The sequence below is a fragment of the Convolutriloba macropyga genome, chromosome 1 (assembly GCF_964194025.1).
Source record: "Convolutriloba macropyga chromosome 1, txConMacr16.3, whole genome shotgun sequence".
Lineage (NCBI taxonomy): Eukaryota > Metazoa > Xenacoelomorpha > Acoela > Convolutidae > Convolutriloba > Convolutriloba macropyga.
Genome location: NC_134468.1, coordinates 51,535,804 through 51,607,892, shown reverse-complemented (window position 1 = coordinate 51,607,892; position 72,089 = coordinate 51,535,804). Strand labels below are relative to the sequence as shown.

The window sequence follows — 72,089 nt, the reverse complement described above, 5'->3', positions numbered from 1 at the left end:
TGGTATTTGCAACACAATAATGATCCAAAGAGAATGCAATCGCAGAAAATTATCGTTTACAGATAAAAAAAAGTTGATTAAACCATTATATATCATAAGCTGAAACGTACTGGATGATTGTGTATGACTATTTTTAGTGCTTACGACATCATTCACGCTTGATACGAACAGAAAAAACCATTGAAAAGACTATTGAATTATTTTTGTGGAAAGGAATATTTCAAATACGTTATCGACAACAAAGTTGATATGTAACTCTCCGTTGAGGCCCGAGAGAAAATTAATTAAAGGCAAAAAAAATTGGACCCCATTTTTTGTCTTTAAAGTGTGTGAAAACTTAATAGGAAGAGTTTAGAAAGGATTAGAAGGATGAGAAATGTGACCATTTACAATTTTCGCCAGGTACACCTTGAACCAGTGAAAAATGCTATGTTATCCCCAGTCAAAGCGTTTGATTGAAATGTTAACAAGAAATATGTCTTTTATCACTCTCAAATTTACACTGACAAATGTTTTTGGTGGTAGTTGCAACATAATAATGATCCAAAGCGAATGCACTCACAGAAAATTATCGTTTACAGATAAAAAAAAAGTTATTCAAACCATTATATATCATAAGCTGAAACGTACTGGATGCCTTTGTATGACCATTTTTAGTGCTTACGTCATCATTCACACTTGTTTTGGGCAGAATGAACCATTGAAAAGATCATTGAATTATTTTTGTGGAAACGATTATTTCAAATACGTTATCGACAGCAAAGTTGATATGAAACTTTCCGTTGAGGCCCGAGAGAAAAATTAATTTCAAGCAAAAAAATTTTGGAAACCATTTTTTGTCTTTAAACTGTGTGCAAATCTCAGTGGGAGTGCCGTTTGACTATAGGAAGAGTTTAGAAAGGATTAAAAGGATGATAAATGTGACCATTTACTATTTTCGCCAGGTATCCCTTGAACCAATGAAAAAAGCTATGTTATCCCAAGTCAAATCGTTTGATTGATTTTTTTAACAGAAAATATGTCTTTTATCAGTCTCAACTTAACATTGACAATTGTTTTTTGTTGTATTTGCAGCATAATAATGATTCAAAGCGAATGCACTCACAGAAAATTATCATTTAAAGATTAAAAAAAAGTCGATTAAACCATTATATATCATAAGCTGAAACGTACTGGATGCTTTTGTATGACCTTTTTTAGTGCTTACGACATCAATCACGCTTGGTGTGAACAAATTAAACCATTGAAATGATCATTGAACTATTTTTGTGGAAACGAGTATTTCAAATACGTTATCGACAGCAAAGTTGATATGAAACTTTCCGTTGAGGCCCGAGAGAAAATTAATTTAAGGCAAAAAAATTTTGGACCCCATTTTTTGTCTTTAAAGTGTGTGCAAAACTCAGCGGGAGTGCCGTTTGGCTATAGGAAGAGTTTAGAAAAGATTAAAAGGATGGGAAATGTGACCTTTTACAGTTTTCGCCAGGTACACCTTGAACCAGTGAAGAATGCTATGTTATCATCAATCAAAACGTTTGATTGAACTTTTAACAGAAAATATGTCTTTTACCAGTCTCAAATTAACACTCACGTTTGTTTTTGGTGGTGTTTGCAACAGAATAATGATCCAAAGCGAATGCACTCACAGAAAATTATCGTTTACAGATAAAAAAAAAGTTGATTAAACCATTATATATCATAAGCTGAAATGTACTGGATGTTTTTGTATGACTATTTTCAGTGCTTACGCGCTTACGACATCATTCACGCTTGGTATTAACAGAATAAACAATTGAAAAGATCATTGAATTATTTTTGTGGAAACGATTTTTTCAAATACGTTATCGACAGCAAAGTTGATATGAATCTTTCCGTTGAGGCCCGAGAGAAAAATTAATTTCAAGCAAAGAAATTTTGGACACCATTTTCTGTCTTTAAACTGTGTGCAAATCTCAGTGGGAGTGCCGTTTGACTATATGAAGAGTTTAGAAAGGATTAGAAGGATGAGAAATGTGACCATTTACTATTTTCGCCAGGTACACCTTGAACCAGTGAAAACAGCTATGTTATCCCAAGTCAAATCGTTTGATTGATTTTTTAACAGAAAATATGTCTTTTATCAGTCTCAACTTAACATTGACAATTGTTTTTTGTTGTATTTGCAGCATAATAATGATTCAAAGCGAATGCACTCACAGAAAATTATCATTTAAAGATTTAAAAAAAGTCGATTAAACCATTATATATCATAAGCTGAAACGTACTGGATGCTTTTGTATGACCTTTTTTAGTGCTTACGACATCAATCACGCTTGGTGTGAACAAATTAAACCATTGAAATGATCATTGAACTATTTTTGTGGAAACGAGTATTTCAAATGCGTTATCGACAGCAAAGTTGATATGAAACTTTCCGTTGAGGCCCGAGAGAAAATTAATTTAAGGCAAAAAAATTTTGGACCCCATTTTTTGTCTTTAAAGTGTGTGCAAAACTCAGCGGGAGTGCCGTTTGGCTATAGGAAGAGTTTAGAAAAGATTAAAAGGATGGGAAATGTGACCTTTTACAGTTTTCGCCAGGTACACCTTGAACCAGTGAAGAATGCTATGTTATCACCAATCAAAACGTTTGATTGAATTTTTAACAGAAAATATGTCTTTTACCAGTCTCAAATTAACACTCACGTTTGTTTTTGGTGGTGTTTGCAACCGAATAATGATCCAAAGCGAATGCACTCACAGAAAATTATCGTTTACAGATAAAAAAAAGTTGATTAAACCATTATATATCATAAGCTGAACTGTACTGGATGATTTTGTATGACTATTTTTAGTGCTTACCACGCCATTCACGCTTGATACGAACAAAATAAACCATTGAAAAGATCATTGAAATATTTTTGTGGAAACGATTATTTCAAATACGTTATCGACAGCAAAGTTGATATGAAACTTTCCGTTGAGGCCCGAGAGAAAAATTAATTTCAAGCAAAAAAATTTTGGAAACCATTTTTTGTCTTTCAATTGTGTGCAAATATCAGTGGGAGTGCCGTTTGACTATAGGAAGAGTTTGGAAAGGATTAGAAGGATGATAAATGTGACCGTTTACTATTTTCGCCAGGTACAATTTGAACCAGTGAAAAAAGCTATGTTATCCCAAGTCAAATCGTTTGATTAATTTTTTTAACAGAAAATATGTCTTTTATCAGTCTTAACTTAACATTGACAATTGTTTTTTGTTGTATTTGCAGCATAATAATGATTCAAAGCGAATGCACTCACAGAAAATTATCATTTAAAGATAAAAAAAAGTCGATTAAACCATTATATATCATAAGCTGAAACGTACTGGATGCTTTTGTATGACCTTTTTTAGTGCTTACGACATCAATCACGCTTGGTGTGAACAAATTAAACCATTGAAATGATCTTTGAACTATTTTTGTGGAAACGAGTATTTCAAATACGTTATCGACAGCAAAGTTGATATGAAACTTTCCGTTGAGGCCCGAGAGAAAATTAATTTTAGGCAAAAAAATTTTGGACCCCATTTTTCGTCTTTAAAGTGTGTGCAAAACTCAGCGGGAGTGCCGTTTGGCTATAGGAAGAGTTTAGAAAAGATTAAAAGGATGGGAAATGGGACCTTTTACAGTTTTCGCCAGGTACACCTTGAACCAGTGAAGAATGCTATGTTATCACCAATCAAAACGTTTGATTGAATTTTTAACAGAAAATATGTCTTTTACCAGTCTCAAATTAACACTCACGTTTGTTTTTGGTGGTGTTTGCAACAGAATAATGATCCAAAGCGAATGCACTCACAGGAAATTATCGTTTACAGATAAAAAAAAGTTGATTAAACCATTATACATCATAAGCTGAAACGTACTGGATGCTTTTGTATGACCTTTTTTAGTGCTTACGACATCAATCACGCTTGGTGTGAACAAATTAAACCATTGAAATGATCATTGAACTATTTTTGTGGAAACGATTATTTCAAATACGTTATCGACAGCAAAGTTGATATGAAACTTTCCGTTGAGGCCCGAGAGAAAAATTAATTTCAAGCAAAAAAATTTTGGAAACCATTTTTTGTCTTTCAATTGTGTGCAAATATCAGTGGGAGTGCCGTTTGACTATAGGAAGAGTTTAGAAAGGATTAGAAGGATGATAAATGTGACCGTTTACTATTTTCGCCAGGTACAATTTGAACCAGTGAAAAAAGCTATGTTATCCCAAGTCAAATCGTTTGATTAATTTTTTTAACAGAAAATATGTCTTTTATCAGTCTTAACTTAACATTGACAATTGTTTTTTGTTGTATTTGCAGCATAATAATGATTCAAAGCGAATGCACTCACAGAAAATTATCATTTAAAGATTAAAAAAAAGTCGATTAAACCATTATATATCATAAGCTGAAACGTACTGGATGCTTTTGTATGACCTTTTTTAGTGCTTACGACATCAATCACGCTTGGTGTGAACAAATTAAACCATTGAAATGATCATTGAACTATTTTTGTGGAAACGAGTATTTCAAATGCGTTATCGACAGCAAAGTTGATATGAAACTTTCCGTTGAGGCCCGAGAGAAAATTAATTTAAGGCAAAAAAATTTTGGACCCCATTTTTTGTCTTTAAACTGTGTGCAAAACTCAGCGGGAGTGCCGTTTGGCTATAGGAAGAGTTTAGAAAAGATTAAAAGGATGGGAAATGTGACCTTTTACAGTTTTCGCCAGGTACACCTTGAACCAGTGAAGAATGCTATGTTATCACCAATCAAAACGTTTGATTGAATTTTTAACAGAAAAAATGTCTTTTACCAGTCTCAAATTAACACTCACGTTTGTTTTTGGTGGTGTTTGCAACAGAATAATGATCCAAAGCGAATGCACTCACAGAAAATTATCGTTTACAGATAAAAAAAAGTTGATTAAACCATTATATATCATAAGCTGAACTGTACTGGATGATTTTGTATGACTATTTTTAGTGCCTACCACGCCATTCACGCTTGATACGAACAAAATAAACCATTGAAAAGATCATTGAAATATTTTTGTGGAAACGATTATTTCAAATACGTTATCGACAGCAAAGTTGATATGAAACTTTCCGTTGAGGCCCGAGAGAAAAATTAATTTCAAGCAAAAAAATTTTGGAAACCATTTTTTGTCTTTCAACTGTGTGCAAATCTCAGTGGGAGTGCCGTTTGACTATAGGAAGAGTTTAGAAAGGATTAGAAGGATGATAAATGTGTCCATTTACTATTTTCGCCAGGTACACCTTGAACCAGTGAAAAAAGCTATGTTATCCCAAGTCAAATCGTTTGATTAATTTTTTTAACAGAAAATATGTCTTTTATCAGTCTTAACTTAACATTGAAAATTGTTTTTTGTTGTATTTGCAGCATAATAATGATTCAAAGCGAATGCACTCACAGAAAATTATCATTTAAAGATAAAAAAAGTCGATTAAACCATTATATATCATAAGCTGAAACGTACTGGATGCTTTTGTATGACCTTTTTTAGTGCTTACGACATCAATCACGCTTGGTGTGAACAAATTAAACCATTGAAATGATCATTGAACTATTTTTGTGGAAACGAGTATTTCAAATACGTTATCGACAGCAAAGTTGATATGAAACTTTCCGTTGAGGCCCGAGAGAAAATTAATTTTAGGCAAAAAAATTTTGGACCCCATTTTTTGTCTTTAAAGTGTGTGCAAAACTCAGCGGGAGTGCCGTTTGGCTATAGGAAGAGTTTAGAAAAGATTAAAAGGATGGGAAATGTGACCTTTTACAGTTTTCGCCAGGTACACCTTGAACCAGTGAAGAATGCTATGTTATCACCAATCAAAACGTTTGATTGAATTTTTAACAGAAAATATGTCTTTTACCAGTCTCAAATTAACACTCACGTTTGTTTTTGGTGGTGTTTGCAACAGAATAATGATCCAAAGCGAATGCACTCACAGGAAATTATCGTTTACAGATTAAAAAAAAGTTGATTAAACCATTATATATCATAAGCTGAAATGTACTGGATGTTTTTGTATGACTATTTTCAGTGCTTACGCGCTTACGACATCATTCACGCTTGGTGTTAACAGAATAAACAATTGAAAAGATCATTGAATTATTTTTGTGGAAACGATTATTTCAAATACGTTATCGACAGCAAAGTTGATATGAAACTTTCCGTTGAGGCCCGAGAGAAAAATTAATTTCAAGCAAAGAAATTTTGGACACCATTTTCTGTCTTTAAACTGTGTGCAAATCTCAGTGGGAGTGCCGTTTGACTATATGAAGAGTTTAGAAAGGATTAGAAGGATGAAAAATGTGACCATTTACTATTTTCGCCAGGTACACCTTGAACCAGTGAAAAAAGCTATGTTATCCCAAGTCAAATCGTTTGATTGATTTTTTTAACAGAAAATATGTCTTTTATCAGTCTCAACTTAACATTGACAATTGTTTTTTGTTGTATTTGCAGCATAATAATGATTCAAAGCGAATGCACTCACAGAAAATTATCATTTAAAGATAAAAAAAAGTCGATTAAACCATTATATATCATAAGCCGAAACGTACTGGATGCTTTTGTATGACCTTTTTTAGTGCTTACGACATCAATCACGCTTGGTGTGAACAAATTAAAACATTGAAATGATCATTGAACTATTTTTGTGGAAACGAGTATTTCAAATACGTTATCGACAGCAAAGTTGATATGAAACTTTCCGTTGAGGCCCGAGAGAAAATTAATTTAAGGCAAAAAAATTTTGGACCCCATTTTTTGTCTTTAAAGTGTGTGCAAAACTCAGCGGGAGTGCCATTTGGCTATAGGAAGAGTTTAGAAAAGATTAAAAGGATAAGAAATGTGACCTTTTACAGTTTTCGCCAGGTACACCTTGAACCAGTGAAGAATGCTATGTTATCACCAATCAAAACGTTTGATTGAATTTTTAACAGAAAATATGTCTTTTACCAGTCTCAAATTAACACTCACGTTTGTTTTTGGTGGTTTTTGCAACAGAATAATGATCCAAAGCGAATGCACTCACAGAAAATTATCGTTTACAGATAAAAAAAAAGTTGATTAAACCATTATATATCATAAGCTGAAATGTACTGGATGTTTTTGTATGACTATTTTCAGTGCTTACGCGCTTACGACATCATTCACGCTTGGTGTTAACAGAATAAACAATTGAAAAGATCATTGAATTATTTTTGTGGAAACGATTATTTCAAATACGTTATCGACAGCAAAGTTGATATGAAACTTTCCGTTGAGGCCCGAGAGAAAAATTAATTTCAAGCAAAGAAATTTTGGACACCATTTTCTGTCTTTAAACTGTGTGCAAATCTCAGTGGGAGTGCCGTTTGACTATATGAAGAGTTTAGAAAGGATTAGAAGGATGAGAAATGTGACCATTTACTATTTTCGCCAGGTACACCTTGAACCAGTGAAAAAAGCTATGTTATCCCAAGTCAAATCGTTTGATTGATTTTTTAACAGAAAATATGTCTTTTATCAGTCTCAACTTAATATTGACAATTGTTTTTTGTTGTATTTGCAGCATAATAATGATTCAAAGCGAATGCACTCACAGAAAATTATCATTTAAAGATAAAAAAAAGTCGATTAAACCATTATATATCATAAGCCGAAACGTACTGGATGCTTTTGTATGACATTTTTTAGTGCTTACGACATCAATCACGCTTGGTGTGAACAAATTAAAACATTGAAATGATCATTGAACTATTTTTGTGGAAACGAGTATTTCAAATACGTTATCGACAGCAAAGTTGATATGAAACTTTCCGTTGAGGCCCGAGAGAAAATTAATTTAAGGCAAAAAAATTTTGGACCCCATTTTTTGTCTTTAAAGTGTGTGCAAAACTCAGCGGGAGTGCCATTTGGCTATAGGAAGAGATTAGAAAAGATTAAAAGGATAAGAAATGTGACCTTTTACAGTTTTCGCCAGGTACACCTTGAACCAGTGAAGAATGCTATGTTATCACCAATCAAAACGTTTGATTGAATTTTTAACAGAAAATATGTCTTTTACCAGTCTCAAATTAACACTCACGTTTGTTTTTGGTGGTGTTTGCAACAGAATAATGATCCAAAGCGAATGCACTCACAGAAAATTATCGTTTACAGATAAAAAAAAAGTTGATTAAACCATTATATATCATAAGCTGAAATGTACTGGATGTTTTTGTATGACTATTTTCAGTGCTTACGCGCTTACGACATCATTCACGCTTGGTGTTAACAGAATAAACAATTGAAAAGATCATTGAATTATTTTTGTGGAAACGATTATTTCAAATACGTTATCGACAGCAAAGTTGATATGAAACTTTCCGTTGAGGCCCGAGGGAAGAATTATTTTATGGTAAAAAAATTGGACCCCATTTTTGTCTCTAAACTGTGTGCAAACCTCAGTGGGAGTGCCGTCTGACTATAGGAAGAGTTAGAAAGGATCAGAAGGATGATAAATGTGACCATTTACTATTTTCGCCAGGTACACCTTGAACCAGTGAAAAAAGCTATGTTATCCCAAGTAAAAACGTTTCATTGATTTTTTTAACAGAAAATATGTCTTTTATCAGTCTCAACTTAACATTGACAATTGTTTTTTGTTGTATTTGCAGCATAATAATGATTCAAAGCGAATGCACTCACAGAAAATTATCATTTACAGATAAAAAAAAAGTCGATTAAACCATTATATATCATAAGCTGAAACGTACTGGATGCTTTTGTATGACCTTTTTTAGTGCTTACGACATCAATCAGGCTTGGTATGAACAAATTAAACCATTGAAATGATCATTGAACTAATTTTGTGGAAACGAGTATTTCAAATACGTTATCGACAGCAAAGTTGATATGAAACTCTCCGTTGAGGCCCGAGAGAAAATTAATTTAAGGCAAAAAAATTTTGGACCCCATTTTTTGTCTTTAAAGTGTGTGCAAAACTCAGCGTGAGTGCCGTTTGGCTATAGGAAGAGTTTAGAAAAGATTAGAAGGATGAGAAATGTGACCTTTTACAGTTTTCGCCAGGTACACCGTGAACCAGTGAAGAATGCTATGTTATCACCAATCAAAACGTTTGATTGAATTTTTAACAGGAAATATGTCTTTTAACAGTCTCAAATTAACACTCACGTTTGTTTTTGGTGGTATTTGCAACACAATAATGATCGAAAGCGAATGCAATCGCAGAAAATTGTCATTTACAGATAAAAAAAAGTTGATTAAACCATTATATATCATAAGCTGAAATGTACTGGATGAGTTTTTATGACTATTTTTAGTGCTTACCACGCCCTTTACGCTTGATACAAATAGAATAAACCATTAAAAAGATCATTGAATTATTTTTGTGGAAACGATTATTTCAAATACGTTATCGACAGCAAAGTTGATATGAAACTTTCCGTTGAGGCCCGAGAGAAAAATTAATTTCAAGCAAAAAAATTTTGGACACCATTTTCTGTCTTTAAACTGTGTGAAAACCTCAGTGGGGGTGCCGTTTGACTATAGGAAGAGTTTAGAAAGGATTAGAAGGATGAGAAATGTGATCATTTACTATTTTCGCCAGGTACACCTTGAACCAGTGAAAATTGCTATGTTATCCCCAGTCAAAACGTTTGATTGAAAAGTTAACAGGAAATATGTCTTTTACCAGTCTCAAATAAACACTCACGTTTGTTTTTGGCGGTATTTGCAACAGAATAATGATCCAAAGCGATTGCACTCACAGAAAATTATCGTTTACAGATAAAAAAAAAGTTGATTAAACCATTATATATCATAAGCTGAAATGTACTGGATGATTTTTTATGACTATTTTTAGTGCTTATCACGGCCTTTACGCTTGATACAAACAGAATAAACAATTGAAAAGATCATTGAATTATTTTTGTGGAAACGCGAGAGAAAATTAATTTAAGGCAAAAAAAAATTTCGACCCCACTTTTGTCTTTAAATTGCGTGCAAAGCTCAGCGGTAGTGCCGTTTGGCTATAGGAAGAATTTAGAAAAGATTAGAAGGATGAGAAATGTGACCTTTTACAGTTTTCGCCAGGTACAACTTGAACCAGTGAAGAATGCTATGTTATCACCAATCAAAACGTTTGATTGAATTTTTAACAGAAAATATGTCTTTTACCAGTCTCAAATTAACACTCACGTTTGTTTTTGGTTGTGTTTGCAACAGAATATTGATCCAAAGCGAATGCACTCACAGAAAATTATCGTTTACAGATAAAAAAAAAGTTGATTAAACCATTATATATCATAAGCTGAAATGTACTGGATGTTTTTGTATGACTATTTTCAGTGCTTACGCGCTTACGACATCATTCACGCTTGGTGTTAACAGAATAAACCACTGAAATGATCATTGAATTATTTTTGTGGAAACGATTATTTCAAATACGTTATCGACAGCAAAGTTGATATGAAACTTTCCGTTGAGGACGAGAGAAAATTAATTTAAGGCAAAAAAATTTTGAACCCCATTTTTTGTCTTTAAAGTGTGTGCAAAACTCAGCGGGAGTGCCGTTTGGCTATAGAAAGAGTTTAGAAAAGATTAAAGGATGGGAAATGTGACCTTTTACAGTTTTCGCCAGGTACATCTTGAACCAGTGAAGAATGCTATTTTATCACCAATCAAAACGTTTGATTGAATTTTTAACAGAAAATATGTCTTTTACCAGTCTCAAATTAACACTCACGTTTGTTTTTGGTGGTGTTTGCAACAGAATAATGATCCAAAGCGAATGCACTCACAGAAAATTATCGTTTACAGATAAAAAAAAGTTGATTAAACCATTATATATCATAAGCTGAAATGTACTGGATGTTTTTGTATGACTATTTTCAGTGCTTACGCGCTTACGACATCATTCACGCTTGGTGTTAACAGAATAAACAATTGAAAAGATCATTGAATTATTTTTGTGGAAACGATTATTTCAAATACGTTATCGACAGCAAAGTTGATATGAAACTTTCCGTTGAGGCCCGAGGGAAGAATTATTTTATGGTAAAAAAATTGGACCCCATTTTTGTCTCTAAACTGTGTGCAAACCTCAGTGTGAGTGCCGGTTCATTATAGGAAGAGTTTAGAAAGGATTAGAAGGATGAGAAATATGACCATCTACAGTTTTCGCCAGGTACGCCTTGAACCAGTGAAAAATGCTATGTTATCCCCAGTCAAAATGTTGATTGAATTTTTAACAAGAAATATGTCTTTTATCAGTCTCAAATTAACACTGACAATTTTTTCGGCGGTATTTGCAACATAATAATGATCCAAACCGAATGCACTCACAGAAAATTATAAAATTATCGTTTACAGATAAAAAAAAGTTGATTAAACCATTATATATCATAAGCTGAAATGTACTGGATGTTTTTGTATGACTATTTTCAGTGCTTACGCGCTTACGACATCATTCACGCTTGGTGTTAACAGAATAAACCACTGAAATGATCAATGAATTATTTTTGTGGAAACGGTTATTTCAAATACGTTATCGACAGCAAAGTTGATATGAAACTTTCCGTTGAGGCCCGAGAGAAAATTAATTTAAGGCAAAAAAATTTTGAACCCCATTTTTTGTCTTTAAAGTGTGTGCAAAACTCAGCGGGAGTGCCGTTTGGCTATAGAAAGAGTTTAGAAAAGATTAAAGGATGGGAAATGTGACCTTTTACAGTTTTCGCCAGGTACATCTTGAACCAGTGAAGAATGCTATTTTATCACCAATCAAAACGTTTGATTGAATTTTTAACAGAAAATATGTCTTTTACCAGTCTCAAATTAACACTCACGTTTGTTTTTGGTGGTGTTTGCAACAGAATAATGATCCAAAGCGAATGCACTCACAGAAAATTATCGTTTACAGATAAAAAAAAAAGTTGATTAAACCATTATATATCATAAGCTGAAATGTACTGGATGTTTTTGTATGACTATTTTCAGTGCTTACGCGCTTACGACATCATTCACGCTTGGTGTTAACAGAATAAACAATTGAAAAGATCATTGAATTATTTTTGTGGAAACGATTATTTCAAATACGTTATCGACAGCAAAGTTCATATGAAACTTTCCGTTGAGGCCCGAGGGAAGAATTATTTTATGGTTAAATTGGACCCCATTTTTGTCTCTAAACTGTGTGCAAACCTCAGTGTGAGTGCCGGTTCATTATAGGAAGAGTTTAGAAAGGATTAGAAGGATGAGAAATATGACCATCTACAGTTTTCGCCAGGTACGCCTTGAACCAGTGAAAAATGCTATGTTATCCCCAGTCAAAATGTTGATTGAATTTTTAACAAGAAATATGACTTTTATCAGTCTCAAATTAACACTGACAATTTTTTTGGCGGTATTTGCAACATAATAATGATCCAAACCGAATGCACTCACAGAAAATTATAAAATTATCGTTTACAGATAAAAAAAAAGTCGACTAAGCCATTATATATCATAAGTTGAAACGTACTGGATGCTTTTATATGACTATTTTTAGTGATTACGACATCTTCCACGTTTGATGTGAACAGAATAAAACATTGAAATGATCATTGATTTATTTTTGTGGAAACGAGTATTTCAAATACGTTATCGACAGCAAAGTTCATATGAAACTTTCCGTTGAGGCCCGAGAGAAAAGTTATTTTCAGGCAAATAATCCTGCACCCCATTTTTTGTCTTTAAACTGCTCGTCTCGGGTTTGGGAAATTTTTAAGAACTTTTTGCTAAAATATTGCTTAGCTGTTTCCTTCCAAGAAAGTCACCACTAGCCTTCAAATTATTCAAAATGAATAATTTCTGACGCTTTTTTTGAACTTTCAGTAATTCAGCTATACTATTCTGATTGTAATTGCGCAGCAAATTAATACGTTCATCAGCTTGGCAAATCAATAATGTATGAACAGAACAGAATCAGGGAAAGTGTGACATTTTTTGCAACTACTTATCAGTTTTTTCGGAGCTCATGTGATGTCAACTTACAACAATCAAGCTGAGCAATACTGCAAAACTTTGCGCAACAAAACAAGTAAGCTCGTTTTGGACAGTGAATATCAACGCAAAGAAAAATTGCAAAAAAAATTGAAAAATATTCTTTTTCGAAGCTTTCATGTTCCAATGTCTAAGATTCTTCAGCAGTAATGTCACTAAAAACATAAGCTAATTCGTAGATAGCCTAAATATGCTCAGGAGACTATTTGAAGGTAAATGTTGCTGAGAATCGACACCAGGTTGTATTAAACACATATTTCATTCGCAAAATTTTTTTCCTACCAGTGTCTTATTTTCTTTGTTCATTACTTGACAAATAGCTGTTTTTAGCTAATAATTTTACTTGGATTTGTAACTCCTTTTCGTTGACAAGTTCAGAGTTTTAGGTTTTAAGCATTTAAGTAAATGTTTTACAGTTTGCTCAACTGGGATTTTCTGAAACAACATGAAAACTCCTATTGAAATTTTCTTTTTTGTCAGGGATGTTTTTTTGTTATCTGAGGTTATGATTACTGTTTTACTTCAACATGCGGACTAATCGTTTACACGAAAAATCTTGATAAGACTTAATATTGGTTCAAAGAATCTTGATTCCAATTATTTAAGAAATGTCTTTGAACCGTGATATACGTTTGTGTTAATATGCTAATTGTATCTTCAAATGCTAATGAAGGCAGACTTTGCAAAATTTTGAAACCCTTGAAGCTGTCTTCAATTTACGTAGTTTACTACCTTATCTAAATTAAGTTTTTTTGATTTTTTTCCCCAGCCCTCAACATTACGTCGCCAAACGTATAATTTGGTCGATTAATTATACTAGATTTTATAAGCATTATCGTTTAGCCCATGTTTTAAGATTATGCTAATAAGCGTGTGTGGACAACACTGACAGTAGGAAAAACTAGTTCAAAATGGATCAAAAATGGATATCCACAATATCGTCACAGTTGTCCACAATGCTTAAATTTTGCCAATCGTGGATAATTGTGACGGAATTTTGTCGCTACAGTCCGCGTATTGCCGTCAAATTTATTCACACGTTTATATACACGTTTAACTCGCCTATATGCACGTGTAATTTGTTTATCCTAATACGATTTTTTAATTGTTTTGACTAATAAAAGTTACTGATGAACACTTAAGTGACAAGTTGATATTATCAAAATAATATTTAATCAGCAGTAACGTTCGTGAACATTGTTTACGTTAAATGCCTATAATTGCTTCGAATTTTATAACTTGAGTCCGCGTCTCACCGTCAAAATTATTCACAACTCAAGTTTTAGACAAAACGTGGATAATTGTGACGAAATAATGTCACATATGTCTGCTCAAGGCAAAAATTTCTAACAATGTACGATTGGCGACGTAATGAAATCAACTTTGAGTATTTTCACAAATTCGTACAGTGCCTTTCTTTCTACTATTGACAGGCTGTACTGTTATTGCCAAAATTGTCCATAGTTTTTAGTTGGTTTTTATTTGCCTATTTTACGTAACCTAATTTTGCTACCGTTCCCCTTTTTTTAAAAAAATGTCATTTTTAAAACTTCAAAACTTCTCATTTCTTTTGTACAAACAATCATTTATGATAAAACCCAAATTTAAGGAATAAGGTAATCCAAAAAAATAGTTTCAGAAAGTCTTTCGTCACAACTAGCTTAATTCTTCTAATGTTTTATATCTGTATTTGCCATTAAAACTGAGAAATTGAGTCTCTAACATTGGTGAAATCTGCTGCTTTGGCCAATTTTATTAGATTTTTCCTCACAATTCCTGATTCGTTCGCAAATTATACCGATCTAATGGTCTGTTCTGTTGGTAATCATTCAACTAAGCATCCAGCGGATAAAAAACTTAATATGTCTTCATAGCCAATGCGTCACTGAGGGTGTTTCTGCGGAGAGATGTATGTATCGACTTCAGACTGGAAAAATTGCTATGTATATCTAATTTCTCCACTGAGGCACAAAGCCTAACCCAAATATTCTGATGCCCATGGAGCTCAAACTGATGCAATTTGTTTATACTATATTTGTTCCCATTATTGGTTAATCTGAGAAAGCTAATGCTTCCATGAGCAATGATTAAATCTTCAAGCGATTTATTTACTAGGCTGAAATATGATCGCAGATTTCAAAACTTAACGATTTGAAAAATTCTCCAATAACTGTACAAAGTAACAGTTTATCAAACGAATACGATTTTTTTAAGTATACAAAAAAACTTGCTGGTGTTTTCCATCCTTTTTAATTGCTCTCAAACGAAGTTTGTAGCAATTATATTAGTCCTGTCGGTCTTTTTACGACTCGAAGAGGAGTATTGAGATTCTACAGGTTTTTTTTAGCAGAAAGCCAGTTTGTTCCATGACTTGAATTTTGACTTCTTCCCGTTCGAGCATTTAACTACGTTTTTGATTGTTGACTTATGTTTTCGAACATTGGATTTTAACAGTAGCTCCGTTTGTAATGTATTGTAATGTATTGTAATTACTGCTGGTATTGTTCAAGGTGAAAAGGTCATTTTGAGATTCTTTGTTCCTATATAAGTCGCCCCTAATTATCTAAACTACACCGCACAAACCCCAAACAACCTATCTACCCCCCCCCCCCAACAATTACCTACCCCCACCCCCCCCCCCCACCGCGACCGCACCCCCCCCCCCAACTTACCCACCACCTACCCCTACCTCTCCCATCACCTAGCTATCCCCACCTACCCCCACCCCTAACTACCCCAGCACTACCCACCTCCCCAACCTATCTACCCACCCACCCACCTAACTACCCCCCAACCACCTACCTACCCCAACCCCCGACCCAACTTGCCCACCCATCTACCCCTGACCCCACAAACTACCCCCCAAACAACCCCCTCCCGTCACCTAACTACCTCCCCCCTAGCCCCCTACAACTACCCCAGCAATATACCCACCTCCCCAACCTATCTACCCACTCACCACAACTAGCTCCCCCCACCTAAAAAATTGTCGGCATTTTTAAAACACTTTAACGTGGTTTGTTGGGCTACTTTTGTTGTTTTCTGTTGTCTATTTTGATGTTCTGCTTTTGATAAGTTTAGGTTAGGGATATAATGCACAACGATTGGAGTCGTCTCCGGTATTCTACCGGCTATATTTTTTTGCGATTTTTCGCTTGACCGATTTTTCGTCTGACGCTTTGACTTTTCGTCTTCAAAAATGGGATAAACAGGTAGCGCCCAGAGGGCATTATGTCCTCGTAGAGCCTTTCAGCTGTGTTTTGTCCCTTCTGCTCAATCTGTTTTGGATACTTATACTTATGGTGTGAAGGGCAGTTCTTAGAGGTCGAAGACCCCACCACTGTTGACCCCCCACCACTATTGCCCCACCCCCCCCCCCCGCGCTGTTACTGATCTCCACCCCAACTGTTGCCCCACCCCCAACCCCCCCAGTAGGCCCTTGGCGCACTCCCCCCGTTTCTAGCTACTGACGAACAACCGCTCGCTTTATACTATTTTGCAATTTTTTTTCAGCTTTTTGAAAATTTTTGACATGTTTTGATTTTTTTAGCCCTAGATGGCAAGGAACCTCCTCTAGGTTTTAATAATAGGCTACTGCACAGTTGCTAGTGGTAATGGAATGGTTTCAACATTTTAACATTGCAAATTTTAGCATTTTTTTGACAAAACTTGCAATTTTTTTCAAAATTTTTGACATTCATTTTTCCTTATTCAGGTCTTTCCAGACCCAGGAGCCAGAAAAACTACCAAGGATTTCGAGATTAAATTACTGACAAATTTTCTTTGGCAATGGAATTGCTTTTAACTATTTAATGTCACAAGTTTTAGCATTTTTTTTTAAACTTTCAATATTTTTGAGTTCTTTTGAAATTGGTTGTCATATTTAAGTTTTTCTAGCCTCAATGGCCAAGCAACGTCCTCTAGGGTTTGATAATATGTTACTGCATAGTGTATAGATGTAATGGAATGGTTTTCAAGATTTTAATAGCACGAATTAAAGCAATTTTTTAGATATTTGCAATTTTTTCATGTTTTTGAATTTTTTGCGGCATCAGGGGCCCTGGGACCTCCTCCAAGGTTTGATAATAAGCTGCTGCGTAGGTTACAAAGTTAATGGAATTGGAATCATTATTTTTATGACTCCAGTTTTAGAACTTTTTAGACTCCAGTTTTTGTACTCCAGTTTTACTGGGCCAGTGAAAATATTTCAGACTCGAAACAGGTATACTGGACAGTCTCTTGGGACAATGAAATTGTTCTTAAGATAATAGTATCTTGAATTTTAGCAAGATTATGTTAATGTTTGCAATTTTTTTCCAAAATATTTCTACTTTTTTGTCCTTTTCTGAGTTTAACGACCATTGCTGGCCAACAAAACTTTTTAGACAAAAAATGATTTTGAACGTTTTATACTGCGAAGTTGAAAACTTTTGTTTTTAGTTTTGTGCTTTTCCATTTTTTCTTTATGATCTACTTACTAACAAGGCTAGAAAACTAGAAGTTTCAGTGCCGAATGCCATCATAGAAATTTTTTCTATCTTTTTTTCTCTGTGGGCTAGGGTTTCTTTCTTTCTCTTTCTCTTTCGCGTTTTATCTCTCACTATCACTATCTCTCTCTCTCTCTCCCTCTTTGTTGATGCCGCACTTCAGCTGCTGTTATGTGGCGTAATGTCATCATCTCTGATCCTCATTGACAATGAGTTATAGTAATGTTTATTTATCATGAACGACATAACAGGCACTTTTTTTGGGGAATCATTGTTAATTGCTCTCAAAAGCAATTTGTAGCAAATTTAATAATCCTGCTGGTCTTTTTTACGCAATTTTTCGCCCCTTCAATTAATCTATAGCTAATCTCACTAAACCGTGGCTAGATACTAACGAAGCCAACCGCTCGCCGGTCGTTTGAGCGCAATTTGCCCGACGTTAATCGGTTATGTTTTACTAAAGGGAAGCATTTGCATTCTTTTTAGCTGCAGTTTTGCACTTTTTAGCGCAATTGAGAGCGAAACCAATAATTAAATTGAACAATTTATGATCTTATTGAAAATGGGATTAAACAAGTTTAAAAAAATGAATTGAAAAAAAATATATTATCCTAAATATTGAAATCAAATGATGAATCATTTTTTTCAAAAGCTCACCGAATAATTTATATTTAAATACATAAAAAGTTCAGATAAGCAAATTTAATTTTATGTCATTTTGTGTTAGTTCTCAGTCTTCGTCAGTGTTGCGCAATGGAACAAAAATTTATTCTTGGATGACTGAAACTTTTTTAAAATTTAAATTCAGATACCCCATGTCTTTTTGCTTACACCCCCGGTGCAAACACCCCCGCTGCGCTCACCTCACGCCCCTTCAACTAAGCTAAAGCTAGCCTCGCTATAATGTGGCTAGCTACTAACAAGGCCAACCGCCCGCCTGTCGTTTGAGAGCAATTCGCCCGACGTTAGTCGGTTATGTTTTACTCTGGTGTCGAATTCTTGGTTTTCTAAAATGCGTATCAAGGTTTTTAATTTTAACTGGAAAAATCCCAAACTTGGAAACTTTTTTCTGTAATGAGGGAATTTTTTTTCACTTTCAAGTGTGTACGTTAATTCAAGTTCAATTCAACATGCTATCTTGCAAGATCTTCAGGGTTCTCTAAGACAGCACGATATAATTTGTCTTATAAGTATAAGATTTACAAGAAAAAGTTTGAGTTGCTCAGTATGCAGAAATCATCTTGGTATTTTTCATCCTTTCTGATTTATCGGAAGCAATCTTTTCTGCGCAAATCAGAACAAATAGATTATTTAAAATGAGCGTTTTTTCTCAAAAATGGGAGTTTACAAAGAGTAAAAAATTGAAATGAAGAGTAAAGAAACGTAATAAACTTGTATATAAAAATTTAATTGAGAAGCGATTTTCAAAAAGTTAATCGAAACATTTATTTATGTGATTTCACTAAAAAGTGAAGCAATATTAAGTTTTTTGGAGTTCTCAGGCTGTGTTAGTGATACCAAACGGAACCAAGTTTTTTCTTAGTCTACTGTAACATATTTAGAATTTTTAAAGTTCAGATATTCCATGCTTTTTAGCTGCAATTTATCAACTAAGTCTTGGGAGTTTACTGCGGTGAAAGCGAGATGACGCTTCAATAAAAGCAACTCGACAAAATAAATGAGCTTGCAAGAACATTGAAAGACAGAAAGTGGACTTGCATATCGTTGCAAAATAACCACCCTGTTTTTAATGATGTAATTCAGTCAAGTTATGACGTAGGGTAAAAAAACAGTCAATCTAAATGTTCCAACAGTTTCTCAAAACTGGGGGAATATATGCGAGAACAATTGAGAAGGAAAAAGAACGATCGCTCGGGAGCGGGGCGGGTGGGAGTGGGGGGATGACAGATCGCAATGAAATTTAAGACAGAAACAAACAAAAAATATTGTAGTAAATTTAGTACAGCTTAAATCATGATTTTTTGATAACGCTTTACAGTTTCAAGCCTAAAAAACTAACAAATTAAACTATACGACCGAAAAGTTAAAAAAGATGAAAAATTTCGTTTTTTTGCTCAACTTTTTGTTTTAAAACCATTTTCATCCGTCTTTCTGTTTTCTGCTTGTTAAACAATCTAGCAGGAAGCATTTTTTTTCTCTGCATCATAAGTTTTTTCACGCAATTTAGAGCTCTCAAAATAGAACTAATCAATTTTGAATAAGTAAAATTAAAAGCAGAAATATGTATTCTTTCTTAAACTCTACAGTTGTTTCTGCTAAAATTTCTTCCCATTTAATCAAAATTAACCATTTGAGTTCTTGAATATCTTGGAAACCCTTGGAAACGCAAAGAAAACGGTATCTGTAATTGAACATCAAATCAACAAAATTCATTACTCAAAAAAGGAAACCTTTTCTAATCTTTTTAAGTTTTTAAAATTGTATTCTCCTTGAATTCAATGCAGAAGATTCGAACTAATGCTCTCTAGTATAACAAAATGCATATTATTTTAAAAGTTTGAGGGTTTATGGATTCTCAGGTTGAAAAATTTAATACATATTCATATTTTTCTGAAAAAGAGAAAATTATTTTTCACTTTTCTGTATTTTGAAATTGCTTTTCAAACTGATCTATTCCAGTTTTTCGGCGTTTCTAAAACTTGAAAACGAAAATCGTCATTTTTTGCAAAACTATTCATATGAAAAGAAAAATTTCTTTTGAAAGAAAAAGAAGAAAATTTTAAGTTTTCCCACATGTTTAAAAATACTGGAAAAAAGAAAAGGTTAGGGCATTAAATTTACTGATAACCAATGTTCCTCAAAAGCTACTAAATTAGAGGCGTCATGAACAGCATTCAACTTTCTTTTTCTTGTTAAAAACAACTAGAAGTAGAGAGCAAAAAGTGTCATAAGTATTGAAAAGTTAGAAAATTAGTAATTTAGAAATTTTTCCAGAGCATTGCGTTTTTAAATTTATTCAAAACCAATATTGTGTTTATTATACATAGCTTTTAACACGTCTGCAACTAATTTTTTGGTGCTATTAATTTTTTAGTACCATATATCATTTAACCGAGAATTTGTGGAAATTATGAACAACTCTGTGTCGCGAAAAGTTACCACCGGACCCAAAATCTTAAAATCGCACTCCCTAATGTCTAATTGCTCTCAAGTTTTATCAGGTGACTTTTTTGACAATGGCCTACGAAGGAGAAAAAGCGTGAGTTTTTTCCGTTATCTCAAAACTGTTTTTGCATTTTATGAAAGAAAAAACACAAATTTTGCACTCTTGATAAAAATAAAACTCCTACTTGAGGAACCGATACCTTATATGTCTTTAAAAACTCAATCAAATGCCTTACAAAACCCACTCATATATTTAATTTTAATATTGGTTGTCTTCTCTACGGAGGTACCTCCAAGAAAAAAACCACTTAGCACTGAAAATAGGCGCGCAGATATTAGTATTACTGATTTTTCCTTTCGTTGGGATCATACGAAGAAGTGTTGAAAATTATTTCATTGAAAAGCAAAGATTACTAACTCCAAAGGGAAGACACGGTACTCATAAGGCAAAATGGACAAGCATCCATTAGCGAAAAAGAATAGAAACCATCAGGCATGAAACTGCATAGGAATGGTTATGCATGAAACTTTTGTTTTGTTGAATCTTGAATTTAAGAAACCAAGTAAATACGGAACCACGGTCATCTTGAAAAACATTTATATATGATAAGTTGCATCTTGTGACAGACCATGTACGCGTGCTATTGAACTTAGACTTTATGTCGGTATGTTCTAAAGCTTAACACTGATAATAAAAAACTGATAAAGTTTTGTCCCCTAAGGCACAAGCAAAACTTTGTTCTGAGAATTCGAGAGAACAACCTGACACGTGAGTTCGACTAGCCTAATTGAAAAATGGGATCCTTTCCGTTTGTGCCCTCCCCCAGCTTAGTGGGCGCGTATTATTTGCAACCCCCAGACGCACATGCCATATTTTTACATGATGATTTACTATGTAATGGTACATGCTTTGTAACTTACTGCTGGCGCATAACGTACTGGAGGGCACAAACGAAATAGATCCAAAATTTTACGAGAAAAATGCGAAACATTTACTGGCTCTGTGATTAAATTTAATCAATCCGACTTAGTGATATTGGGATTTCTCCGACTATTGTAAGTTATATTCAGTTGTATTTGTTTTTTTCTGTTTCGAATAGCAGAACAGTATTTGAATGTTCTCATTGTTTTTCTGAAACCTAATCAGATATTTCAATATAACTTTCAAATAAAATTCTTTTCGTTAAATTACACATAAAAACCTGGCTGTTTTGATAATTATACTTTCGTGATTAGTCACTGTCATTACTTGAGACAAAATTATTTATTTGGTGCATCGAGTACTTTGTGCACAGTCTTGAGAGAGCACCGAGGACAACCGTCTATACTTAATTGTCGGAATAACGCAATTTTTTTTCACGATTTTTTCAAATTTGATAGTTTTGGGCGTTAGGTAGACAGACCTAAAGTAAAAGCCTTCTAACGTCAAAAATTCCAAATTCTTCACTCTTAAAGTGAGCGTTCGTTAGTTTTTTGGATCATTTGCGTTTCTGCAAGTGTAAATGTGAGGGTTATCCAAAATTTGGCCTGCACCTTTTGTTTATTTTTTTACGTAAAAAATTCTTCCGAGAAATAAAGAATAAAGTTGGATTGCGTGAAAAATGGTTGTTTGAATTAATTCTTGGGTTTAATTCTGTGCAATTTATATAAATTTAGAGTAAGAATTAGGGGTGCATTATTTGCAATTTTCCCTCCAAATATTGAACACTTTTCCAGTATTTCATCTACGTTTGTTCTAAACTGGGATGAAATATCGATCCAATCATCGATTCAATTCACCCTCTAAATCTGCCATACGCTCTGAACAACATTAAATGCGGTGATTGTGTGTTCAAACTGGCTTATTGCATCCGTTTCTCTGTTCATACACTTTCGGTAATCAAAATTCAATAACTTATATCTTTTTCTACCCAAAAATTTCTAAGCTGAGCAAAACCCTGAGCCCGCACTGCATAGAGAAAGAGGTAGGTGTTGGTTGTAGGTGCTGCTAGTTGCTTGTTGGTACATCAAAGGATAATATTGGCCTACTTCGTGGGGTAGATCAAAAGCGGGTCTCCAAGCGTATCAGGACCCTAGACCATTATTAAATTTGGAGTATTTGTGACGCGTTCATTGCGCAAGGTGCTGTATCCAATAAATTATCTTTTGTATTGCCAAATTGAGTGTCTCTGTATCACTACAATTCACTTTCAATTGTAGACCAAAATTTCGGATAGACTGACTTGTTGTTTTCCTTAATTGTGTCTCTATAAGGTTAGTGTGTTCTATAGGTTGTTACCTACTTTTGACCAGACAACTAAAGTTGGTTTGTTATGCTTCGAGTTGGGAGTTAATGTGCAAATAATTACCCGTCCTACATTTTTCTGTTGCTTTATTCAGTTTTCACGATTCTCCCATCTTCTGATAGTCAGCCTTACTAAACTGGACACTCAAAAAAGAGTTTTTGTTTTGTCTGACAGAAAAGACTTCGTATTTTTGGTTTCAACAGTACAAGTAATTTTTTCGAATGTGTATAGGTTGCTTTTGGATACTCTCAACAGTTTCTCTGTCAAAATTTAAAAGTTGTTTTTGCAACCTTGAGGGGTATGTTGGAACATTCTGTGCCACGCACAGACTCGCACGAGCCGTCTTTTTTCCTTAAATAACAGAAAATCTTTGTCCACATTTTGGCCGAATAATTGTACATCAAAAAGAACAGGATAAGATGAGAACTCTATAACAATCGAGTTTTTTTACCACAACTACTATTAGTCTTTCAAAAAGAACAGGATAAGATGAGAACTCTATAACAATCGAGTTTTTTTTACCACAACTACTATTAGTCTTTCAAGCACAAAACTATATGTTAAAACTCAAGAATCAAATGAAATTTCTGACAATACAGCATTTCATTCTTTTGATACGATTAAAAGCCAAAATTGGATATGGATGGAAAATTGCTCATATTCTTCGAAAACTTAATCAGGATCGGTCAACACATAATTTTTTGAACCACTTGAAAACAAAGTGGCCTAAATTACAATAACCATTGGCTACAGGTTCAAGAGTATCAAAAGATCAAGCTATTAATTGTAGGAAAGCATATCAGATCTGTAAATCAAGCAATAGAGGACAGATCTGCGTTACTCATAGTAAGACACCAAAAAAGCCAAATAAAAATTGGCAAAATTCAAAAATTTTTAAAGCAGTTAACATCAAAATCAAAAAATCTATTTGCAGTATACTCGAACGTTTGAATAAAATCATTTCAGTTTAATTAGAAAGACAGCAATATCTCTTATTATCCTCAAGATCCTCTTAAAATCAATGTTGCTTTTAAAAAGCGTAGCTAAATTAGCAAAGTGATAGTAAACGATAGTAACTTTGCAAGGTGACAACAATTAGTTTCTGTTTCATACATTTGGCAAAAACATTTGGACCAAAATTTCACGAAAAAAACAACATGTCTGTCGCATTACGGCAATAAATATTTTCCTTATAAATTATTTTTGTGTAAGTATTGTTCTGAAATTTGACACTTTTAAGATAATCTTTTATTGATTCATACAGATTTGGTTTAACTAATTTCTCCTCAAAGTCGATTTTTGGTTGACATCAGAAAGAATAGAAATTTGTGAACGTATACTACAGAAATTACAGATCACAGAAACGGATTAACACCCCAGTGGATAAATCTACACAGAGACGCGCGCACGCACACTCAGATATAACCAATACACACCCACGAAAGCCAACAAACTCTGATACACAGGAACAACTCATACGCACGCACGCAAACACACGGTCACACTTGGGACAACTCCGAATGTTCATCTTGTAAGATCTTACAACATTCTGTGACAGAATCTTACAATAGGATGCATCGTCTTATAAAATTTTCTGGCATAATCTTACAAGATAAACATTCGTCTTACAAGAATCCGACAAGATAGCCATTCGTCTTAGAAGCTTACAAGATAACCGTTCGTCTCTAAAAACTCTTACAAAAAAACCGTTCGTTTTAAAAGAATCTTATAAGGTATCCATTCGTCTTAAATCCTAGAAATACTTAAGACCTCGACTTGAGGAAAAACGATTAAACGCAATCTTTGAATCTTAAAAAATTTAGCTCATTGAATTGATTATTAACACATAATTTGTTAATTATTATCAATTATTAAATTTCCCTAAAAAAATAGGATCTGTTCTAATTCGGCACCTCAGCTTAGTGGGAATATATGTTTAATTGCTCTTGAACGAAGTTCAGAGCAATTATTGTAAACATGTGTGTCTTTTTTAATGCAAATTTTTTGCTTGACAATTTTGCGCTTTTCTTCTAAAACATTCTTTTACTTCTCAAGTGACTTTTTCACGCTTTCGTTCATCATTTTTGAGTGATCTCTAGTGCTACGAAGTTGTCAATATAAAATCGGTTGGAGCATAGGAGAAGGATGATCCGCGTAGCGCAGTGGTTAGTGCGGGTGGGCATGGATCGAGGGGTTAATGGTTCGAATCCCGGTGATGTGAAACATTTTTTGCACCCATAAAGAAAAATTGATCTAGACTAAAGACCATGAATTAAATTGCCTCGCCTGTCGTTCAAGAGCAATTCTTCCGGAATTTGTCGGTTTATGTTTTATAAATGTTTATAAGGTTTTATGCTTTGTTTTTACATAGGAACGTGCTATAAACACATAATTTGTAACTTGGGGTCATAAAAAACACTGCAGGAGTGGGTGCAGAATAGATCAAAAATATATCAATGTATTGAACTAATTTATTAGTCCTTCCATCTTCAATCTACATTCGGTGATTTTCAAAGTTTGTTTTCGATTTTCTTGTCAGTCCGTCTTCAATCTACATTGGTTGATTTTCATTTTCTTAAATCAGAATTTCTTGTTTTTTTATTTCCTATTTTGTGCCGATAGGGTTGAAGTCGGTGTTGACGATTGATGTAGTGTCAGTCCAGAAGGTGGATCCTGGCTGTAACAGAAGAACACACACATGCAAACACAAACTCACACACACACACCAACACACACACGCCAACACACATACAAACACAGACACGCCAACACACACATGCAAACACGCGCACACACCAGCACACACATGCAAACACACACACGCACACACACACACACACACACACACACACACACACACGCCAACACACATGCTCACACACACACACACACACACACACACACACTCACACACCTGCACACCTACACACAGCCACATGCACATCCCACATTCATATATACGAGCCTCATTTTGATTTTTTTTTTGCTTTTTGTTAATGTATTTGAAAATACTGGAGACAGATTAGCAAAAATGTGAAAGCAGAAAGTTTAACCATTTTTTTCTGACAAAATTCTGAAAAATTTCTGCGATCGATTGAGTTTTTGAAGAGCGTTTCATTTCTACTTTTTTTCTCTGTACGCACAGGATATTGATCAGTCACAGACGTCTTATCACAAAAGTCCCCCTGGCGTATAGTTCCGCATCAACATTTAGGGTTGGAATGAACAAGTTTTGCGTTAATCAACGAGAGTCATTTATGGAAACACTTTTCAAAATATATCAACACTAAGCACATCATTAGCAGGATGTAATATACCCTCAGGATTATATCATTCTTGTCAGAAAGAAAAGGGCACCAAGTTCATTCAGCCGATTGTTTGTTTTGAAGAATTAGTTGCGGGAAGCAAGCAACTGTTTCGTGAAATGAATGGGACGAGAATCAAATTTTTCATGTTGTTGCTCGGTGAGTTCTGGGACTTGGTTGTAGATTATGTACACCAAGTCACTTGCTGTACATGAAATAAGGTTAAGTATTTGGATATAGATGGTGACAAGTGTGAGATCGATTGATTCTACTACTTTATTATTTGAGGTCTTAATCATCAAACAAACCAGACGATAGTGGATATACAAACATTGGAGACCCAGTTGCTTGTTCTTGTAGACGTACACTGCTCTGTACTAAACTAATTCATATTCTTATACGCTGGTTGAAATGATATTACGAAACTTAAACTTATCAATATGAGACGTGTCTGAATCGATTTGTAAAATCATATTGTGCTAAAATATCTTGATTTAAATGTGATTTTATGAATCGTGTTGTACCCTTGAACTTGGAAACAGCTGTATTGTTTCAATTAGAACTGTTACTTTTGTTAATTTCACATGTTTCAATACAACTTCGTTCTTGTGACATTCTAGCGAATCTTATTCGATTATCTTCTAAACAAGACATTTTGAATGCGAGCCCTTGACCAAATTCAAGGTACATCATATAAAAGCACGTTACAATCGACAATAAATTCAAAATTGTATATTTTTTTCCACCGAAGCCACGAATGTCAAATTATCAGTTGCGGATAATTAAAGGAGCATCTATTTATAAGTATCAACTAGAGACATGTGAACTGCTTTAGTTTACCTTTCTCTCTTTTACTTCCCCAGTCGAAAAATAATGGATAATTTATAAATATTTATAAATTTATTTGAAAATAATGTCCAATTTATAAACATTTATAAATTGGTAGATAATAATGCAAAATTTATAAATTTTTTAAAATTTTTCATCGAACGATTTTCAGTGTTTTCTACAATTTTTCTTTAACTCACGCAAAGGCCGCATTTCACTTGTACTTGAAGCCATTCAAAATTTATATATTCTTGTTACTATTTTCTCTAGTGTCCAAATTTTACTTGATGTTAATATGTTTGGCAAATTTGCATTTCATACGTTTGTGAAACTTTTTCAAAGATATTTCCAACTGTTAAAAATTTTATTGTAATATTTGTAGATATTCGTTGATGAAATGTTCGATCCTTTGAGCATGTTACTAGATCTAGATCTTCAGTTTTTCCCCATTATTTTCATAATCGATTAATGCACTCGATAGAAAAGGCTTGTCGAATTTTTTATTCCATTTTTATGGTCAATGCCAAAATCGATTAGTATTTAAGTTCCGTTTGAGAGGCAGAAGTAGCTAGTATAGCTAAATTAGATTAAGAAATTTATTTCTTTTAAAGAAGCCTTGTTTTTCTAATTAAAAGGTTAAAGGTTGCGAAAAGCAACGACTAGCATCCTTTCATATTTTGGGTACTGCAAGAAAGGGTGATAAAATCGAAAAAAATATCGAAGAGTCTGTAAGATATATTAGAGTTGATGACTGGCTATCATAAGTTGTTTTTTGACCACCAACTTGGAACAGTCAAAGTCTAAGTTTGTGGCACATTATGTTACGGTATTATGTTACGGTTTACATCCTAAAACTACAGTTAGCGGAGCTAAGAGTTCTTGTATTGATAAGGGAGAGTCCAATTGAACTACGAGGGGCATTCAGATACAAAGTGTGGGTAATTGTTTACAAATTGACCGAATATGTTCGAGTGGCTCTTAATGTTTTTACATTCGAATTGTTAGTGAGCCAATGAATACGAACTAAAGATTGCTAATTGAAAACAAGAGATCAACTTGAGAAAACGCAGTGTTTAATAGACTAATTGTTCCGCCCACGATTAATTGTTCACGGGTTTTTTTTTGTTCAGACAATTTTGACCGATCGATATATTCGTCGCAGAGAGTTGTGAGTGGTATCATTAGAAAGCCCGACCAGCCTAAAAATTTTTTGCAAAATTTTCGTTTTGTTTGAATTTCATTTTTTCCACAGAGTTTTTGAGAATTGAACCTTTGTGAACATTTGGCTGAATTTCGTTCTTATTGATCACATTTTCCGTAGTTTTACGCAAGTTTTGTGCATTTTGCTTTAAAAAAATGATTAAATTGGTAACGATAGTGTTGATGATTTTACCTCTAAAAACAAATGAGTATTGTTGAACTGATTAACCTATTCCTTTGGCCAACATTTTTGCTAAATTATACAAATATTTTCAAAGTTTTTCAAAATCATAAAAATTGAAGACACAATCTTCGTTATCTCGAATGAAAGCTAGTTTTTCCTGTGGACCATTTGAGATTGCTCTCGAATTAAAATTTTTCCGTTTTTTGGTAATTTAACTCGATAATTGTGAAAAATCCAAAATTTAACTTTTGGTAATATTGAATTTCTTGTCAAAGTATCCATATTCATAGTATTCGGAACAATTACGTGCTCCTAATAGACAAAAAGCAATAGCAAATCTAGTTTTTGGCGTCGTGTTTTTTCTTAAAGTCCAAAAAAATTTGATTGTTTTCAGTCGGTGTTTTTTAAAATCATTTTTGCATTTTTTTAATTTTCGTACGTTAATTCTTACGTCAATTCAAATTAGCCGCAATTTTCTAACGTCAATTCAAATTATGGTGCAATAATAACAGATCTAATTGGCTTCCTAAGATTTTCAAGAAAAACTATCAAGTTTTTTAGTAGAAAGTGATGGTCGTTTTGACTTTTAAAATTACATATGTTTTAAATCTAACAATGGATTATTGCTCAATGCAGTTTTTCTCTTTTTTGGCCTGCTTGTAGCTTAAGTTAATGAAAAACATGTCGCATTGTGTTTCTAAAGAATCAAAACTTAATATTTAATGCGGTTTTACATTTTAAGTAAGGGTTTTATTTCATTGAAACTACTATTTTTGACAAATTTTTTAAATTTTTCTACTTTTCCATCACTGAGGTTCTTTTTTGTCACATTATTGACAGGTCAAATATACCATTTTTGGCTTGAAAAATACGGCTCAATCGGTGTTTTTTAATGGAGTTTTTTTAAAATTATTTCGTTGTTTAGCGTTCTTCTGTAGTCGTTTGAGATATTCTGGATAATTGTGCATCTTAGCGGATTACTGTGGATGAACAGAGGAACCTACGTACTAATTTCAGTTGATCTTTGAAGCTTTTGTTGTGGACTTCAAAATCAAACGTTTTAAAGAAGTATATATACAGACGTTTTTTTGCAATCTGTCAACCTTTTATGATTACCTGATAACTAGTCTCAAAAATTACAGGTTGCATATCAACTTATTGGCTTTCAAAAAATGCAGAAATGAAAAAATCTAAAGTTTTTAGTGCATCGCTTGTTGTTTCAACGGCCTCGATACCAGTTTTGTCGGATTCGATGATAATTTTTTGCAACGTAGTTTTTTGAATGCTGATTTTTGTCTATTTATATTTTTTTGTTGACGCAGGAGATATTATGAAATTTGACAGATCGCTGTGGTTTTTTGAGAAAGAAATGAATATTTTGATTGGTTTCAGTTGCTAGTAATGTCTTTGTGTCTTTGAATTTCATTTTTTTCGAAAAATAAAAAAAATCAATTTTTCCCTTTTTGCTTTTTTATTAATATTGGTCACCTAGTCTCATTATTCAGAGGTCACATGTCTCATCGTTGGTATTCAAAGAAGACACAGTTGATTGTTTCGTTTTTTTATTCGGAATGGATTATTGTCTTAACGGCTTGACGCCGTTTACTTGCTAAATTTAATGCCTTTTTTGTCTCAATATGTCGATTGTTTCTTTTTTTTTAGAATTACGATGTATTCTGAATAATGACAGGTTTCAAAGCATTATCATTGCGATATGAATGAACAGACCCCTATTTTAAGATTTCATTTGATATCTAACGGTTCTCATTATTTGAAATTATTTGTTTTCACGAAAAGAATTAAGGTGATTTTTTTAAAAACTTTGTCGTTTTTGTTCTTTTTTGTCTACTTATCGGCAATTCTCATCAAGAATTGGTCCCATGTTTTTTGCTAGTAATGAGGAAACGAATTTCTGTTTTTGAGTTTTGTTTGACACTTTTGACTTCGCTATTATGTGAGTTTTTTTTTCAAAAAAAAATTTGACAACAACAAACATTTGACAACAACAAACATGAAATAACAACAACAAACATTCACTCCAAAACATTGAGTTTTGGAGTAAAAATTGTTGTTGTTATTTCATTTTCTTGTTTGTCTTCTCTCGTGGTCTTAATAATGGCAGGTCCCACTAATGTGGCATTATTCGCTTTACTAAGTGATGTAGATTTAAGTATTTTTTTAAATCATACACCAATTATTTTCGATCAATTTGTGAGGTTTTCTCTCTCTTCCTAATTTGGTAGATATCAAGCCAAACTCGTGGATAAGTGGGGTCGGAACATTACGTGGCACCTTATCGAGCCTCCTTGTTCTTTTGACAAAAGAAAATCAATCACAGTTCCAATGATCTTAGTCTATTAGTACCATTATTTTTGGCCGATTTATTACTCAAGGACTTTGGTGAGACGAAAAGGGAATTTGACAAAAATCTTGAGAGATAGATGAGAATTGGATGAAAACACTGAAGTTTGAATTGATAACCATATATGTATCAGCCCAAAAAGATTGATGGTTTGGAGACTAGGAGTTTTGTCACTTTCAACCGCAACTTGATTTTTGAAATATCAATTGAAACAAAAAGTTTTGGTTTTAAATTGAAGATGCTCTTTTATTTGTTTAGTATCACCCATCTACCGTCGGTTTAATTTTATTTTATTGCGAATTGATACCTTCAATCAACTCTATTTTTCACCATGGAATATGTTGGAACTTTCCACACCAAGCACAAACTCATAGGAGTGTTGTTGTTGTTTTTGTTGTTTTTCCTGTACCCACAAGGCTTATTTAGCTGCCGCAACTCCGTTCATTTACTTTGTGTAAATTTGTTTGTAAATGTTTCATATATCATCAATTTGAAACATTTTCAACTCAGGTTTCCTCTGAAGCTCATATATAGCTCTACGTTTTGATTTATCAATTAAAACGACACAAACAGCGTCAGCTTAAGCCGTCTTTTATCTTCTTTTAATCTCATAATTATTCCCATGTAGCTTTTCCCAAATATGCCTCGATAAAGCAGTTTCCAAGCCCTGGAGAAAACTGACGAGCAGAAAACTCTGGTGTTTTTTGTTGTCCAATTTGCAAACCTGTTCATGTTGTCCGATCTCAATATCGTACCTTATGGTGCCGTCATCGTACTACCAAATTTTTAATTGATTTTTTAATGAACATTTTCTAACGGTTTTTTCTTCCAGATCAAAAACAGCTTATACATGGGTACATAGAATACTAATAGCGGTGATTAATTAATGTTTTGTGTGTTTCAGACATGGAATAACTTTTGACAGGCGTGTTCAATTGATCTCGACTCCAACAGTTTACATATTGGCCCATTGTTAATCTATCTTTTGAACAAATAAAACATGTCCAATTCACCATCCACGCAGTTTGGTTAAAACTTAGCTCTGTTCCTTACATTTATCATCCTCTTGTCCTTTACTAACTTTCTTTGCCTTCAGTTCACTTTCTTGTTGCCGTTACAACTGATTGTGGACAGCCAGCCTTTGTTTATTCTTATTTTCGCTTGTTATCCTTTATTTTATTCGTTGTTACCGAGTTATGAGTTATGAATGACATGGGAATGAGTTGAGTTGTATGAGAAGTAGAAGAAGAGAGTGGTGAGCGAGTGGAGCTGAGCTGCAGTCGACTGCTGCTGACGTCATCAGAGGGAATGAAGTAAGAGCCACTCACTTAAAATATAACACTCACGTGCACATTTTAAAATGCCGAAAGTCTGCAGTGCCAGAAGTTAACATGCCAGAAGTTGCTACTTAGCTAGAAGTTGACTTTCGTCATTTCAAAACGTGCGGGTTTCGTGTTTTAAGTATGGTTAAGTGACTCTGCAGAAGTCACTTCGAAATTCTGACTTAATATCTCGAACAGCTTCGCGCTTCGCGATTCTCGATAAGTTCTCAGTGACCTCAAGCAGAGTGTCACTTAACCATTACATAAAACTTATATTAAAATTAAGGTTATAATTTACACTCAAATAATTTTGTCGTTGCATAAAAATGGGCTTTTTACCGCGTTTATTAACTATCGAATACGCGCTATGGTTCAATTTCTGGGGGTATTAATTTGGAAGGCTATTTGCGTTCTTACTTGTTTTCCATCAAACTTTATTTTGCAGCAGGATTATTGTCTGTGGGATACTATCCACTTTGTGCAGTTTTCTCTCCCCCCCTCTCTCTCTCTCTCTCTCTCTCTCCTCTCTCTCTCTCTCTCTCTCTCTCTCTGTGTGTGTGTGTGTGTGTGTGTGTTGTGTGTGTGTGTGTGTGTGTGTGTGTGTGTATAAATATATATATTATATATATATATATATATATATATTATATATATATATATATATATATATATATATATATAGGTATATATATATATATATATATATATATATGAATTGAGCCTGCATTCGCCGCCAACGGGACTTCAATTTAGTTTGCTAATGTTGCAAGGCACCAAAAATTAAACTCAAAGTGGGCAAAAATTCCTAAATAAAAAAAGTTTCATGAAAGTTCGTAGAATCAGATCCAGAAAATCATTATTTCAACCTTGTAACGGCTTTAAAAAACTTTAAATTTCATTCGTCAAAAATTGATGCAAACGTCAATAGATCAACCTAAGCAACAAATTAAAAGAAATCACAAATTAAGAATAAAAAGCCGGAAACGTTCAAAAAATGAAGATAATTTTTAAAACAAACAAAGAAAACAATTAAGCCAAGAAAACATTTAGCTTTAGACTTAAAGAATTGAATAGGTTCATTTGTTTCTCCAGGAAAGGCTTGAGACTGTCAGTATCCAGATTTTATAATACGACTACAACAGGAACGACAAATTTAGGCAAAAGTTAAAAGTTCAAACAAATTTTGCGAGAAAACGGTGTCAAAGCCGTTAGAAATCATAAACTATTCACTGAAACCATAGATGTTCAATTGCGCCTTTTCCCAGGGCCGTCGTTGTGATATGTGTTCTGTCTTTAGCGTAAAAATATTCAAAGCCATTTAAGGCAAATGTACGAAAATACAAAAAATACGGGCCAGTTCACAAAGAAATGGAAAGTCATAATCTCAAAGACAAAAACAATTTCTGAAGACATAAGACGCCGTGGAGATAACCTGCAAGTTAAAAAAAATAGGATAAAAATTTGGCAAAACCTCTTGTTCTTGAAATAGATACATTTGAAAGTCATAAATCAATAAACTATAAATTAAAAAATTAAATTGATAAGCATCTACTGTAATTTTCTCAATTGTACGCGAATGGCATGTCATTAGTAAGACGAGGTCCTAGGAATACAAAATAAGAACAAATAATAAACCCAAATTAAAAAAATCAACATTTTTTTGCAAATAAATTGTTTATGAAGCCAAATAAATTTGAACTGATCACTGAATATTTGATATATGATTCTTGAGCCTCATGTGTACAAAGCGATCTGTCGTTAAATGGGCAAGAAAAGTTGTCGATGTTAGCAAAAAAATCAATGCATGAAATATAGTTGATGAATTTTTGATCATTGTCAGGGTTAATTTGTTAAATTTGACAAATATTTTATTCCGGAACACTCTCATAGCAAACGAAATTAAAACCAGACTCCAAAAATTTTTGGAGTTCAAGAGGATTGTGTCATTAAGTGCTATTGAACGTAGTGCATAGCAATTTTTGTAAACGTGTGTGTCTTTTTTATGCAAAATTGTTGCTCGACCGTTTTGACTTTTCGAGTGACTTTTACGCCCGTTACTTTGTGTTTCCCGTGAACTAAAATTCTCTCTCAGTCACAATTTCAAGCAGCTGAACTCAATTGTCGGCAATTTAATACTAAAAGTCAAATGAAAAGTGCGCCGAAACTGGTGTCATTTTCTACTTTAAATCTTAATAGTGGTATATGTTAACCTCTAATGTGGTTATTTGAAGCCCACTATAGAACTTCTTAGTCCCATTTAGGCTCCCCCCCCCGACTGAAGCAGGCTGCAATTGATTAGAGCTCCCACTAGTCGTTCAAGAGCAATTCTTCCGACGTTTAGTCGGTTATGTTTATTTTTTAAGTTTGTACTGCCGGCTATTTTGAACAAAATATTCTATAGATCTGCATTACTGATTGAAAAAAGGCTGAATTTTGAATGGTTTCACCAAATTGTCAGCAAAAATTTTGAAGCAAACTATTCAGCACCATTATTATGTCTTTTAATTTAAAGCCATTAACACTTTTGTGAAGAGACTTATTTTCAAGTAAATTTGACAAAAATGAGCAAAAACAATACGGAAAATGTGAACAAAAGCAACCGAAATAGGTCAGATGTTCACAAAACTTTGAACCTCGATGGCTCCGTCTATTAATCGAAATTCCAAAAATCGTTTTTTTTCTATTTTCTACGCTGAATGGGCTTTTTGATGATACCACTCACAACTCTTTACGATCAAAATATCGATCGGCCAAAATTGACTGAACAAAAAAACAGTTTGTGTATATAGTGCCTCACCCACCAATGTGGATCAAAACAATTACTCTTCAACAATAGACAAATTGTTTAGTAAATATTTCCTTGGTTGAGCGGCCAGTATCATTTTTATCATTCTGATAATCAGTTAAATGCTATACAGAGATGGACAGCCCCCTAATTGAACCGGGCCTAATCTGGAAATTGTCGATAAAATTTATAATGATAACGCACACAAAACAGCAGTTTGAATTTGTTCCTTTGTTCTTTTCATTCAATTCAAACTTGTAAATTCCCGATTAAATATTTAAATACCAATTGATATGAATCAAATCATTTGAAATTTTAAAATTTTAATTGTAATGATAATTCATATTTGGTTGATTGTTCGTTTACGTAAAGTTTGCGTCTGTAAAACCTGATTTTGGCAAAATGCTTGGTTGACAAATCTGGAAATACTTGCGAATTGTTGCATCGTTTGGCGAGATTCTGCAATACTAACATATTGATGTACCAGTGTGTGACAATACCTGTTGATCATTTGTTCAGTCATTTTTCTGATTGATTATAAAAGCGATGCTATACATTGTACAAAAGAAATAAAATTCATTGTAACTAGTCTCGAACTACAATCCCGTACTTTGGTATGTCAATATGATTGAAATAACTTGAATCGTAACCTGTCCGAAGGAACCGCTTCGGGATTGAACAGGTTGTTTGCGAATAATCCGATCAGGATAGAAACCGGCATCAACATTAAACTGATTGACTGTTTTTAGCAATAATAGAACAAAACTACAAAAGTTCCTTTGTTTCAACAGCACAGCAAAGCAGAGATTAATTCAAAAACAAGACAGGTACATTCTAAACACGCACACATGCCGCATACCGTGGTATACATACGTTAAATTTACAGTTTTTGTTTACCTTTAAAACTATGAGCTCTCTAAGCGTCAAATTATGTATCAAGCCAGTATGCCAATTTTTTATGAGTTCTGAATAATTTTGTTTGTGAATTTGACTGGTAAATAATAATGCACACGAGTTTTAACATTTATCAATTTTCACAGCGTTTACAAACACACTTCATATTATTTTACAAACAAAATTTGTTCAAACGTCTGTGCATTCAAATAACTTTTTTGTCATAAATTGTTATAGAGAATTCAAGCCTTGTTCATAAATATCAAGCTTCTGCGCGCACATTTGAAAAGGTTTTACGGAATAATTGCTGAACAAGGCAAGAACAATGTTGGAAGACCGCCTCGCCGACGATGAGCTGAAAAATCGGTTCTCGTATCGACTTGATTATGAACCGCCTCCGAAAGGCATTTTTGTTACTCAAATTGGCCATTTATACGACTGTGAAGAGGCTGAAACGGGCAAAGACAAAAATGGGCGACCTCTAATCCAATACCCAGTTGTCGATGAGAAAGGTGAAAATTTACTTCGGAGCGGCGTCCGAACAAAACAGAAAACTCTATTGATTCGGGAACAAAAAGTTGTTGACAAAATATCTGCGGAGTTAACTGAGAAACGCGATATTTTTGAAAAACGTATGGAAAGTATTACCAAACGGAAAGAGGCTCTTAAGGAAAAACAGGAAACACTGCGTGCCAAAATCTCAACTGATCAAAGATATATTGAAGAACAGAACGCAAAACGAGACCGTGCTGTAGAAAAGTTCAAAACTGAACGACGAACAAACGAGCGCTTAGCAGTTCAGCAAAGTGAATTAAGCAAAGAATTGGACGGTTTGAAGAAACGAAATCGGGAGTTGAGAGCCCAAATTAAGGAGCACAAACCATATAACGACTTTATGATGAAAACCATTGACAATCTTCCCGATAAATTTATAGAAGCGAGTGACAATAAAGTTACGGCACTTATGATGCGGTATTCAACATTAGAAGATACAAACAAAGACCTAGTGAGCCGTATGAGTGGGTTATCTGACGAAGTGAGCTCGGAACAGAAACGACTCGAGCTTATGAAGACGAAACATTCCGAAGATCAGCTTGAAAATTTGATGGAGTTGAAAAAGTCGCGAGAAGTTTTGGAACGGCTGAAAGATCGAAACCAAGAAAAACAACAGCAGATATTTTTCGCCAAAAACAGATTTCGGCAGGAAAATCAAGAAAAAGGACAAACGTTGCTGTCGCTGAGGAATTTAGCGGAAAAGTGTCGGTTTAACTTCCGAACTAATAAGCCGATCGCAATGCCAATTGAGGATGAGAACGACTTCGACACGATGTTGTATCGAATTGAGAGTTACGTGAATGACCACAAAGACCTCGTGCAATGGTCTGGAGGACAGGCAGGTAGCGCATTTGGAGCTAACAGTTCCTTTGCCAGACCACAAACTACCGCCAGAGATTAGACTGGAGAAAACAGCTGAATTTATATTTTGCAACTACATTTACAAAGCTGAAAAGTCAATCAATTTTCTAAAGAGTTTTTGGGCTTGCAACAATTTTTTGCAACCACTTGCAAGAAATAGCTCAGATACCTGCTAACGTGCAGCCATGTTGCAATGATGTTATGTAAATCCTATAACGAAACACCAGTGCGATATAATAATATAAGGTGGGGATATTTGCGGGGGTCTTTGTATGTACTCTGTATTTAATCAGTGTTTGCTATGCTGGTGCTGTTTCTAAACTTATACACAACGTAGCATTTAATGGAACGTTGGAGGGGAATTCGAATGTTATTTACAGTTCCCGGTACTAGTTGCGATACTTTGAACTGCCATGTGTTCGCAACCGTTATGCTATTCTGTGTCCGCACAGAATTCCACACGAAGCTGTTGAAGGCGACTAATTATGAACATGAATTAAGATTCTGATGGTTTCCAGTCTTTGTTCATCTTGCACGTGCCAATTATCTTCTTACTGTTGCATATACCTCAATATGTACAGCTGGAATAACCCAACAAATAGGAAGCAAACAATGATACTGCGGTTTGGAAAGCCACGTGTACTAAGGAAAAACACTCTCGTGGTAAATCGACCACTTTAGGTTGACAGTTCAATTGATCTTGCACAGACGTTTTATTTTTTTTCAAAACTCTTTCTATTTTCGCGATCCAGTTGTCCTGCTGAATGATGCGTTCAAGATCCTGTATGACGCCTTTTAGAATGTGCGCATCGGCGATACAGGATAATAATCACGTTCCGTGCGTCAATTATCACAGGTTTTTTTTTGAAAAAACAAAACAGTTACGGAGGCTTTCTGCAGTCAAGTGTTGGCTCTTAGACATCCGTCTTTGTCCAATACAGGATTGAAATAAATAATAAAAGTTCTATCAGAAATTGACAGACAATTCTTGACAGACATTTCATTTCTCGACCAAAACTCTGACTTTGTGAAGCAATGAAAATCAACTTTTCTTTTTCGATTAAAAGTTGGTAAGGTTCAAGTTTTTCCCATGTACATTTCCTATGTTTTTGAGGAAAACACCATCCCACGGATACAATATTTTGGATTTCAGTCCACGTCGAAAAGCGGGAAGTTTATAAGAACCTGTCTAGTTTCACCAATTTTTTATGTTTTCTTTGCACGACGAATTGTTGTACAATGATTTTGCGAGGAATTTTCGGGCCAGTGTCCTCCTTGTTTGGAGAAATTGCGGTCCCCTCCGCCATGGTCTCAACATATGGGAGTGCATTGCCAACTCGTTGTTGCCAGGGTTTTTGGATTTTGCTACAAACCTCTATTATGTGTTGCTCGTTCCCTTGTGACTTTTCGCCAAATAATTGTTTAAAAAATTTCGTGTCCCAACTCTCAATTGTTTTCCCGCTGAACCACCGTGCTCTCTGTCCAATGAATTACTTTTTTTGGTTGTATGTGCATTTACTTTTTATTGAGTGATCTGAGTCGGTTTACGTAAAGTGCTGCTTGCAATTCAAATTTTGGTATTGTTTGCGCTTTTAGTGAGTGGACTCAATACTTACCCATAAAAAAGATACAGAAATTGCTTCTTAATTGTGAATTTCAGATAAGCCACGACAGCGGTGGCAGCATTTGATGCATCTGATAATACGTTGTACTCAGAATTTTGACGATATTTTTTGAAGTAAAGCGTCGGTACTATTTTTTGATTGCCATTTTTGAATTCACCCGATCAAACAGAGGACTTAAGAGATCATCAGGCAGTGGTTGATCCCATTTTTGACTCTTTCGACAAGTTTTCTGTAAAAAAACTTTTGCTCTTTAATTAACGGCGCATTTATTCTGATGGAATCGTATATTTTAAAAACAATACTCAATAGACGTCTTTGTGTCACGTCTTGAACACCATATGACCCAGATTTTGGCTGTTCGAATCCTATGTCGTGTTTTCAGGGCAACAACAACATGCCTATTGTTTTGTCAGAGAAATCATCTTGTTAAATTTTTCTACTTGGAGCAACTGAGTGATCCGCTGGAACGGTACAACAATCTTCTGCTTAAATTGAGCACCACTTTGTGAGATTAAATTTCACCAGCGGTATCCCGTCTCGAAGTTTTCCTACAGATTGCATTTTTTTCAGAGAGTAAACTAGTTCATCAACGTGAAAAAGCTCGACCATGAGCTCCAGAAATTGCTCGGAGTTATCAACTGCTGTTTCCATGAGAGCAAAATCGGCACACGCCGGTGGGTCCTGTATGTCCAAAATCTAGCTTTTCTCCCACAAAAATTCAACTTCCGGTAAAACTTAGTGTTGCATAAGCATACTCTAAATGTCTGCCTGTAAGACATGTTTTTCTCTAAACTATATTAGAACTCCTACAAAATCTTGACGTATCGGGTCAGGCCAGAACAAAATAATTTAGGCTTACACTGCCACATTTGGAATCAGCTTTTGGAAATCGTGTGTTCCGGTTTATTGAGGTAGGTGATACCGTAGTGTGACATTGTTGCCCATAACTCTATTATGGCAAACTTCTTTAAAACGTGCATGTCGCTGAAACTCTCTCAATAATTATTCACATGATTTAGAGCAAATTCTCAATTGTTTGCTAAAGAAGCACTTCCTTTCTAAAGAAGGCCTGTTTTGTAGCAACCAGTTTCTTTGTGAAACGTGTCTTGCAGAATTTTGATTTATTTTCTTTCGCAATATCTAAGATCATTCTGGTCGTTGTCTTAATTGTTAGAAAGCAGAGTTTTTGTAGTAATTGGGTCTCTTTGACCTATAATCTCATGCTCTATATATGAGGAAGTATTGCCTGATTTTAGTTTCGCCTACGAATGGAATTAAAATCAATCAGGCTGTTGCCTTGTTGTATATCCCGCAGAAAGACGTCCATTTAAGTCTTCTATTTTTTGAAAATGTGACGAAATTGGTTTGGGTGATTGTTGGAAGTACTTCCGTCAACGTCCAACCAACAACCACTTCTTTGCGATGCATTGTTGTTTGCTAGAACCCGGACGATACTTGCTTGAATCATATTTTGTTAGCCCGGTCCAATACTGCAGCGACCTCAATGTCAGGCAATTTTGGCAGATTACAACTTGATAAATGAGGATACTGTTTTGCAAAATCAGCATGCTAAGAGGAAAGTTGAGGCATTTTTTGTTTCGCTGTAGTCTGCAAATTTTAATTTTTTTTGAACGTTGAATCGATGGTTTGAGTATTATTTGGTTATTAGCCAGATGGAACTGGGCAGATCATCTAGGATTACGTAAGTCCAAATTGAGTTTTTCCACAGCTAATGGCTACTGGTACGCACTTGAAAAAAGTGCATTTAAACTACAGTTATATGCATTGATGTGACTGGTAGAAAAGATCTATTGTCTGAACCGTCGAAACGGAAATTTTTATTTGATAACGATTCCGCTGAGCGATGATCTTTGCGAAGAGAGTTAAAATACAAGTTTAAGTCGTGCACAAGTTGGCGCCTTTAGCTGACGTGTTCTTAACAGTTTTACACGTAAAGAGGGGATGTAATGCTTAGTTAAAATGGCAGTTGAGCCGGATAAACTGCTGGTCCCGGAAGTTATTTGATTGTTCCTTTCAATCTTAAAAGATGACAGCTTCTTGTCAAGATTTTAATGTATCGGTTTCAATTGTTGATATAGTTGGCAAGCTTGAACAAATCAAGATCAGAATTTGGTTCCTAATGACGGGTGGTTCAAAGTTTTGTGGCCGTTGGATCAAATTTTCCACAATCGGACGCTTGTTTTTGAGCTGATCGCACCAATCATTTGGGACAACCTCTTAGAGGTTTCCGTCAAAATTCAAATATCGGTTTGCTTTATTGCTGTTTCCGTCACAATTCCTTAAAAATGGACCATCTTTTGAGCTCATGTCATTGATGAAACAAGAATTTCCGATAAAGATTTTTCCGAACCAAACAAGCAAATTGATAACATTTCCAACAGAATGTCCGATATCCATTTTTAGAAGGAAATGTGTATATGGACTCGTCATTTGGCAATAGGCACAGTCATTACTGAATCCGCTATTCCTCTGATGGCTCCAATCTATTTCTGCTGATGTTCGTCACCACGATATCAAAAGCGAGTGGCTTGGGAATGCTTGACTCGTAGGCATTACCACCTGTTCTCAAGGTATTGCCACCGGAAACACTTGTAACTATATATCCACTGATATCTGCCCTTAAGGCGTTGTTTGAACGGTGGGCCAGCTTACCAGTCCCCAAGGTATTGCCGCAAAAAACATCTGTCACAGTTACTTGGGTTACATTCATAGCTGTCCGTAAGGCATCATCTGAATGTAGATCCAGCATACTTTTCCTCAAAGTATTGCCGCCTGAAGTATCTCTAATTGGTTTTCCACTGATACCTGTCCCCGGAAAATCAAATGAATGTGGAGCCAGCATAGATGTCCCAAAGGTACTGGCGACAGAAACACATCAAACTTGATTATAACTTGTAATAGTCCCCACAGAGTCTGCATGTTTAGGTCTCATGCTTCAATAGGCTTCAATAGAAATTCTGTCACTCCGCCTGATGCAGTTTTCGCTGCTGTTTTGTCCTTGTTGCTTGTGGTCTTGGCGTTGTTCCTCTTAGCTGGTTTGCAAGAAAATATTTATTGTCTCTTCTCTATAGCTAATTACTGTCTGTTGATGCATGACAATAGGGATTTGAGCGATCTCTCTTTGTATTATCAGTTGTATATACCGTTGATGTTTGATGACTGCTTGAACATGTGCACTTTGTTTGAGTCTTGTTGAATTATTTTGATAAATTGAAGCCTGAAAACTATACTTATCATTTTGACTTTGGCTAGATGATATTTTGTTTCCTGAGAGTACCGTTAACTTCATTAGCTTTCCCAGTGATCTGCCAATTTCGTCGTGACAAATTTGCAGCTCTCCGAGCAGTAAGTCAATCCGTGAAGGGTTTATATCGTTTTTGCTCCTATTTTTGTTCATCACAGTCGTCAGATTTTTTATAAGGTAGCTGTCAACATCACAGCGCGTTCCATATTGTTAGCGTCAAAAAGTTCTTGAAAGTTATTGAGTCCAGCAATGTGAAATCTTTTTCCACTAATATTTGCTCGTGCCCATGCGATGGGTGATAAATGTTTTCTACTTGGCTTTTCGGTTGATTGACGTCTCGTCGTCTAGGCTGGGCGCTGTTCTTCGTTCTGTTGTCTCAGTCAACAAAATTTGATAACGAAACACTTTTGCGATCTAATAATATAGGGTAGGGTACAGATGCGCGTTGCTTTTTATATACTCTGCATATAATCAGTGTTTGCTACGCTGGCTGGGGTTTTCAGCCTATACACAAAGTAGCATTCAATTGTACGCTGGAGGGCGATTCGAAAGCTACTTAAAGAAACTCCCGGTGTTAGGTGCAATACTTTGATTTTTCTATGTGTTAACTACTCTGAGGCTATTCTGTGTTTCACGCAGAGTTCCATACTAGGATGTTGAAATCGACCGTTTTTGAACATGAATTAGGATTTTATTGATTCCGGTCTTTCTTCATTTTGCACGTGCAAATTATCTCTTTTCTGGACAGTTGTCTTATCGAGTGACACTAGTTTTCATGACCTTTGTGTGCATTCACGTTTTACCCAACTTCACTGCACCTTCTATTTAGAAACCTTGTAAGCAAACCATTGCATCAAGTAGCCTAAGTGGAACAACTACTGCTCATGTAATTGAAGTTGCTGGAAAACATTGTTAATAATTGTAGTAAATTTTTTCACGAACCACTTGCACGAAATTTGTCACTAAACAGGCAGTTGCTGGTTGTCCAAAACAGAAAATCACTATCACTTTTTTATATATAAGATTCAGTTAACACACTATAAATTTACGAAGTAAAAAATCAATGTTTGATTTAAAATCTACAGCATCTTATTGCAAATTGTTGGCAAATTTTTTCACACCGCTGATCTCCTGCCAGTGCTCTGGGCTACGCGTGATTTCGATTTAAAATACAATTCCAACATACCAGATATTCTGATCTCAAACATGGATGAAACTCCATCAAGATGAAAGTTGTTTCAAACTGTGATGTCATTCGGTAGCTCCTTTTTGATTGAGTTTGCATTTGAGTTAAAAAATATTGAATTACTTCTGAACTCTTGAATAACTTTCCATTTAATGTGGAGAGTTGATAGAGTTTGTCCTTTTGGCATCCGCGTTTTCTGTTAGTTAGCTTTACGTTTTTAGTCTCAATCACTAGCATATGAGGGAAGTTGTATTAAAAGTTTGCATCAAACCTTTGCTAACATCTGAGAACAATTATGAAAAACAATATCAAACAATTTTTCCAATTTCATAGACTTTTTGTAAAAGCTTTGAAAAATAGATCTTGAATAAAAAATAAGTGAGGTGTTAGTTGAAAATAATTGCTTTATTTCTCTTCAGGGGTTCATGTCAGATAAAAACAAAGTACTTGTTGGATGCAACCAGTAATTTTTGTTGTCTTGAATTTCGAGATTTAAAAAATTCATTGCATTGCCTACATTCCGTATATTGGTGTCAATTTTTTGGAAAAAAAATTAAATCTGCACGTCATTTATCGTATAACAAAAACAGCAATGTGATACTAGATGACAGTTTTAGCCTTATTACTACCGGTAAGGATAAGTTCAATCTTGATGTGTTTGTGGACATGGAAATTATACCTTTCAAAGAATTGATCACCCACTACAATTGATCAAAAAATAAATTAATCGATGAAGTTAATGTTGCACTTACAGAAAGATTGGAGTCTCCTAGTTAAAAATTTATACAGCTAAGATGAATGAGTTAATAAGTACAACTCTCTCGTGCAACGCAAAAATCAATCATTATAACGTCCTCTATCATGGCAATGTACAATTGAATTTCAACCATGGCATTCTTTCCCATAAAAATCATCTAATGTTTCCACTTCAAACGTCTAATGGCTTTTTGTGAAACTAATCAATTCAACAACTGAAGCTATAAGTTGAGTAATTGGTTTAAAAATTCCAAGAGCAGTACTGGCCTACTACAAATAGGTAAACCAAACTATAACTTGAATAATCATTACCGTTACCAAACATATTAAGGATAATGGTTTTAATTATTTCCGAATCATTTGAAGTTTCATGTTGCATTAAAGGAATTTGGTCGAAACACTTTAATGAGCCTAAAGATTTTCACAAGGGTGTGTTTGATTGCTTTAGGAATAATGTTGTTGAGTTCAGAATTGATTTCTTCTTTTCCCAATATATGCACTCAGGAGAATAATTCCGACTGTATACAGAAAAATCAATTTTCAACGATTTTGTTCTGAGTCATATTCAATATTCGTCTATTCTATTTGCAAAATTCAATCCAAATCAAATAGGAAAAGGAACTGAATTGGGCTGTCGAAGCTTGTTTTCATTTAAAAAAAAACTTGATTCATCCTCCGATCTTAAAATGAATCTCTGCATACTACCTATTTTGCTACTTTCTGAAAACAGGGCTGCCGCATACTGTCATCACATCCTAAATAACAATCAGTCTGCCTTCTCAATCTCAGATTTAAATTTGCCAACAGCAAGCTTTTACATACACGAGCGAACCCAAAAATGTTTACCCAAACAATTTCAAAAAGCAATCGAAAAAGAATTTTTCGGAGAGGGGTTCTCCAGCACAATTCTATACCAAGAATTGTCCGGTTAATAATGTACAGCCGTGCAAAGGAAAAGTCTAAAGAGGTTTACCTTGACAATTTTATGAAGGACCCGAACAAAGCGCAATAGGGTTCAATCACTTCGAAACTTTTAAAGTTCAATTAACTTCCTTCTTTATTTTATAGAATTTTTGATGCTGCCTTCCTCAACCACAATAACAATGATCTCTATTATATAGGTCATTGATATAACCAATAAAATTTGTTTTTGATAAACTTGTTTTTTGAGAAAACTGGGTCAAATAATTTTTTTTTCCACTTGAGAAAATTCATTGGAAATAATTATACGTCTATCGTTTCGTTTGTTCCACTTTTCATTCTAGTGATATAAACAAAATGATATCACTTGCGTAGTTTATTTTTTGTATAGAACTCTGTCCTTATTTAGGAGTCTATCAACGCCTAGATAGCAAAATGTGAACTGCTTCTGAAGCAGTACTTTTCGGCAGTGTCTGTCAATTGGCAGACAATTAAAAAAAATTATGGGCGGGGTCGAAATATTATGTGCCATTGCACATAAGCGAGGCTGCTGGTTTGCATTTTCAAGCTTGGTAGCTGAAAAAATTCTAACTTCAAAACAAAGATTATTAACCTCAAGTTCCTTACTTTAAATGACAATATGGAGGAGTAATTTTCTGAACATGGAGCAAAGGTAAAATATATAACTTTTGTCTTGCAAATAGTGTCCCTGAAGTTGCCAACTATCCGGAAACAAATTTTTTTATTCGAAATGTTGCGTTTGGCAACTATTTTCTCCACAGCTTGAGACCTGATAAATTGGATCAAATTTTGAAAAATATTAATTTGTGATTACACTTTTTAGGAAATTTGCTCCCAAGAAAAAAAAATGATGAAAGATACCTGCACATAAATAATTTAAGCTACAGAGACAAATCTATCACATTGTGTCAACTTTTTCGTAAGTTAACTTTTTCTGTGATGTTTTGACAAAAAAACTGCAATTAGAAAAGATCAAAGAGAACTTTTGAGTTAGAAGTTAAATTCAGTGAGATAATCAAAATCTCGGCCGCTCTAAGAAAAATTTAATCTTAGAAGAATAATAAACCAATTATGAGTTGATTCATGAAATGTTTAAGTTGATCACAAATTTGAATTTGACCCCATGAAAGTGCTATAACAAGCGCATAGTTGTCAGAATCCTCTTTCTCTTTTCATTTTTTATATCTTGCAAAAAAAAGCAAACCAGAAAAATTAAGTTTTTTATCGAGAATCTAAATGGGCTCATTAATAATAATAATGATAATAACAATAATGAATTTAACCAAGCTTGGTTTTTACCAGATTGGTAAACCCGTATATGGGGCATTAGAATTTATTTTTTATGACTAAGTTTCATCTTATGAATCGTAGGAAGGTGACCATCCATATGGATAAAGTTCATATCGTAACTTTTACGCCGACGAATTCATTGAAAAATTTCGTAATTCCACTTTATTTTTGGCTGGAGAAGCAAGAAGGTCATAACTAATAATTGGTATCTCGGGTTGAAGTTTCTCTGATTTCATACAAGGATCATATATGATTTCATACTGTCCATACTTGATTTCTTAGTACGATCCTTGTATGAAACCAAAGAAATCATATATGATCCTTGTATGATTACCAAGAATCATACATCTATTTTTTGAAAATCTTTAACTATTTATGTTTTTTGTTTTATTCCGTAGGGCATCACCTATATGATACCCCGGCATCACTTTGTGATCCGCCAAAAGACCCTAACGTACAATATCAATTGCAAGTTGGGCGCAAAAGAAAAGAGTAAGTCCAAACAAATAACAAAATTTTTGACAAACTCTGAGGCCATTTTATGCACATAAATGCTCATTTATAAAACAAATTAATCAAGAAAAAAAACTGCAGATCACGTCAAATTCGTTTTCTGAATACATTTAAACCACAAAGTTATTCTTTTAGCGCAAACAAAGAATCAAATGTAGATTGCACATGCGATATAATAATTTAATAAGTCCTCTGACTACATTATACGAGAAATTGTGGCACCAGTCAATGTATTAAGTGTCATATATGACCTTGTATGAAATCCAAGAAATTTTTTCAACTTCTATGGAAAATCAAAATTAAACAGTTTTTAGTCTTGGAATTTGTATGATTCTTGTATGATTTCTAGGAAATCATATATGGTCCTTGTATGACTACCAAGAATTCATACAAATCATATATGACCTAGTATGACTACTAAGAATCATATATGACCTAGTACGAAATCAAAGAAAGTTGTATGATCGTTGACCCGGGATCACTTTTCTGTCTTTTAGATGACTTGTGGTTGCAATTTTATTCCTGACGTGAACTGTCACAGTTGTTCTTAAAACTCTTTTTATTTTTTGCTGTGATGGAGTAAAATTGAATTTTCTGAGCCATTCACGGACTCGCTGTCTTGTGCTATTCGAGAAGAACATTTTATTCTATATTTAGTTAAGTGAAAGTTAGTTAAGTGAAAGCGAATAAGTTCTACAAGGAAAATTAAGCATCCAAAAACGATACAAAGGGCGAAAAAAATTTACCGCTACAGTTGCGATGGTACATATGTGTAGTATATTTCATTTGATTTTGCAATTTAATTGCGTGTCAGGCAATATTTTTGTCATAAACTCACGTAAACGTTGACGCGTGTATGCAAACATACACAGCTAATAAGCAAAATTATGTCAGAATCAAAGCAATTAAACTCTAACACGGTTTATGTCATGAAATATTGCATTGAGAAGCTGAATTTATAGCTAATACCATTTTCATATAGTTAAATCCATTCAATACTATCTTGCCATTGAACGCATTTTGGTTTATTCCGGCTGATATTTTTGATATTTTCCCTGTTAAGTTCACGTTTTGTTCTGGATACTAATCTCAGCAGGTGGAAAATACGTGCTTCCATCGTTTTTGGGGAGAGTGAGGAACAAGTGGGAGCACTATTCTACGTCATAATCTATTGTTAACAGCTTTCATTATAACTAAATTTCTATTATAAAATAACTACATTAGTTAACATTCCCTGTTCATTACCACTTACTGCGTGCCATAGAATCTGTGCACCATATTTGCTAAACTTTTTGACTCCTGGCGTTTTCGGTGGAAACTTTTAAAAATTAAACTACGCTGTAGCCATTTTGTCAGCGCATCACAGTTTTTTAATTATATTTTGTAGAGCACAAGAAGGCAAAACTCTGCGAGATATATTACATTAGACTAAGTTGCAAAATTGGTGCTCAAAGCTAAAGATGAAAAAATGTGGTTTGAATTTTACACGCTTGAAGTGTTTTTTCGTTTTCTAGATAGATAATGATGGTCTCGTTATAGCGCTTCATTATCATTGAATAGCTCACACTGCTAATACATAACATTATTATTCCTTTTAATGTATTTTGCCTTATTTGATTCGATTTCTCGAAGAGTTTAATGTTACGACCCCACTTTAGTGGGGGGACTATATAATCAAATGAGTTTTTTGTTCGTTCAATTTTGGCCGGTCCATATATTCATAGTAGAGGGTTGTGAGTGGTATCATTTGAAAGTCTGCTCAGTGAAGAGTTATAATTGAAAAGATTTTTTGAATTTCGTTTTTTCCAAGGATTCATCGAGGTTCAAAGTTTCGCGGGTAGTTGACCGGTTTCCCTTGTTTTTATTCACATTTTCCGTAATTTTTCACTAATTTTTTGTCAATTTCGCTAAAATTTGTCGGTTTTACCGTTAAAGATTGAGGATGGCTGCCGAACGGTAACAATCGAGTTTTTTTGGCTAAAATTTTTGTCAAACATGTCTTGTAAGAGAATTCTTGAATTAAAATATTGCCCGTATTTGGCTAATTTACCTATTTATGTATCCAAAATGCGTCATTTATTTTAGATCTATAGAAAATTTTCATTTGCCAAAGCCTCTATATTTGCAGCAATTATTATTTATTTGGACGTGCAGCTGTATTAAGGCTAGTTTTTTCTCTTTGCGGACTGTTACAATCAAAAATTGTTCGGATTATTTTGGGGCGCGATCTTTTATTCAAAATAATTTTGCAATTCGTGTTTTCTTTTATGTTAGTTACCGGCTGACAATGACTTGGAAAAAAATGTTTAATTTTTGAGGTTCTTTTTTGTTTATTTGCTATTTTATCACAACAATTGCAGGTTCAGGTGGCATATAAAGTATGCTTAATGGAATATATTTAAAAATTTCTGAATTTTTTCTGGTTTTGAATGGCTGCGACACCGCTCTCTCGCAAAACTTTTCCGATTTTTTTTTACTTTTTAGCAGTATTTGTGGTCTTCTTAGAGATTTTTCAAAATATTTCTGATATTGAAATATCTCAATGCCTTTCCTTAGAAGTGTAGATTAACCAGTTCAATCTTTCGAGTTCGAATATAACGGTTTTAATGACTTTCAAAAAAATAAAGAATTTTCTAACCTAACCTATTTTGTTATTCATTTTGTAACATTCATCGTGTAACATTTTCACCTTATTGACAGGTCTTATGGACTTTTTCCTGAACTCTACAAGAAATTTTTCTTGGTAATGTGTTTTTGTTGGTTATAGTTTAAATAGTTTCAATACTAGTTTCGTAAAAAAAAAGTTGGCAAAAATTTGAGTTCTGTCCGAATCTTATGTTTTCGTAGCCTGTCGACTTAGCTCTCTAATAACACGCTTATTTGTTTTTTAAGGGAGATGCAAGCTGATCTGTTTTTCATTTTATTTGAAAGCTTATTGTTTTTATGATTTTTAAAAGAAAATTGTTTAAAAAGCAAATGAAAGAATTTTTGAATGTTGTTATTTTTTTTACTTCTGTCATCATGTAGCTTTTATTCTGAATGACAGATTTGATCATCTTTTTAGCGAGCTATAAAATTCCACCTTTGTAGGTTTTTTATTTTTAACTGATGCTTTATTGGTTTTGATACCACGCATTTTTAAGTGAAAAAAGCGGTTTCCGTAAATTTGCCCATATATGAACCAATGGGACAGAGAGGATAGAGTAGTGTAAAAGCTTTGTATGTATTTGCTCATCAGATTACTGTTTTGCTTTTTTTTACACTGATCTGAAGAGGCAAAAAGAAAATTTATGCAAATATGCACCGAATAGCATTAAAATGATGGTAAATTCTGTAAATAGTTAAAATTTGAACAATCTATTGAAGCCGTTTTTGTTTTTCCACTGCATCACGCTTACCGTTCGGTGATTTTTAGAGACTTAACCTGGAGTCTCGCGAAAGTCCGTTGACATATAAAATTCCGACGTCGCTCATCCACATTGTTGACTTAACTGTCGAAAAATGAGCAAGAGATAGAAATTCATGTATTGTTCACCAAAGCACTAAACTAATAAAGCAAGGCCATTTGAGATGGTCAACGGAACCGGCCATTAATGAGAAATCGAGATAAGGCAAAATAAGATGTCAAATAACAAAAAACATTAATGACATCCAAAACTCGGTGTTTTTATATAAATGAAAACACAATAACACAATCAAAATGGCACGAGATAAACCTAAACAAAACAACTAGGCTGCAATAAAAAAATTGAAGTTTGTCCTCAATGAGACAACAAAAATATTTTGTTAAAAAAGCAGAAAATGCAAAGTTGGAAAATAAACTTCCATTTTTGAAAACGATAAATTTCTAAGTGATTAAAACCATTAGGTGTTACAAGAAATCATTAAAAAGATTCGTTTATTCTTCATGAGGTTTAATTGAGCAAGCAATTGAGACCTGTATTTATCCAGAATATGTCATACGACTAGAAAAACAACGAAAAAAAAACAATTTTTTTTGCAAATCAAATAATTTAACATGAAAACGCCGTCGCAGCCGTTAAAATCACGAGCAATTCATTGTGAACTTTATATTGCGAATTCTTTCAACACCAAAAGGACCTTCTCATTATTGTGATATTGTGGCCAGGAAACAGAAAACATCAAAAACTTTTGATTTTGCTATTGTGTTTTCTTTAAAAAAACATCGAGGTTTGCTTGTCATTAATTTTTGTTGTTATTTGGCATTTAATTTTTTTCTTTTCACGAATTCTAAATAATGGCAGGTTCTGTTGGCCTTATAACGCGGCATTTTTTGATTAGTTTAGTGCTTTGCTAAACAATACGTGAATTTCTATCTCTTCATCATTTTTAGCCAGTTAAGTTAAAAAAAAAGTGGATGAGCGGCGTCGGAACTTTATGTGCAAATGCACTTTAGCGAGAATACTTGTTAAGCCTCTAAATTATCAGAGAACGGTAAATAGTCGAATGCAAATGAACGGTAAAGAGTGGTATGCAGTGGAGACGCAAACGAAAGTTCCAAAGGTATTCCATATTTTAACGATTTGGCCCAGTTTACAGAGTTAATCATCTTTTTAATGCTATTTGGTGCATATTTACATAAATTAGTTATTTTGCCTTTTCAGATCAGTGTAAATATAGCAAAAATAGTGATCAGATGAGCAAATACGTACAAAGTTTCCACATTACTCTAACTGATCAGTCCCATTTTATTATACATTTTTCGAAGACTACTGAAGTAACAATCGTTGAATTTAATATATATGATTTTGGATCAGTCAGACGCTTAAAATATCAGAAGAACATTGATATGGTTTGTTAGCAAAAAAAGGTGGAATTCAAAACTTTTTGTTCAATGATTTTTCAGCTTGCTGTCGTGTTCTACATATACACATCCAACAAGACACTCCAGCTGGGCACAAAGTTTTTGTGATGTATCTAGAAATTTCGTTAATAAAATTATACGTTTTCTGGGCAATGTTTCCGAAGAGTTATTTTTCTAAATTTGACGTTGACAAAGGTTTTTGTTTCAACTTTTTTATTTCCACGCTAATGATAATTTGAGTCTTTTTTCTTAACTTAAACTATAAATAAAAGAACTCAAACAGACTAAATACTACGAGCATTTTCATGGAATTTTTGCGTCCCTTCCAAGTGTTGTAGTCTCTTCTCACTGAGATTTTAAAACACTGGCGCGAAAATCTCTGGCTTGACACTCAAAGGTTTTTTTGCTGAATTATTTCTAAGAGTGACCGGGAATTTTCGGGGAACTTATTTTAGGTGCCGACCAATGTTGCTCGTTGAATTCGCTTACTTCTTATTTTGTTAGGAGTTCTTTATAAACCGAAAAGCATTTCCCAAAAAGTGGTGTCTGCTTTACAAAGTGTCTTGAGTCAATTCCACTATAATTTGTAGCTAAAAAAACTCAAGAGTTCTCTTTTGTTAACCTTCTTATAGGTTACAACCTCTATTGAATTTTTTTTGGTATTTGGAAAGGGCTGGCCAAGCAAAAAATGCAGTTTCTTTTCGCACTCTTCTTTTTCGTTTCCGGACGGTTGTCTTTCAGACAAGATGTTGATAGGATAATTTGTGATAACGTTGAAAAATGTTAAGAATAAGTTAATTATAATAATAGAGACAACTTTTTTTATGATAACTCGAACAAAATTGTTTAACACGTACATGTCAATTGTGTGGCAAAGTTTAGTGCCAACTTGCATTTTTAGACGCTTGTTTTTTATTAACTAATACGAGATAGTAGGGCCATTTATGACGACCAGAGTGAATGTATTTTACGGCGTAATGTCGCACTACATAACAGCATACAATTTTCAACGTACTCGTGAAAACAAGAAAAATGTTTTTGCTCAAGTTTCAGTTGTTCTCTTCTTAAGATAGAGAGGAACGTCGAAATATTTCAGCAGCTGAGAAGTATTATTGGGTGTGTGAACATACCTCCAGAATGACAACATCTCTAATTGTTACATGTTTAAAATGGTATATAATAAAATTAAAACACTCACGTGCACTTTTTAAAATGCCGAAAGTCTGCAGTGCCAGAAGTTAATATGCCAGAAGTTGACTTCCGTTGACTTTCTTCATTTCAAAACGTGCGCGTTTCGTGTTTTAAGCATGGTTAAGTGACTCCGCAGAAGTCACTTTGAAATTCTACCAAAATCTCGAATCGCTTCGCGGTTCTCTATAAACGCCAGAAGTTACTACGTAAATATTTTTCATGTCATCTCCACGAGTACGTTAAAAATTGTATGCTTATGTAATGACTAGTCTGGCCTAGTCTGAGGTTATTTAACTAGCTATAATCAGCGCAAAAAAGGCATTAGGTTTTAAGTTAAGGGAGGTTTGTTCACATGACAATATACCAAATGCCCAAACTGCCAATTGCACTAGCTAAATATTATGTTAAATAATCGCTCTGGTAATTTCAATATTAGAACAAAATATCGGATATATTTTGGGTATTTTATCACATTGGGTATTTAGTCCTAACACCTAAGGGTGACAAAAAATACGAAATTTTGTTTCTGGGAGGGGGCATGGGGAAATGGTTTCCATTTATTTCCAGATTTTTCGGTATAACTCTTTAATAATAATAATTATAAATTGTTTCAATAGAAAAAAACATCTTAATTTTGTATATTTACATCAAGACACAATCAATATCACCCTGAGAGATCTCTATTAGGCCATGAAGGCCTGTTTTCAAGTGTCTCAAGTGGAAGAGAAATGACTATGGTTGTTGCTGACAAGAAAAACGAAAATAAACCTTTGTTTAGCGAACAAAAGTATACCCTCATAAAATTCTGACCTTTGACTGAGGTGAGCAGCATTTGTGGCGCAGTGCTCTTTATAGTGAATCGGTAATATATGAGTATTGAATGCGGTATTTTGCAAACTACATCATTAATTCATCCTTATAGTTATAGGGATCAGTATTTAGAGCACACAGAATGTTAAACACATTTCGGATGTGAAACTTCATTTGAAGAGGCATAATTTTTCTAACTTGTTCAGGTATTAACTTTTGCGTTGTTGTGATGCAATTTACACAGTGCTTCAGGATGCTTTACCCGGTTGTAAAGTGATTTTCCGGTTAATAAAATTATTTGGTAAACTATTTTGTTAAAATTATTAACAAATTAAAGTTATTTGGTTAAACTATTCGGTTGAAATTATTTAAAACTAAAATTATTTGGTTAAACCCTGTCATGGTTGTAATTTAAATTAATATAGTGCTTTAATTGTTTTATTTCGTACCCATCTTGTTAGTTAACTTCTTTACTTGCTGTCTTATGTTTCATCAACTCCCTCTCATTAACTGAGTCGAAAAGAACCACGGCCTTACTGACTTTATCATATTCTGGGAAATGGACCCTGTGCTTTCTGTTCTTTAATTGAGAGTGTAGCCGGAGGCTCAAACGTCATAAGGATAGAAGGATGAAGGTTATTCTTGTCTTGTTGGTCAGGTTCGTCTCATTTCATTGCTTAGAGCTGTCTTCATATCTTTCATCTTAATCCCAATAGACGTCAACAATCAATACAAAACCAACCCTGATTTTCTTGTTGCGCTTCAAAAGTTGGCTACTACCTCTTAGAATATCTTAACCGAATTATATATGGAAATTTTTAAAAAAGTTACTTATTAGTTCAAAATTTGGCGAGGTCGGTAAGCTCAAGTTTTGTGGTTTGTTTTTGTTAAAATGAGATGCGAGAGGTAACTCATCCGGGAGGGACGGGCATTTCGAGTTAAATGCCAAAGTAACCTCATCACTTTTTGCCACATTTTGCCTATCGAAGGAAATAACGCCAGGGAATGTGTACTTTTTGACCAAAATTTCTCTTCATAACCTATCAGCCTTTAAATGTGATGTGCCACCGCAGTCATCATCTTCGATTGACAACATGAAATTCCTTCAAACAATATTAAAAAGAAAGCTGTGAGCTCATTGTCACAGTTACACATATTCAAATTTTCACACATTTTAAATTTTCGAAACACGATAGACATTGAACAAAACAGCTTGCGTGAGTCTGTGTGTTGCGCAGAATGTTCCAACATACCTCTCAAGGTTGCAAAAACAACTTTTGCAAATTTTCCACAGAACCGTTGGGAACGGGAGTATCCGAAAGCAACTTAAAAGCATTAAAGCATTGGAGAAAATTACTTGTTTTGTTTGAATAAAAAATATATGGTCTTTTTTGGCAGACAAAAACTCTTTGCCACAATCTAGAAAGATGAGTGTAGTACAACTTGAAACACGAAGACAAACAAATCCATTCAAACCAACACATAATACACATATTAAACAAAAACACGATAACAAAAAAAAATCTTGAAAAAAATTTATTTTAAGTCTTTGCAACTTCTTTCGTTTCTTCTAAAAATACTGTTACTAATTGTTTGTAACCTTGTTTGAGTGAAAAACAACGATATTCCCCAAGTTGGGTACAATTTTATTAGAAGAAAAGAAAGAAAATGCAAAGACTTAAAATAAATATTTTTCAAGGTTTTCTTTTGGTGTTCGTGTTTTTTTGTGTAATATGTGTGGTATGTATTGGTTTGAATGGATTTGTTTGTCTTTGTGTTTCTAATTGTATTTTCTAGAATCTGGTGAAGAGTTTTTGTTCCTGTCTGCCAAAAGGCGGCACATATTTTTTGGTTCAAACAAAAATCATTTTATCCAATGCTTTTAAATTTTTTCATTCTTTAGCTTTGAGTCAGGAAGAGATTCTTGCGTCAGGAAGAGAAATTTGTCAGGAAGACTCTTGCATCAGAAAGAGACTCTTACTTTGAGTCAGGAAGAGAAATTTGTTTAATGCGTTACTTGATTTTCTCAATTGTTGGTTCGTGGCATTTCTTGATTTTTTGTATGCATTATAAGCAGGGACATCTGCTTCCTCCTTCCAAATATTAAAGACATTTTTTTATTAGTAAGATTTGATAACTCTTTGGATATCCGCCTCTTTGAACTTTTTGTTATTTCTACAATTTTTAAAGGAGCTAAAGTTGTTCAATACATTTTTCAACAAATCTGAAAGGAATTGAAAGGTGGATTTTGCATCGTTTTGTTAACAAATTTGTGTCCAATCTGTCGATGCTATTCTTTTACTTTTTTGAGCTCTCGCAAAATTTCTGTTGTCTCTGTAAAAAGTATTGCGCCATACTGTTTTCATTATCAAATTCCAAAGACGAAAAAAATTATTGTGAAAAATGATCATTTCCAAACATTTGTTCCAATACTATTGTATGGAAAATCTGATATTTGGTTTATCAGCAGTGAGCAATTAGACTTTCATTTTTTCCCTTTGTCCAAGTTGGTTGACTTGTTTTTACGATGTCTAACCAATTATTGGAAGCAAACTCTGTTAAAAGTTGTTTCTATTGTTGAAAGTGGTTTAAATTGTAGTCTCCGAACAATATAATGTTTATCTGTTATTGTATATGCTCCTGAGATTTCGGATGTCAATTCATCAAGAAAAAATTCTCCCAGGTTTTTATTAGAACATAAACGTTTATGAGAAGTTTTTCTTTAAATGGTTCTTGTACTTCAACCCAAAACAATTCAAACATGTCTTAATTGAAATTATAGCGCTCCTGGTATTATATTTGAAAGTATTTGGTATCCATATTCCTACTTCACCACCTCGCGACAACTGTCTGCCACTAACCGCATTCTGCCACTGACCAGATGGAAAAGCACCAGTTTTGGGTTTAGATTAAATAAAACTATTACAATCACGTAGAATAAGGTAAAAGTGGTTTAAAATTTTGCCACCAAACAGCAGAAATGATAGTTGATGAATAATTAAAACGACAGTTGTTTCTTTTGGATTGATTCAGAAGATGAATGCATTCGGTCCTTTTGCGTTCCGTTTGCATAGTGCTTTAAGTTGTTGCCTTTTGAAATGGCGAAACAGTTTCTCTTGTCCATAAGTGGTTTAAAGTAAGTCGCATGAAGTTACAACACAAGCGAACGTTCGAAAAAGGACAGATGCGCAAATGATGTGCATATGCTGCTCTGCTTATCAGTGCGTATCCCATTTATAGTCAGTCCCATAAAGTTGCAACGCTATCAAACGTTGAAAGGTCAAAGTTCAAATTTAAAACATGGAGATATCGAGCAAAAAACTGCCCATTTGCATGCCCCGAGCTTTTCGAACGTTCGCTTGCGTTGCAACTTTATGGGACTTACTATACATTCTAATGGAGTTTTTAAACTCTTCTGTCTGAAACTTGAACTTTGACATTTGAACTCAACGGAGACGTTCACTTGAGTTGCAACTTAATAGGACAGACTATAAATGGAAGGAGATCATTTTAGTTTGAGTTAAATGTCTATTTGGGAAAAATCTTCCCGAGCTGCTGAAAAAGAAGACATCTATGATGACAAATTGAAAGAGTAAGTTGATCAAAATTTTTCGAGAAAAAAAAACTTTTATACAGTTATTTCATTTTTTTGTGGCTACGTAACTCATTTCGATACTGAGCTATCTTTCGTCCTCTTCTTACCTAATCTTGCCCAAATATGTCCCCAATTTGTTCCTTCACCTCCTGTGTAAATTTTAACAGTCTGCTTTTAACATTTCCATAAATGTGTTGTTTATAAAAAGGTTCTCTCGTTATTATTTTTTAAGTTGCGACTAGTTTCAAATGTTGAATTTCTGAACCATAAAATGCTGAAAATGTTATTTGTCCGTGTGGTTTAATGAATTTTGATAATGAAAATGGTTTATGTTATTATGGCAGCCCTCCAACATTCTCTAGGACCTCCAGTTACATGTTATATTTTTTTATTTAGCAATGTTGTATAAAAAGAGGTAGTGTGCTTGTGGGGAGGGGGTAGTAAGGTATTTCTAAGTGAGAGAATTAAGCATTATTCTCTGATATAGGTTTGCAATGCAATGTGTACAATTACTGTGCGATCAAAGGTCCAAAACTGGGTCAGGCTCTGTTTTGTTGTCCACAGTACTTGAGTGCGGAGTCATAAACTGTGGGACTTCAAAGTCATTTTTTAATGGAATGTGTTGTGTGTGTTGCAGGTGCCTGCAGAATCGGACGAAGGTGCTTCGGGTGCTCATTTACTTCCTCCTCGCACTCTCCATTGTCGGATCCCTTCACATGTTCATCTCCTCTGCGGTCAGCGAGAATTCAATGAACAGAACCCTAAAAGCCAAACATCACTCCTCATCCTTGACTAACACCCCAAAGTCATCCAACACTGAGGACAACTCGGATGATGTGATCCGAGGCAGATCACGTGATGAGGAAACGGAAGAACAGCGCAATTCTGATCACTCTCGCTGGTCAGATTCCCTTTCCTTATTTGGAAAGGATGACGTCATCAGATCGGGCGTCCTTAGCAAGTCGCAGAACGTGGTCAACATTTCAAAGTTTTTTTGGGGCTCAGATTTAAGAATGGAGCGGTCAGTTGACGAATCTAGAAAGTATTCCTCAGCGATGCATATAAATTCATTGCCAAAGGTAAAAGAGAAGGGCAGTAAAATTTTGTTTACAAACGCCAAACACAATTTCTTCAATAGCGAAGAGAGCTTTTTGATTTCGCAATTTGATTTGTGTCGAAATGTTTCCTTGAAACAACATCAAAAATTGGTGCTATTTCTCATTCCCTCAGAACCGAAGAATTCGCTGCGCAGGGAAATCATCCGAAGGACTTGGCTCAACATCACCAGAAATCTCACTTATGACAAGTACGTGCTGCTGCAATTATTCGTGTTAGGAAAGACTCCTGACGCAATCACTAACCCCACAAACTGGAGGGTCACTTTACAGTTGATGCAACTGGAAAACTCTATAAATGGCGACATGTTAGTTGGGGATTTTATTGAAGATTATTGGAACTTAACTTACAAGACAATGTTTGGCGTCACTTACGCCAACTTTTATTGCCAAAACGCAAATTATGTATTCAAAGTTGACGACGATGTCTTCGTACGTCCTGAGAAATTAGTACCCTTAATTGACGGCCTACCACAGTCTAACTTTTTTGGTGGTAATTGTATTAAAAAGGGCAAACCGCACCGGACGAAAAAGTCAAAATGGTACATATCAAAAACCGAGTACCCTAGATTGCGCTATCCCCCCTTCTGCTTCGGACCTGCTTATTTTTTCTCTGGAGATATTACATCACACTTGTTCAATGCCACTCTGGAATTACAATATTTCAAACTGGAAGACGTGTACATGGGGTTGTGCATTGAAAAAGCCGGCAAGACAGTCCAGTCTGTGAGCGGTGTCTCAAATACCTCCCCCAAGTATACGTATTGCGTCTACAAAGACTTAGCTTTAGCCCACGGAATCGAACCCACTAAATGGAGCATGTACTATCGTGATCTAACTAAAAGGGAACCCCAGAATATCGTATGCCCCAAAAAGACAACACGGAAAAGTAGTCGCCAGTTGCGGTAGCAAACGTGAAAGCTATTGTTGCCTCGTCTCAATTAGATCGTCAATATGATTTCGTTTTCACAACATGGTAGTTTCTAATTGCCAGTAATCAGCAATTGTTTTCCCCTTCTTGACAGTAACAGAGGTAATCTTCGATCATCTGGATTGAGAAACAATCATATTAAAAGCTCGCGAAACAATCTTTTCAACTTCAATCTAAGCTGTATAACTATAGGCAGTTACTTATTAACTAAGTTAATCATTGCTTCACTTACTGTATAGATTCTGACAATTTTATTTGAAAAGATTAACAAGATTGGTCAATATTTCAGTTTGATCCAAATCATATGGTGATAATACAATTGATAAATATATATTTATGTTCGCTTTATATTTGTTCAATCAAAAAATGCTTTTGTAGACACTGTGTTTTGGGCTCTTGTAAAATTAAAATATATTCCCAAACTGTAGGTTTTAGAAACTGGACCAAAACGGAAAATGCCACCTGGCTCAAGCACCATTTTTAATCTTGTTTTCTGAAACTTGAAGCCAAACATCTTAATTTATTAACGAGAGCTTATGCTTGAAAACGACCCATGCCATAAGCTGTTTATAAATGAAAACGCCAATGAGAACCAGATTTTTAATTACTTCGAAGCTGTAAATGGGTTATTTGCGGCCAACTGATTAAGTATTTCTGACTTCTCTCATATGTTCCAATACGGGTATGAACAAATGAAGGTTGTTCGAATATGAGATTCAGTTTCATTAAATGTATGATTAAGCACGTAATAATAATAGTTACTAACAATAATGACAAGCGTGATCAATTAAACTTGGCTTCGATTGAATGCATCTTTTGTTTTTGTTTTTCAAGCTATTCCCGACTATTGCTCAATTTCTCATTGAAAAATAATTCAATTAACAAACTCAGCCAGCCTCAAAATCCCCGGCCCCGTTTTCCATCGTGAAAGCATCATTTTGGTTTGTTAGTACAGGGGCGCTTGACTACTGGTCTCTTGTATACTCTGTCGTTCGTTCGAATCTTTGCTGATCCAAACACGCCGTAAGACCCACCATTGGTCTCCGTGACTTAATCCCTATTATTATATACTAAATTATCGCTGTCCTTGATCAATCAAACAAAATTGTCTTCTTTGTCATTTTGTTCCCGCAAATTGTCATTTCTGTCGAGTATTCAAAGTTGGCAAATAGTTTTTGCGAAATCTGTCCCAAATGAAATTTCTACATGCTTGAGTTTGTCAAATGAATGTTCGATAGTAACGAATTCTTCTGAGCATGGGAGATATCATAAGCAAACGTTCTTATTGATGATTTAAGAATGACTAGGAGTCAATGCTTCTAAATAATCACCATCTGAACTGACTGTAGTCAAGTAACTTGCGTTCAATGTCTTTTCCGCGACAAACACTTTGTTGCTGTTTGTCCTGTTCCCAAGCACTGCATATGTTGCTCTCTGCAACTAATAACCAATCGTTCGCAATTTCTTTCAAAGTTAGTTGCTGCTGTTGGCAGAAGTTCCATCACATCCCCTGTTGAATCAGATTTTCTGCGATCTCTTCTTTGTTCCATGCCGCTACGTTCTCTGCGAACTTCCCTTAATTTACAAAGTTTGTCCCGCTGTATGCAACGTACTCTGCTGATCCATTGTTCTTGGTTTGCCCCTTCTTGCAATGAATCTTCGTTGCATTGAGACCAACTATCTATGTCCAACTTGGGTACCACTTTTATGTTTTGGTCTAGGACAGCGCCATTGCTTTGCGCTTGTTCGCCCTATCTTTCGTCCAATCTTTCTGAAGGCCTAATGTGGTCCACTCCGACCTTAGTAAAGTCCGTTGAAGAACTTATGTGCTTTTCTGGTAAGATTACGAATCCTGTTATCGTTTGAACAATGTTTTTTTGCAGGTAACACACTTATTCTTGGTTGATTGTAAGGCGCTTTTTTGCCTAAGATCCATATCTTCTGCTGATTAATGTTGTCCACATGTTCAGTGCCTTTATGTTGTTTCTTTTGTTGATTTCGCTGGAATAACATAACTGCATGAGGTTTCCAAGTCTTCTTTCAGATTCGGTAGCAATGGAAGCTTCATTTCAGGCTGAATTTGGTTATATTTGAGCGTTAATTGGCCTTACAGGATGCACGGCGTTTTCAATTTGAGAGGTAATTCATTGTAACAGAGATTATACAGTTTTATGTAGACTTACAGGCATGGAACCTTCATTATTTGAGCAATTAGAGGAAAGCGTCTTTGTTTTGTCTATTTTTTCATGCTTCTTCCGCGTGTCTACTTTCATCTCCTAAAAGAACTGTTTTATAAAACAAAATAGCAATTCCAGTCTCTCTTTGTGTGATTTTCGATTAGCGTGGTTCTGACAAAACCTTGAGTGGCGTCTTCTGCTCGTCGCGAGTGCCAAATTTTTGATAAAAAGCTGTTCCACACTGTAACTTCCTGCTCTCCGGGTCTTGTATACGACACGGAATTGAGACAGCAGAATTTTTTTCCAGAATACTTTTCGTTCTATTGTTACAGATGATTTGTCGGGCCAGTTGTAAATTAATTGTTTGTTCAGATTTCAGAATTTTTTTTTCAAAGTTTTTTTTTATTATATTTCTTTTTAATTAAATCTGCGTGGTCTCCATTATCTAATAATCTTGGTTTATATTGATCTAAAATTTAAATGTTTGCTGATTATTTCTTTTTGCCAATCTTAAGGTTATCTCCGATCTCTGACATTTCTTCCTCTCTCCCTCAGCCTTTTAACTCTCGTTTTTTAATTTCCTCGCGTTAATGAACTGCGCTCAAGTACCCTCATGTTGATTTGCATTGCTTACGAAAATACTCCCCTCTCATTGGGTGAGTACAATAAGAATTCGGGCTTGTTTCTAATTCATCAAGAGATAGATTCAGCTCAACACAAGCGTCTAGGAAAAGTTATCTTCACATTGCGTCCCACACAATCGGGTCGCTGATTATCAGACAGTTCAACTAATTGCTGCGTTCAACTACGGAGCTCGCGACAACAGCATATTAGCTGATCCTCGTATGATGACAACAGAAAGTGACTGAACTGCTCTGTCGAAGGCAATGGATTGTCCCACTGACTGATAATTTCTGCTATCAGCTAACAACGACATGCGCAATAAGGCCTTCTTCAGAGTCCTCGACAGACCGCCCAAAACTTCAATTGCCAGCGGGATTTCAGAATAGGGCGACTCACCTTTCCAGAAAGCAGAAAGCCAGGCACCATCCATGGTCGTCCTTGACGTGCATCCTGTGATGAAGGACGCATTCCTCTTTCAATGTCGAAGTCCCCCCTGTAGCGATCTTTTTATGAATGAACGGCTAAAATTTGCTCTTGGGAAACAGTATCATCATACAAACAAAATTAATATTTTTGTTCCGGCCCACTTTAGTGGGGGAGGAAGTATGTACTCAACTGTTTTTTTGTTCAGTCTATTTTCGCCGGTCGATATATTCAGGGTACAGGGGTGTGAGTAGTATCATTGGAAAGCTTGTCAAGTGTACAATTTTGAAGGTTTTTCTGAATTTCGCTTTCGAAAAGTTACCAAGGTTCAATGTTTTGTGAACGTCAGCCTAACTTCCGTTGTTCACGTTTTTCGTAATTTTCGCCTAAATTTGATTAAATTTTTTGCTCGAAATATGATAAAATTGTTAAAGAAAGGCTCATTGGTTTTACGTTGAAAGACAAAAGGGAGTTGGTGAAATGAGCCAACTGTTTTGGCAATATTTGCGGCTAGATTTTTGAAAATCAGACATTTCAAAAAATGGCATCAAATTTGCCTACTTGAACAACTTTGTCAAGTTTGACCGCTTGTGCAGACATAAAAACTGCTAACACAATCTTCGTTTACTCCGATTTTAGTTCAATGTTTCTCCGGTTCCTTAGAAAACTTTCCGGAAATAACATTTTTGCGGTCTTTTGCTAATGTAAACCAATAATTATAAAAAACAAGTATAGTTTATTTTTATTTATTGTTTTCGTCTGACAGAAAAACTATGTTTTAGAATAATTATGTTCTTAACAGTCGGCAGCAATAGCTAAGCCAGTTTTTGTCCCATCGTTGATTTTGAAACGAAAAAGGATTCGGATTGCATTTTGGGTCTGATCGTTCTAATTTGCATTTAAAAAATCAAATAAAAACGTCCTATATGTTCAATTATGTTCCAGTAAATACAGATTGGGTAAAAATCACGATTTGTCCTAAAAATTTAATGAAATTTTCAGTTTTGCCAGAAGTTAACGTTCTTTTTGTCTCATAACTGAATCTGTTTATTCAAATGGTTTATGCAGTTGTTTTGAGGAGACTGAAGGAAACTCTTAAGGAAACTAATTCACTTGATGTATAAAGATTTTTCGTTAAAATAGCTCGATAATTACCCAAGTTCCAACTTTTTTATATGATGACTTTTTACTCAAATTTGCTATTTCGAATACCTTTGGTTCAATTTCGGTTTTAATTTCGGCAAATCAGCTATAAAAAGACCAGTTTCTGATCAAAATGCGGAATTTTACAGCTCAAAATTGATCGGATTGTAATGGCGCGCTGTTTGTTTTGTTAGGAAATAGTTTTGCTTTATTTGTTTTTTTTATAAGTCACAAGCCAGCTTGATTTGGAAACAAACATCAAATATTGACATGTTAAGTATACACTTATCGACAGGTCAATCGAAGGCCAATGAGCAATCATAATAATCTCAGAGAGAAGCATAAGCTTTTTGGGCTTCTTCAAAATTAGTGTAAAATTGTTTGTTAAGTTTTAAGTTCTACCTATAATCGTATGTAGTCTTTCGACTCAGTCTCACTGACATGTCGCACTAGCTTCCAAAGCAGCGACAGTTATCCACCACTTTTTATTTGAAATCTCTGTTGTTTTGCCTGGCGGTTTTAAAAGCTTCTGTTTTAATTCTGTTACCTGTTAGCGTAGTGTCTGCACACAAAGAGGTTGTGTTCATTTCAACTATAATCTAGCTTTCATTGCTTTCTTATTATTTAAATAACGTTTTTGATGTTGTTACTACGATTTTTCATACAATAATTTTTTCAAATTTTTTGGTATTTTCCTATGTTTGTGATAAACTTTTGCTGTGTTGTCTAGCCATCAGATTAACGGAACATATTGACAAGCCGCATTTTACAATATAGTAATTTAAAGGCGCGATTGGTTATGTTTCCCGTTTTTGTTTTTTGCTGTTCTTGATTTTTTGTAGTTGTTTAAAATTCTGGATACTGATAAGCCTCAATGCTACTGTATCAGTGCAGAGATGAAGCGATTGAACGGTTTAAATTGATAGTTAATGGCATTCCTTTTTTGAATTTAATTGTTTTTGAAACGTGTAAACGTATTTTCTCACTTGACCATTTTATTTTTTGCTTACTTGTCTGGTATTTTGCGGTTATTTAAAACAAATCCCGTTTCTCTTCCGGAGACATACAAGCCGGCTTTTATTAAATACAGTCCCGTTTCTCTTCTAGAGACATACAAGCCCGTTTGGCTAGTTTTTTCCAATGCTATGTTAAATTTTTCATTAATTTTAAAAAAATAGCTAAACAATGAGTTTTGGTCGTAAGTATTACTTTTCGGTTAATTTGAGATTGTTTTTCGTCTTGTTTTTTGTTCTCCTAAATGGCAGTTAGCATCGTCCTTCTAATTGGTTTTTGTTTATTTTGTATAGTGATTATAGTTCACCAGTTATTCTCGTACAGTAAGTGATTTTTTTTCTACCCGGGGTCGCCACTTCCTTGGTTCCATTCAAGGATCATATATAATGTCATATAAATTATAACGTATTTCCTATTACAATCCATGCATAGAGCCAAGAAGAAAATATATTATCATTGCATGGAATAAAAGAAAAGTAGGTCATATATGATCCTGGCATGAAACCTCGGAAATCATGTATGGTTCTTGCGGGAAAACTAGGATTTAACTCACAGTTCACATCTCAAAAGTCTTTTAAAAACCAAAAAACAGTTTATGGAGATATATGAGACCAGGAAGACCATATTTGACTCTTGTTTGAAATCCAGGAATAAATATATGATTCTTGCATGAAATTCGGGAAAACATATATGATCCTTGTGGGAAATCAAGGGATTAAATCACAAATAACCTCTCAGATTAACTCAAAAAACCCGAAAAAGCAATCTGTATAGAAATGTACTGTTTATAAAAATCATAATAAGAATAATAAAAAATGAATTCAAATCAAACATGGTTTCCACCATCTTGGTTTTGTCCCACTTAGCGGAGGTTCAAATATGATTAAGGTTTTCTAATGGATCACATCCAGAAGGATATCAGTAGTATCTGAACTTAAATATTGTTTCTGCCTCTAAGAATTTTTATCATTTCTGTCGTACTTTATTATTTTGCTGTGGTGATTCGCGGTGCGAGTATGCAGACGGAATGTTTATGAGCTATTCGCGGAGCGAGATCTACTTTTACTTTTGTTTCGCTTACTTGCGGAGCGGGAGAACAAGAGAGTTTTGCAAACTGAACTGAGTTACACAAATTAGGAAGAATGAATTTAACAAATTGGAGCCACTTGGGCACAACGTGAATACGTGATCAGACATGTCTGATCACGAAACGGGAAACTATCAGACAGTGGAATGAAATCATATGATAAACAAATTGAACAAAGTTAGTGAAGGTGAAAGTAAGGTGAAAGTAATTGAACTAATTTAAAGGCATCAAATAAATGTTACTGCAACAATTAAATAAATGAATAAATATATCACCAGGTATCACATACCCTTCACAGCAAGAAGAAAAATTGTAATATATAATTTTTCAGATATAATTAATAATAACAATATTTCTAAATTAATACAAGGTCCCCGGTTAAATAGATAATATCAATATATTTGCTGGTTATCATAACTAAAAATACGATGATTAATACAATATAAAATGTCTTTTCAGTTTTCGAGCTTTACAAGGTCCAATTTTCATTTTCAAAATCTTGTTCCTCTGCATCAAGAGCAGTCATTGTTCTAGCCAATGTCGGGGTGTCCATCTCTAGCAAAGGTATATTTCGTACCGCGGGAGGCGAGACAGAACCAATCTGGGGTGACACGTTTCGCTCTTCGGGTTGGGTTTCCAAGATTTGTTGCACTGATTCGACAACTGTGACAGGTGGTGCAAAATTTCCGACATCACCCGCTCGTCGGGGTTGTTTAGGTGGTGGTAGGATGTCTGATGCTGGAGGTGATGTTTCGAAACAATAATATGACGGGCTTCGCCTATTACGGTCTGATGATCGTGTTGAAGATGCTGTTGCGGGTGGATTGGTACGCGCATTTGTAGTCAGTTCGCTGATCGCGAGTGGAGGTTGTGGGTTTCAGATCGCGGCGAAATTTGGCAATTTTGGAACTCGCCCCCGCATCGCTCGTGAAATGTTTGAACGTTGTGAAGAGACTCCGCTGCCCGGCTCTCTCTTCCTGTGTTTCATTTTTTTATCACCCTTTTGCTTCCGGGTGAACTCTTTAATGTGGCTGTGGATCAGCTCTTCGACGACTTTCTCCCCAGAACGTGGCCCGCGTCTGTCAGCATATACTTTTAATGGAGTCTGTCTCTCCTGTTGGGTGCCGAATTTGGCAATATCGCTATTGCGGACGGTAACAATTTGTTTGCCCGGCTCCTTGATGGTCGATGTGGTCGGGCTTACTTTGAGGATGTGCGACCCCGGGGCGAGAACCTCATGAAGACCTTCTAGTTTCTTCTTGGATCGCCTTTTGCCGTGAATTTTGCGAGCCAAGTTTAACTCTACCGATCGTTCTTTTAGGGGAATGGGGCGGATTGCTTTTGTTTTGAGGAATCTGGGTTCGCCATCCGTGCTTGCCCTCTCTCTTGCGCTTGCTTCCGTTGTGACGCGTGTCATGCCCTTTTCGACTTCAATGTCGCTTCGGTAGCCACTTATCCATTTGTCATCGGGCAATATTTCCTCCGGCATCACTGTTTCTTCGTCTATATAGTGATTTATGATACCCTTATACGACAAATTCATCAAATTCGGTTTAGTTGCAATCACGCTTAGCGGGGTATTAGGTTTTCTCCCAAAATGTGCTTCGAATGGCGAGATCTTTGTTGTTCTTTGTTTACATATTCGCAATTGGTGAATGATTATCTTTAATGCATGCTTTACATGAAAGGCGTGTGCAGCTAATTTCTCTTCTTTGATACATGCGAGTCTATTCTTAATTGTTTGAATTAACCGTTCCACCAACCCAAAAGCACGGTGATCATTTACAGGCGCTTCAATAATTTCAATGTTGTTTTTATTACAAAAAGTCTTTACTTGATGTCCAATTAAACATTTAGCTTGGTCTAAACGGATAGATCTTGGAATTCCGTGAGTTTCGATGTACATGTCCAAAAACTTTAGAACATTTGGTCCATTAGCTTTTTCGTAGATATATGCAGTTGGATATTTAGGAAAACGGTCAATTGCTGCAAAAAAAAAATATACTTCATTGTTCTTTTCATCAAAAATTGGTCCCCCAAAATCGATTTGAATTTCCTGATTAGGTTCAACACATGGTATATGAGGAGTAAATTGCTTAGCGGGAATAACGGATATTAGATTATTACCAATTACTGTGCACGGTTTGCACTCAGTGGCCTTGACTATTAGCTCCCAATGCATGTAAGGCCACCAGCAATGTGTTGCCATACAAATCATGCCCCATGTACCCGGATGGCTGGCATGAATATCATCTATGAGTGCTTCGCGGAGCACGTTGGGGATAGCTACCTTCTCATCTATACATACGCACCCGGAGCTCACGTGAAGGTCCCTCCAGTACGAATGTATGTACGGGTTGATGGCTTTTAGTCGAGCTTCGTTATTTGTCAGTATGCAATCCCTGACTTCTTTTAAGACAGCATCTTTGCTAGTTAGAGAAGCGATGAGTGTTTTATTGAATATCTTTGATACTATATATTCAAACGTGGGGACGTGCGGGCTCGGCGCTAACGGGGTACTGGCATTAGAAGAATGGGTTGGGGATGTTGGGGTTATGTTGTGTGCCATGCTTGTTGCCGGCGGAGTACTAATGTTTTGCGGGCGTTGATTTGCTGTGCGGGGTGTAGATGTTGAATTAGATCGCGTACTCGCGGTGTGCGTGACGTTGTCACTGGTTGAGGGTTGATCCGCTGCGCGGGATGTATCGTTGAATCGTACTCTGGTTATTCTTTTCTTTGACGGCATACTGTTGGCTATTAAATTGATGTCTTTAACTATGGATGATGATTTAGTTAAGTTTTTGAAATTAGAAGGATGCGACTGAATTCTAGATCGACAAGGGGCAAAAAGCACTGATTTTAATTCTGGGTGGTGACTTTTGGAGTTATTTTCGGAATGTGATTCAATTGGCGGGATTTGTACTTGAGTAATTTGATGCTTGCGCTGCGCGTATGTCACTTTATTTCCTAATTTGGATTAATTGTTTGTTATTACTGGTATTTTGCAGAGCGAGAGGAGTGCTAAGTGGATTTTGAGACGCGAGTGGTGCATATTTTAAATTGTTTAATTGGTAAATACTATTTGAGGCATGATTTCGCGGAGCGAGTGAATGACTAAATACATGTTCGCATACTTGCATAGCGCGTGTGCTAATTGAATTTATTGAGTTATTAAGAGACTCAAATTTAGGTGTGATTTGGTGTGCGGAGTTATATGTTTCAATATTAGGTGTGTTTTGCGGGTCGAGTGTGTGATTTGTTAGTAACTGGTGTAAATGTGATGCGGGGTGTTCAGTTTTTAATTCTAATGTGTTAATTGATTTCGAGATTAGTTTCAACTTTGCGACTATAAATTCTTCATCATATGTGGAGACCTTTTTAGCTTTTTGAGATGGATTGCGGGAAATAAAATCTACCAAACCCATTTTTGCCCCAGGAAGGTGTTCAATATCAAATTGAAAAGGGAGAAGACGATCTACCCATCGGGTTAATCTACTGTTGTAGGGTTTATTAGATCTGTGTTCTTTCATAATTGAGAGAAGTGCTCTGTGATCAGTAATTACTTTAAATTGTTTTCCATACAGATAATTTTTGAAATATTCTGTTGACCAGACTACACCCAAAAGTTCAAGTTCGTTTACGCTATAGCTTCCTCGCATGAGTTTAAAAATCGAGACGCGAAAGCAATTGGTTTCCACCCATCTACAGTTAATTGTTCGAGTGCCGCACCAAGACCTGACCGAGATGCGTCGCATTTCACACGTGTTTCGAGTTGCGGGTTGTAGTGACTATTAGCAGTAGCGTTCGCTATGCGAGTTTTTATTTCTTGGAAACAATTTTCATGTTCAGTCGTCCAAATGAATTTTGAAGACTTTCTCAGTAGCGGACGAAGGGGATGGCTTATTTGGGCTAAATTTGGGATGAATTTCCCAATATAATGAACGGATCCCAGAAATGAACGGAGTTTCTTTAATGTTTTCGGTGCATCAAGAGCCAAAATTGCCGCAGTCTTAGATTCGAGAGGCGAGATACCCTCTTGTGATATATGATACACAAGCCAGTCAATTTCTAGTTTTCCAAAGTGACATTTAGGTAAATTTATCCTATGGTTTTCATCATCTAAACGTTGTAGGCACTTCATGACATAATTTTTGTGATTATTCAAAGACCCTTTGCTAACAATTAAAATATCATCCAGAAAGCAATATGTATTTTCCAAGCCAATTAAAGTATAATCCATAGCTTTTTGAAATTCTGCTGGCATATCTGTAAGTCCATAAAATCCTGTTTGAAATCTATACGTGCCAGTCATATCACCACTAATTATATTAAAGTTGCAATGACTAGCTGTATTAACATCCAAATTCAATTGACTGTATGCGTATTTCAAATCGATCGTAGAAAAGTAAGTTGTGTTTTGCGAGGCGGGAGCGCTTATCTGTTGAGAAATTGATTCAATGAGCGTATCAATATTCGGCATTTGATATTTGCTCTTGTGGATGGCTTTATTTAAAACTTTTGAATCCAATGCAAGCTTTATCGTTTGGTCTTTTTTAACAGTCACCACAATAGGTGAAATGAAATAATTATCTGGGCAGCTCGACAGTTTTATAATGTGTTTTTCGGCTAATAATTTTCGAAGTTCTGTATTAACTTTGTCTTGGAGATTGATAGGAATTCGTCTACCTTTTTGGTGTCTAGCTTGGAAATTCTTGTGAAATTTAGATTTTGCTACATGACTTTTTGATCGTCCGATACGTGATACCAAACCAGGGAATTTTGTGGCTATTTGCTCTTTAAATTCCGAGGATGCAATGTTATTGACATAATTACCTTTTTGAAGTGTAGATTGTGTTACTGCAAGTCCAAGTTGGTCGAACAAATCACGACCTATTAAGGACTTTAAGCCGTCAGCAACAACGGTGAAGGTTGCTGTGTCGCATACCCATCCTTTGCTTGTGATCGGAGCTTGGATTTTTCCCAGTACCTGTATTGGCTCGTTAGAGAAATTTCGTAGTTGTGCTGGTGACGATTCGTGGAACCAGAAAGCGAGGGGGCTGTTCTGTACTACTTGCGACGCGAGTGAATGATGCAATATACTGCATGCACTCCCGAAGTCCACGAGCAGAGTTGTATTAACGTTTCCAATCTTGAGTGGCATATTGAGGGGTTCAACTTTCTCCACTGCGGATTCAATCATGGCCACTGTGTTGTCCTCTTAGCCGCTGCTGTTCTCAGATTCATAGAGTTTTGGCGGTTGAACAAAGTTTACTGAGTCCTCTGGATGTGGATCTTCTTCCACTACCCAAACCATCTTTTTCTTGGGATCTTGTGCTTTTGTGTTGATGGTCTTTTGTTGTTTGCGGCAGACTTTCGCAAGGTGGTTTAGCAATCCGCAATTGTTGCACGTCTTTCCTTTTGCGATGCATTTTTCGCGATGATTTGGGAGCCAAAACTCCGCCACAGTTGGAACAATAGAGTGTTGATCTATTATTCTGTTTTGCAACATTGTTATTGTTGTTCTGCCAATACGGTCTTCGTGGATTGTTGTTGAATTGGACGGCATTTACGTTCGCCAGGACAACAATTTTGTTATGCTGTTGAATTTGGTGTTGATTTCGCATTCCGAGTTCCATGTTGATTGCTAATTCCAATGCCTGACGCGGTTCCACAGTTTGTTTTAGTAGCTCTTTTTGAATCTCGGGGTCGGTTAGGTTTGTGATGAACACATCGCGTATCAGAGTTTCTTCTTTGTTATCAAAGTCGCAGTTTTCTGCCAGTTCTTTTAATTTACCGTAGAAGTGTTCAACAGTTTCCCCCCTGAGTTGTTTTGTGATCAGAAAGACGTGTCTATCGAATGTTATGTTACGCGGGCGGATGAATGCTTCTTCTACGATTTTCCAGAAATCAAGAGTTGATAGTGTATCTATCATAATATGCGGGTTCTTACAATTTAAGATACGGCGTCCCTCTATTCCAATACTCAAGTAGAGAAGGGATACTGATTTTCGGTCCGCCAACGACCACGGTTTGTCACCACACATTATGCCTATCTCGATGAGTCGTTGGCATTTGTTTTGCCAATTCATCGTTTGTTGCGCGTTGCGCGCGTTCCTTTCCCTCTCTGATTGTGCAGATGCACCCACAATAGTCTCTTCATAGATGGGTTCCAAGGGTAGCTCCACCATTTCAGGCTTTGGGCCGAGTAGCGTGTCCAAAATGATATTCTCTTTGGCTAAGAGTGCTAATTTGTATTGAACTCTCCACTTCTCCCAGCGATGTGGTGGGTCCGGTGTCGGTTTGTCCCAGAAAGGGTCGA

The 72,089-nt window shown here is 35.0% G+C and overlaps 2 protein-coding genes across 6 annotated transcripts; both read left to right on the top strand.

The window, feature by feature from the left end:
- Positions 1-22,911: 22,911 nt before the first annotated feature.
- On the top strand, positions 22,912-59,727 carry LOC142340248 (beta-1,3-galactosyltransferase 5-like). 5 transcript variants are annotated; one of them, XM_075390815.1, is made up of 3 exons: positions 22,912-22,930; positions 31,746-32,154; positions 57,894-59,727. In XM_075390815.1, the coding sequence occupies exons 2-3, from the start codon at positions 32,150-32,152 to the stop codon at positions 59,278-59,280; spliced, it is 1,392 nt and encodes a 463-aa protein (XP_075246930.1). In that variant the 5' UTR covers positions 22,912-22,930; positions 31,746-32,149; the 3' UTR covers positions 59,281-59,727. The 5 variants fall into 5 exon arrangements, with proteins under 5 accessions (XP_075246930.1, XP_075246922.1, XP_075246915.1 ...); XM_075390807.1 differs by lacking the exon at positions 22,912-22,930 and adding an exon at positions 26,656-26,951; XM_075390790.1 differs by lacking the exons at positions 22,912-22,930; positions 31,746-32,154 and adding exons at positions 56,754-56,797; positions 57,144-57,253.
- LOC142340240 (uncharacterized) lies at positions 35,669-37,370 on the top strand. Its single transcript, XM_075390765.1, has one exon. The coding sequence runs from the start codon at positions 36,168-36,170 to the stop codon at positions 37,296-37,298; it is 1,131 nt and encodes a 376-aa protein (XP_075246880.1). The 5' UTR covers positions 35,669-36,167; the 3' UTR covers positions 37,299-37,370.
- Positions 59,728-72,089: the final 12,362 nt, after the last annotated feature.

What these genes read in the sequence shown, in the direction of transcription:
- LOC142340240 (XM_075390765.1), top strand. Translation starts at nt 36,168, where the DNA reads ATGTTGGAAGACCGCCTCGCCGACGATGAGCTGAAAAATCGGTTCTCG.
- LOC142340248 (XM_075390790.1), top strand. Translation starts at nt 57,186, where the DNA reads ATGTCTATTTGGGAAAAATCTTCCCGAGCTGCTGAAAAAGAAGACATC. An exon ending in TATGATGACAAATTGAAAGA is followed by an intron (nt 57,254 to 57,893) that starts GTAAGTTGATCA and finishes TGTGTGTTGCAG; the next exon opens with GTGCCTGCAGAATCGGACGA.